The following is a 72,089-nucleotide window of genomic DNA, read 5'->3' on the forward strand; positions in this document are numbered from 1 at the left end:
GGTGACTAGTAGTGTGGGTGCTGTATTTGCTGTTTGGTCTACTATCCACAGTCAAGCATTTAAATGTTAGTTGCAGTCTGTTCGCCAACTCTTCAATGAGTATTTATTTGAAATTAAGTGTGTCTACATGGCCAAAGAGGATGTATGACAAAGAGTATGTGTCTACCTTTTCCACGCAACTCAGCAACTTGCTAGTGCATTTCAGATTTGGGCACGAGTTCTAAATGCTGTTGTCTCAGGTATATGATGATTCTGAAATGGGATATGAGACGCCCAACATTGTACCTAAGATGGCATACAGTTTGTATTTGTCAAAGGCTGTGATACTCATTTCAACGGTCTCTTACTGCTGGCTAGACTACAGAATCATGCCTATAGCTGTTTTATAATCTTTTTCTCAAATGGTGCACATGAAACTGTCACTGAATGTATTTGCTGCTTTGACACTCTTTTAAAAACAATGTTGGGTTTTTAAAACAATATTTTACTATTATTTCCTATTTGCTGCTAACTTTTGCCATTTTGCACATCTACCTTGCTTAGTTCTGAGGCTTCCCCGGTCCGCCACGGCTTTGCCGATTGTTGCGGAGGGAAGACCTCATTCAACTTCACTTCGGGGCGCCTTCTTCCGCCCAGGTCAGCGTTCTAGTGGCCAGGCGTGCCTATTTAGATTCGTGCTGGTCGGGGCGCGTGGCGGTCTCTTACTGCTGTAGTTTTTATGCTGTCCCTAGAAAGTTATTTATTATTCCCATTCTCAAAAAACAGGTTTTAGGAGGGCGAGACCAGCTCTTATCTTTTTACAACTCCACTCTAAAGACACTGTTTTGCATACGCTTAACTTTTTACGGTTCGCTGTTAGACTCAGGTCAAGCTGCGATTAACTTCTGTACTGTAATTCATGAATTTTTATCTTGTGTTTTGATTAATTTGTACATATTATATTTGTCAATCTGGAACTTGCAAAATGTTTTATCATTTTATGTATGACTTTTATGGTTTTCTTTTATAAAACCGAATAAAGTTTGCTGATAATAATCACTAGGGGATTCATTTACAGGGTAGCATGGTATCCCTCACAATAACTCCAGGAGTCACAGTCCACACAATGTACAAGCGTTGTTCCCCCTACTTCCAACTTTACATGTATCCCCAATCACCTGCCCAAACCTCTCCCTGCCGATGCCAATGTGGTCCTCCGTCAACCCACAGACCACATTTTTGGCCTCTTTGAAAGTGCCCATACAATAAAAATGCTGCAGTTGTAAATACATATCAACTACCATTTGTTGTGTTTGAAACATTTTATTGAATAATAAAACCTAATAAACATAATCTGATTATTAAAGCAAAACAGAACATCAGTTGCCATACTCATAAGAGAAATAAATTGTACATAAAAATCAACATACTGTAACACTGCAAAGTTATGTAGAGCACAATTCCTAATTTCGGGCAATCTTTAAAGTTAAACGATAGAAACGTTCATAAAGAACAGGAAAGGAAAGAAAGAAGGTGGGATACAGTAATTTCATTAATGTAATGCTTCCTACGTATAGAAAAACAAAATTAATAATTTTCCTTAAGCAATAATGTCTGCACACTAAAATACTAAGAGAAATATATTGAACAATGAACATTTCATGTGAAATTTGAATTCAATTTGAATATTTTAACCTCCTCAGCATTATTTGCCTCATGATTACAACCTGAATGCTTTCTGGAAAGGAACCGCCTCATGGGGTTCAAAATCACATCTTTTCCAACAATAGGATTACAATGATAAACTTGAATTTCAATTCAATTAATTGATTTAGGCCGTTTTGTAGATCAGCAATTTGAAATATATACAAAATGCATGCACTTTTGTAAAATTGTCACCTAAACTTGAATTCAATCCACCTTTTGATTAAACACTTCCCATTCCAGCAAGCATCACAGGACCACTTGTTATCTTCCCAATTAGTGATAATGTTTCAGATGGCAACAACAATAAATATGTTTAGAATTTGACCTCCGAAAGGAAAAACATGCCATTTCTGAATCGTGGTGCACAATAAAATGTAGGAACGGAAGGGCATTTTTAGGTATAGCATTCATTAAGGTTTGACCAGGCTTGAAACTAGAGTTCCTGAACTTTTGGACATTTAAATGTCATATTTTAAGAGAGTTCAAACAGACCCAGCATGAGCTCCGTGAAAAATAGAAGATGAGTGAATTGTACTTAGAGAAAATGTGCTGATTAGTAATCTATTGATGTAAAATACAGTGGTCAGGCAATGCTTGTGGATCTAATCTATTCAGATTTTAACTCCATAGTTTTTTCAATAAATTGACCTGGCATAATACTTGAAGGTCCATCTCTCAGATCAGTTCTATTACAGTTTTATTTGCAATAACATTAAAAGAGATCAATGAAAAATAGATTTTAAAAGCCATGGGTAGAATTGATCCTTGGTATAAATCTAGATTATTGTCTGCAATAGAAACCAGTACAAACAGATCAAATCTAAAAGGATTGAATATGTTTATTATTGTGGTTTAGAGTAACCCCAGAAGACACACATTGGTTGTAAAACTCAGAAAATGTATCTAAAGATTATGATTACATCCAATTTATGTCCAGAGACCGCTTTAGATGTTTTCCTGTTTAAGTGACAACATTTGCAAATATACTAAACATTAAAGCTGGATGTCAGAAATTCTGTCTTTAAGTATTGTGTAAGAGTTATGTGTGATGATTTTTATTTGATCTGAAGCAACACTATCACAAAATAGGTATGTGCACAGGTTATCATCCAACTAACATTATTAGCAAACTTAATTTGGAGGGAATTGAGAAAAATTGCCTCATGTACCAAGGGTTTTATTGTTCAAAAATCCACTGGTTCGGTAATCCACAGAGTTTGCAAATGCTAAACCCCTTTTTGAAATGTACTAAGCCCATTTAACAATTCAGAATTTGGAAGGGGAATGTTAATAGTGTCCCTTCTGAATATGTAATACATCCTTAAGGTATGTATTAAGCTTTGAAACCATATGTGCGCTGAAAAACAGTAACAGGATGTAGTAACCCAAGAGGACATTTGTGAATCTGAAAGTAAAATGGGGTGCATTAAAAATGCCTTTATTTAAAAGCAATCGCAGACACAGTAGTGTGCTGACTCCACAAGCAACCACTTTTACCAAATGGATTATTAATACATGAACCTCAGTATTTCCTATATTGCTGAAATTTTGTCTCTAATATTTTTGTCATCTGGTGTAAATATTTGTTTCTGTTATTTTATTTCCCATTTCAATATTGTCATGAAATGTACCTATTCTTTTTGTCAAACATATTGAAATATCTTTATCACAATTTTTGGGGCATTCAAAAAAGTTTTTCACTCTCTAACTTAAAGCTTCCTAAGAACAATACTGACGCCAGTTCCTGGTTTCTCCTAGATCATTTATCTTTCTCACTAAACCAAGCACAATATTGATTTGAGAGAGGTAGTTATTGTAGTCATACGCACTGGGGTTCGTTTTAAAAAGACAAATATTGACCTTCCTTTATCTTTAGAAATAATACTTGCAAACATTTATATTAAATAATTTCAGATAATTCACTGATAAAGATATCAGATAAAGATCCCCTAATTTCTTATACCTTGTGGTATCAAAAATCTGCTAGAATTAACAGACTTCTCTTCTAGATAAATCCAGGTTTGAGAAGGTATTAACTGCGATTATCAACTTTCCGTTATTTTAATACATTTTCTCAGTGCACAGAGTATTTTTCCTACATTGATCACAACATTTCAAGCAATGGTCTGTGCTTAAACGTACAATGAAGGGGTAAAAATGTATTCTACCACAATCAAGAAACCCTTAGGTCTATGAGGATTACTGTTGCAAATTAAGACCTAGCTAAGATGAAATATCCCTTTAAAAGGAGGATTTCCCTCACCCACCATAGTTGCCATGCTTCCTCATTCGGAATCTCCTCGCACAGTTATGCCTAGTCACGGTACGGGGTACAACCCCCTCACTGAGAGGGAGGAGTTCAGGCATGTTTTGTTATAGAGAAAGGTATACTAAATACCACAATAATGAGCTCAGGGTAGTGAGGGCAGCAGAATGAAAGTTAAAACTTGGTAAAGGGTATATGGTTTCCATTAATTGTACTCCCTTGGGCCACGATTAAAAACAGGGCACTGTGGTAGAAAAATATATGCACTGTTAGTGTTAATAGGAGGTCAACATGTTTCAGCCTATTAACCCTTCAAAGAAGTGTTTGCGGCTTTCTTCAGGACCTAATCAAAAGTGCTGCTGCTCATTGTACTCAATCAATAACAAGCATTGGCATAGCCAATAGGTCTCGCCTTTGGGACCTTATAAGTGTTTAGCAATGCAGATCCAGTAACAATGTGAAATAATTTCTATAAAAAAAAAAAGAAGACTATAAACTAACTAAGCTAGATGTGCCTTTATAACTGATGGATAGGTCAGGACGAAAGGGAGGTGGCCTGGGTATCCTTTTCAGAGACACTTTTACTTGTAGCACTAAGCCTCTTTCTTTACCCTCTGATAAGTTTGAGGCTTTATATTTCTCTATTAATTTACTTCCCTCGGCCTCTTTCTCTGGCATTCTCTGTTATAGACCTCCTGGCCCCAGAACGACCTTTGCCCATGACATCCTTAAATTGATAGAGCCCTACGTTGATAAGCCCCACTTCAGTATTCTCTGCGATTTTAATTTTCACTTAGAGGCCATAGAATCGAAGGATACTGCAGTATTTGTAGATGATCTAGCGGCATGTGGTTTGGGTCAACTGGTCATTAGCCCCACACATTTGGCCGGCCATACGCTGGATGGTATCTTTTCAAATGATTCAAGACTTTTGGCAGGAACTCCCATCCCCTCTAGGATTACCTTTAAACTCCTGTGCTTAGCCCATGGTGCTTTTTACGGCGCAGTCTCAGAAGGTATCAGGGCCCTTCTGGGTGTGTATTCCCCCAGTAGAACCCTCCGGTCTTCTTCCAAGAATTTGCTTGTGGTCCCCAAGTTCACAAAGGCAAAGTGGAGAGGCAGAGCTTTTTCTGTTCTAGCTCCTAAACTCTCTCACTTTGGAGCTCACTAGCCAATCCTCTTTAGCGGTCTTCAAAAAAAACCTGAAGACCTGGCTTTTCTCCCAGGCATATTAGGGACTGCGCCTTTTGTGGCTTCCTGGTTCATCTATCTGGTAATGTGGACCTTTTGTTTGTTTGTCTGGCGCCTTGATGCCCCTTGGGGCTAAGTTTTGCGTGGTATAAAAATGCTATTCATTCATTCATTCATTCAACACTAACGTGTTTCTTCCAGATTCTGTCTTTCAGATACTAGCTTTTTTGGCATAAGGATTTTCTCCAGTGTGGAGTTTCTCATGGTGAGATAGCGTTTTTCTTTGCAGCTTTTCTGGCATTCAGAACACTCATAAGGTTTTTCATCAATATGGAGAATCGCTTATGGTTAGTGAGGCTGTGCCTATCAGATAGGAATTTCTGGCATTCACAGCATTGCTAATGCTTTTTCCCTGTGTGCGTCTGCTCATGTAGAGTGAGATTGTGTTTAAAACTGATGCTTTTCTGGCACTAAAATATTTTGATGGTGTGTTTTCTTATGGCACTTGAAATTATCTCTACCTCTGAATCTTTTCTGACAATTAGAGCACTGATAATTTTCTTCTCCAGTATGGATTCTCATATGTTTAGTGAGATTACATTTAAGGCTGAAACATTTTTGGCATTTGGAGCACTGATAAGGTATTTCCCCAGTGTGGGTTCTTATATGCTGAGTGAGACTGGTTTTTTCACTGAAACAATTGTGGCATTCAGAGCACCGATAAGGTTTTTCCCCAGTGTGGGTTCTTATATGAATAATGAGACTGTTTTTTTGGCAGAAATATTTTTGGCATTCAGAGCACTGATATGGTTTTTCCCCAGTGTGGGTTCTTATATGCTGAGTGAGACTGTTTTTTTCACTGAAACATTTGTGGCATTCAGAGCACCGATAAGGTTTTTCCCCAGTGTGGGTTCTTATATGAATAATGAGACTGTATTTTTGGCCGAAACATTTTTGGAATTCGGAGCACTGATAAGGTTTTTCCCTAGTGTGGGTTCTTATATGCTGAGTGAGATTGCTTTTTATCCTGAAACATTTGTCGCATTCAGTGCACTGATAAGGTTTTTCCCCAGTGTGGAATCGCATATGTGCAGTTAGAAGTGATTTAACGTTGAAATCTTTTGGGCATTCAAGGTTGCATTTGCCAAATTCCTAACACAACAGAGTCTGAATCTACTGACTTCCTGGAGAGCCTGTGTTGGGCTTTTAGCTGCTGAATTTCTGACTACTCTATGTCAGAGGCCCATGAGGGACTACAACTACTCCAGTGTCGAACACCCTGTATGAGCTTACACCTGTGGTCCAGCCGGCCATAGTGTGGCCTCGATTGCTGACGGTCGGGCCTCCAGAGGGGGCTGCACTTACAGACAGGCCAGGTGTGACTGCTACCTTGGGACTAATGATCTTCAGGCAACTGCAATGAAAAGACAGAGTGGGTGCCCTACTGAATGCAGCACTATATCCAGGACAAAAGCACTCCACAAAAGCCTGCTGGTGGGTCACTGCTCTCTCGAGTCTTCGGGCGTACCATTCAAATGTCGGGAAACAGGAAAGAGACCCAGACAAGACTGACTCATCCTGTGAAAGGGTAAGACGCTTACAACAGAGCATACAAGCATTGGGGTGACTGGAATGACAGAACTGACCCTATACTATATTCATGATACTCCTAAATGCCCCTAAAGGGGAAGAGGGTATCAGAACCGGACGCACCAGTCTGCAGCACATGATAGTCTAGCATGCCTGCACCATCCTTTCACCCAGACTGTCCATAAATTTGATTTTAGAGCTGTTACGCACATAGCAGGGGGAATCTCAGACCATTCGCTGGTGGAGGTGCAACTCGATGGTCCGGTTGTGGACTTCATCCTACCCCCAGGGGTTGATCCGTGATATTTAAAAGACAAGACGTTCAAAGCTTGTATGAGAGATAGAGCAGAATTCTATTTTAAGGAGAATGGGTGGCCTGTTGAATCAGCTTGCATGCTATAGGGTGAATTCAAGGCAGTGATTCGAGGCCAGACACAAGCCTTGATTGGGAGAATGTCGACGGAACGTAAATTGAAGTGCGAGGCTCAGGACAAGGAATGTGCTTTCCTGGAGGTTCGCTTGGCAAGTGGGGAATCAGTTTCTCTCCCATTGCACCATCAACTGAAGCAGCATACATTAAAAGCACTAATGGAAATAGCGTGCACTAACGCGCTGGCTACCCAGCATTGTCTATATGATGTCGGTAATAAAGCCAATGAGTTGCTTACATGGTAAGAGAGACCAGACAAAGGATGGAACTGGATCCTTGAGGACACTGACAACAAGGGGACGGAAATACTGGGAGAGACTTCCTGAAAGACCTGACCCTGCCAATGCTAACAAATAAGGACCTAGACGCACTAGACCAAGACCTGACAGTAGACTAAATAAATTAGACATTAGGAACCTTGCAAAAAGGGCAAGCGACGGGACCTGATGAGCTCCCTTTCGAATTATATAAAAGCATGGTGGATAAAATCAGGGAGTACCTCCAGAGTATATGAAAATAAGGGTGTCTCCCGGAGGACCACAGAACGTCTGAGGTGGCGGTCATCCCAAAAAGGACGAACCAGCAACTGAGTGTGGGTCTTATTGACTTATCTCCCTGCTTAATTTTGGGACTAAGGTCCTTGAATAGGCCCCGGCGATCTGCCTGCGAACAGTAGCTTTATGCCACACCAGGGAACGCGCTTAAATCTCTGACACCTTAATGGATTACTACACGCAACAGGGGATTCCTTTGCTGAACCAGTGGCACTGCTGTCAAGCTCTTGAATGCTGCCCCTCTAGAGTGCATGCACGTCAATAACACAGTCTCCCGAGTCTTTGCCATCCGACAGGGATGTTCCTGGTCTCCTATGCTCTTCACACATGCGTGGGTTCGCCAGGACCTCTCATATGGGGTATTCCAGTTGATCAAGAGTGGGATGAGAGAATCTCCGTCTACGGTGATGTTTTGCTGTAGGACACGTAATCAGCCTTCTCGAGTGAACAAATCCTACAAATCTTTCACATATTTGGAGATTATTAAAGATATAAGATCAATTGGAAGACGTCCTTAATATTCCTGCTGGTGGCAGGGACCCTGCGGCTGCACTCTAGGTGCACAGTTTGGGTGGCACTACATGGCTTTAAATATTTGGTTGTGGTCATTACAAGAGAGCACAGGCAGGAACATACTCCCGAAATTAGACCGGCTTCGCTGGGATGCCCCACACTTGTGGGCGCTCCCGCTCTCCTTACTGGGCCGAGTGGCCCTATTTAAAGTGATGACCCTCCAGGGTTTCCTGTACATCGTGCAAAAAACGTCCTTTAAGATCCCACCAGACATTTTCTTTTAAAAGGTAGACTGAGAACTTTGGCTCCTGTTGTGGGATGGTGGCACTTCGCACTGAGTAAGATGCAGAGGGGAGTTTAAGGTGGACTGGCGGTCCGGAGCATTCGCAAGTATTATTGGGCCACGCAGCTGGTGGCAGTCAACAACTGGGTTTTTGCGGACTGTGAGGATCCTGCTTACCGGGTAGATAGATTGGCCATGGGCAAGAGAGGTTACCCCACGCCGTGCTGTATCGAAGAAAGTATGAGTGCACCCTACCTACTCATATCCATAAAGTGGTAAGGGTGCGAAGAGAGGCTACCAAGTGTTTAGGCTGAGAAGGTAAGCTGACTGAAATTACTCCACTGTAGGATGGTGATCTCTTAAGTGCAGTGGGAGGATTGCAGGGCTTTACAAAATGGGGATTGATTAGCTTAGAACGGCCGGGCGATGTGTGGAGGAGACAGGCACTTGTGTCCTTCACAATCCTACAACAAAGGTATATTAGGTGACTAAAGATGGTTCTGACATTTGCAGGTGGGTCACGCTCTGCAAGGTCACATATGGAAAGGGGGGAAGTTGCCTGATGCATCCCCAATGGAGGACCAGCTGCTAACTAATCCCCAACCGAAAAAGCAATCTCGACCATCTATAGGAAGTTGATCTACAATTCTCTGGATCCCTTGGGGATGTTTCCAGGCGGCCATTCAGCAACTTTTGTTCCAAATCTGGAGTTGATTTTTAAAAACCAATAACTAATCACCCTCACACTCTTGGAACTTTCTCCCTGATTAATTTTCTCCCAGGAAGTGGGATTCATTTAAAAACAAATTCTCATCACGACTGCCAGGTATTCCCTGGTGGTCCTGAATAAGAGAAACATATCAGACAGCCTGATCTAGAGAGGAAGGGCCGTCCAATGTATTTACATCAATGCCACTCAAGTAAGGCTGGACACATGACAATCCAGCTGACTTGCATTAGGTCAGGCAGACCATCGGTTTGTTGGACAGGATACTCCATCACGCTTGTGCAGGATTACCCTGCTCACCAAACTCTAAATCAAGACCTTTATCTTGTCTGTGCTATGCATGTATCTATAGTTCTGCTTCATTATGTCCATCAGTCTTTGTATTAGTTACTTGTTATTGAGGCGTGTGTGTTTAGTACAGCGTAATCTTACGGTGTGTGTGGGGGTTTATTTGAACCCTGCGGTTTAATCTGCACTTGTTGTTTATGCGGTGTTATCACACCCTTGTAATTATAAAAAGTATGTTACAGGCAGCCAGGTGTCTCTTGCCCGTGACTTCTGCGGAAGTAATGGTGCACAGTTAACAGCAGCAACATTGCAAAGTGTCAAGAGCCTGATTTAGAGTTTGCTGGCAGGGTTAGTTAGACACAAACGTGATGGATATCCTGGCCGCCGTATTACAAGCACCACTGAATATAATATATGAGAGCCTCATTTCTTTCTTTCGTACTTTCTATTTCCCTTGTTTTTATTATCTTTACTAGCTGTACCCGGCCACGCGTTGCTGTGGCTCAGTCTGGTTAAATGGAAAAGAAAGAAAAGAGTAAACGCACGTTTCTAATATGCTTGTGGGTATACAATATTTTTTGTTGTTCCATTGTCTGTGCAGATGTAGAGATTGTCTGGTTTGCCGACTCCAGAATACGCAACATATAATTGTCCCTGTGAGAAGCAATCCGTGTTTAGATCTAAACCGCACAATTCTAAAGATTGGCCCTGAGCTTTTTTTTTTAAATGTTTTTAAAGAAACTGTTTCGAAAAACACAGTTTGTAGTACATGTATCATAGCAAGTACTCATGTTTTTTTTGCTGCTTGTTATCCAGTTTTTACCGATATCAATTTGATACATGTTTAAATCACATCACATCAGTTAATATAACAGAAACAAACAGTACAGATGGTAGCTTTTGGGCGCATCCTTAATATATAACATGTAACAGAACCGCAGGTCGCGGTTGCATCGTTTTCTCTTAAATTATGTTGCAAACTGAACCAACTCCTCCCCCCTTCCTCCACCCACTTCACGGTCTGCCATCCTGACACCAACTGTCCATCCTAATATATGTAGACTATTGTCTCTATGCGTCCCTTGTAGTTGTTGCGCATCAACCAAATCGATAGGGTCTGTTCGGGCTTTCGATTAAAAACACGCACGTATTCGACACGCACGTATTTGAATCCAACGTTGTGTATATAAAAACACGCCCGTTTTCGAATCCAACGTTGTGTCAAAATTTCAAAGCAATCGGTGGAGTACTTTCGGAGATTTGAGATTTTGAACAACAAACAGTTACATTTTTATTTATATAGATAGATTTTACTTTTTTTTATCCTCTTTCTTTTTCTGTTTCTCTCTATTCCTGGCTTATCTTTAATTCATTTCTTAATTTAAGAATGCTTAGCCTCCTAAAGCATTTTATTAAATCATTTTAATTTCTTCTTTCCTGTCATGGGGATGACTGCACAGATATCCTTACAAGTAGGATCTTTTGAATTCTGCATGAACCTATTTACTAATGGTCCTAGTTGAAGGTGTCATTTAGAAGTTAATTATATGTTTCTTATGTGTGGTAGGGTGGGTATGTGTGAGAATGTGTGTGAGTGAGAGAGTGTGTGTGTCTGTGTGTCTATGTTATGTTATGTTATTTGTACTTGTAAAGCGCACTGCTACCCTAGGGTGTCCTGGCGCTGAGTACTGGTGACCTGGGGAGCATCAGCTGTTTAGTGGGAGAAGATTCATGTTTTCAAACCCTTGCGAAAAGAAAAAAGGTTTAGCACATTTCTGAGAGGGTACGGAAGTTCATTCCATGCTTTGGAGGCACAGTGGAGAAAACTTCTGCCTCCCCAATTAGTTTTCTTAAAGTTGGAGGTTTGGACTAATTTGGATCCGGAGGAACGTAGGAACATACCATGTAAATCTGGTTTTAAGAAACTCCGGACCAATCCTATTAATGGCCCGAAAGACGACACAAAGTGCCTTGAAGCGTGATATAAGTGGAACTGGGAGCAAATGCAGTTCTTAAGTTCTCCTTTGACCAAAGCAACCCTACGGGTTCCCGTCAGCATTCTCGCTGCCGCGTTCTGGACCAGTTGCAACTTGTTCATATGTTGTTTCTGAACATTAAGATAGAGGCTGTTGCAATAGTCCAGACGGGACATAATGAGTGCAGTGACAACCGTCCTTAGGTTGTCTGCCGATAGGAAGAACTTCATTTTTTTGCTAAAGTTGCCTGATTCACTTGGTCCCCTATGGTGAATTTGTTATCCACCATGACTCCCAAATTCTTAGCTTTCCTAGAGAGTGTAGGGCACGATCCCAGATCCTCCGGCCACCAGTCCGGGGTCCAGACCCAGGGATTATTGCCAAATTTTAACACCTCAATTTTAGCCGAGTTGAGTTTTAAACGGTTGGACGACATCCAGGTGGAAATAGAGCTCATGCAATTATAGAACCTCTCGCCCGCCTCCCTTTCCGCTCCCTCTGTCAGCGATAGCACAATTTGTGTGTCATCAGCATAGGAGGTGACCAGGAAACCAAACGACTGGATGACACTGGCCAGGTGTACCACGTAGATGTTAAAAAGCGTAGGGCTCAACGCCGAGCCCTGTGGCACCCTGCCGAGCCCTGTTGCCATCTAAATCTACCGTCTGACAGGAAGGAATGTAGCAGTTTCCATGCTGAGCCCTTCACACCAATATCAGAGAGCCTGTTCAGCAGGACCTTACGGTGGACCGTATCAAAGGCCGCGGATAGGCCCAGGAGGATTAAGATGGCATTACCTCCCCTATCCACGGCTTCTCTGATTTCCTCGGTTGATTTTATTAAAGTCAGTTCCGTACTGTGAAAAGCTCTAAACCCATATTGCGATGCGTCCAAGGAGTTATTGGCAGAGATAAAGTTGCTGATTTGGCTATTTATTTCTTTTTCCAGTAATTTGGCAGGTAGTGGAAGCCTAGAGATAGGGCAATAATTATTCGGGTACTTAGGGCAAAGAGATTACTTCTTTAGAAGAGGAAGCACAGAGCCTTTTTCCAATTTTTGGGAAAAATTCCGGACCGTAAAACTGCATTAAGCAGGGGTGTGAGCCGTTCCAAAAGTTTCCGGAATTTGCTTACCAATTCCAGCAGGACACGGATCACTAGGGGCACCCGATTTTAGCATAGACAACAATTTGACCAAATCTTCTTTCTCAATTGGGGTTAAATGCTCCAGTAGTTCTGCCGGGGCACCTAAACTTCATGATCTGTTAGATTGAAATCAGTCTGAGTATCATTGATTAGACCATCGAGTGAGGTAAAAATTGTTTCTACTTTACTTTTAAAAAAGCCAGCTATTTTATTACAAAATTCTGCATCCCCCTGTTTCTTTGGAGTGTCGGGGTTAGCTAATTTAGAAAAATCATTCCACTTTTAAAAAAGCCTTCCTTGGAGTCATCGGACCCGAGTAACATCCGTCCAATTTCCCAGCTTCCTTTTCTGGCTAAGGTTACTGAGGCATATGTGAACTCAGTCCTGGCACAATCTGTCGAGCATTTCAAGTGATGGCGCCACCGTTCCATTCTCACATACATGCTATTAAACACGGGGTTCCTCAGGGCTCTATATTGAGCCCTGCACTTTTTAACATCTTTGTACAGCCCCTAGCCCTGCTGGCAAAAAGCAGAGGGTTGTCATTGGTTTCATACGCCGATGACACCCAGCTAGTCATCACTTTTTTCGAGGAACTGCCAAGACAATCTCATCACATTGAAAGAGGACTTGGTAGCTATCTCTGACTGGATGGCAGCTAGTTGTTTACAGCTGAATGCTGCCAAGTCAGAAATTCTAGTGCTGGGTAGAGACAGCTCCTAATATTTAGGCGTCAACAAGTCCTGTATTGTCCGCCTGCAGAGAATCCAGAACCCAGCAGCTGGCGCCCTGCTAGCTTTGCCCAGATCTTGCTCAGTCTCGCACCTTCTGCCTAAAATTGCACTGGCTACCGATAGCGAAAAGAATCCAGTTTAAGTCTTTGTGTGTGGCTCACAAAATATTGACCTACCAAGGACCGCAGATTTTGGCGAATCTGCTGGCCCATTATGTACCGGACTGCCTTTTGCTTTCGGCTAATGCGGGCTTGGTTTGCACTTCCCGTTTTCTCAGAGCTAGAGCGGGCGGTTGATCATTTAAAGTTCATGGTATTTTGTAACAAGAAGTACTCTTTTTTAGCTTCCAAAAGAGCTTGCTTGTAACTGGAAATACAAGTTTTTAAATTCTCTTCTGCTTTGTCATAAAATTTTCGCCAATTCACCTCTGCAGGAGAGGCCCATTTGGGAGTCCACTTTTTGTGAGAAACAAGCTGATCACAGGCATCCAAAAGCCAATTATTATAAATGGTCGTGGCCTCCTCCACATCCAGCGGGAGCTGGTACATCGAGTTTTCCAAGACATTTCCCAGTCCTTCAACATCCAGCTTGTCTGAGTGTCTCAGGTATTCCGGTCACTAAATCCACAATTATAGTTGTCCGTAGGCACCAGGATCTGGTCTAAATCAGGATTTGTACGTCAGGCTGGCCGGGAGCTGCGGGAGACTACGTCCTGATGGCCATGTTGCTTGGCCATGCCCCCATACATGTCAATATTGACTGGAACAGGTTGGCAGTCAAGTTCACCTCTGGTTTTGAATATTAGCAGGATTTAAGGTACAGGGGTCACTACTGACTGGAGTTACTTAGCAGGATAATAGGTCTCAGGGAGCCAATACTGACTGAAGCTGGTTAGCATGATCACTAGTCCTCACAGACTCCTTACATTCCTCTCGAGAGAAGATCCTGCCTCCTACTCATTAGTGTCGTTTCAGTAACTGTTTCTATCATGTGTTCAGGTTTCATTGTCTTGTATTAGGAGAAAAGTGTATAAAAATACATTGTGTAGCATTAGCATTATATACTCCAACTTGCTTTAGGGTGGATGCTCTCGTCCATTGCAAAGACAATTGTCACTTGTTAGTTTGCTTGGCCTTTTGCTATTTTTGCATTAAATGTATGATAGATTTGTTGGCCTCCCAGTGTGTTGTGATTTATTTTACATATCACAAGAGATGACGAGGAAAATGACAGTCCAGTATACATATTCTTCATATAAATCAACTCACAGTATACTGTTCTGGAGGTTCAGTCCCACAGACATTATCTCTAACTGAACGCGGGAACCCTAGGAAGCAGGTGCTTTTCAAACCAGTTGCCCTCTGATGCGGCGTCTGTCCTCGTTATTGGATAAGTCAGTATGTCCTGAATTTTAGGAGGGTTACCGTATCTAGTGCACCCTGTTAGGCAGTGCTCACCTGTGGTAGTAAGATGTTAATAGGCACCTTATCACCTATGCACGGTGCAGGGCTTTGAGTTACAGAGCTCCTCACGCTGTGAAGAAGATTAGGTCACATTTACCCATTTTCCCATACTTGGTCCTGATGAAATGCCAACAGATTGCTCCATGACTACACAAGGCATGAAAAACGTTGACCTGAAGTATAGACCCCAGCTTACCAGCAGGCTTATAGGTGATCGACACTTTCACACAGTGATAGGGGTCATTAGTTCCTCAATTTCTCTGCTACTGTTTTTAATCTCAACATGGACCAGGTAGATCACATTAACTATATTGTGGCAACTGGTCGATAGTTGATCTTATATTCAGACTTCACTAATCTCACATCTTATGACACAACATCTTCCGTCCTACTATGCTCATCCGTCATACTTAGTAAAAGATCTCTGACAAAGTGCGCTCTTGTGCTGCCCGCCAGGCATTGTAGCGCGGCCTGGTGAGGAGTATAGCCCAATGATGAAGCATGTCACCTTCAGGTGAGTGAAGGCAACTTGTCTTAAAAGCACATGCTTCCTAGGGTGTCTGCGTTCAGTTACAGATAATGTCTCTGGGACTGAACCTCCGGAACAGTATACTGTGATTTGATTGTGTTTTATTTTAACAAATGTACATAGCAGATATTGGTCCTTCCTTCTTTCACAAACATGATTGGATACCTGCCTCGGAGCGCACTTCTTACAGACGAGTATGGGGTTATCATGTTGCTGCTACAAGCTCCTTACCTGTGCGAGTTATCGGGAACGATGCAGGGCCAGACCGAAAGCAGCCACACGTGGAGATCAATGACAAATACTGAAGAATGAACAGAGCTTCCAAGCTGGTGACCATTACTTAATTGACCTTGAAAATAAGAGACATGTTTTTAGTATTCTGGTGACTCATGACCATAAAAAACAAAGGTTATAAATTCAATATTGTGTCAAATACTTAAAAAGTGGAACTGGATGTGCTGAATCGGATGTTGTCCCAGGTCATGCGTGACACCTTCCACCACTATTGCTTATGGGACTTGTAGTTTGGTTTTCCTCATTAAAAGGATGGGCTCTAAAGTCCCAGTGTTCTAAGCGATGTTGGTCAAAATCAGAGGCCTGAGTGAGGGTGAAGCATGACACTGCTCTGCTTAGCAGTGAGATGAACGATAGTTCCTCAGCCCTTCCATTCTTTGACAGACAGAGCCTGGTCAGCCGCTTATATTTTTTTGCAATGGGAAAGAAACTTTTATTGCAGCTTCTGTCCTCTGAAGAGATAAAACCCCTGGGCGTGTTTAATTGACTTCTGACAAACATGAACAATCAAGAACATGAGTTTCTGGAAAACTATCAAGCACCCAATCAGAATCAGCCGCCCTTCACACCCAGGAATTCTTGAGGCTTTGGAGAGGGTGAATTGCACGTGGCATAAGAGGAACACTACATCGACTCAAAGCTCACTTCTCAGGGATGTACTGAACAGCCAGCCTCATGGCACACTTAGACAGCTCTTCACCTCCTCCTCCTCAAACTATTGACCAGCTATCAGGGCAAATGAGCCTTCAGCAAAGCATTGCTGGCTTGGTTCCACACCGGACCAGGCAAGGCGGTCAACTCCATGCTCCTTCGAATCAGCAAGCACTCTTGTCGAGCCAGTCCTAACCCCACATGGATGTTCCCCATCACAACTATTTTAATGGTACTAAGTTATGTTTCTGCCAAATGATTGAGTCAAAAATTGAAAGGTTTAACTAGGAAATGTTGAAAGAGAAATCATGACGTTTTTCAATATTTCTGAGTCTGCCACAGTACACAGGAGCATTATTTCTCCAGGATTGAATCTTTCATAGGTTCACATGCTTGTATCTTCCCCGTCGTCATGGTGGGAGTCTCACGGTAACAGAATGAACAAAGCAGTATCATAGAGAAGAGAAAACTGCATAGATAAGCCCATAGGGCCTGAAACTATTTGGTAACCAGACCTCCTAGTTGTTTGGTCCAAAACTCAGCCAATCAGCACCCCTGCCCTGACATCACACTCCCCAACAGAACCTTCCTGCCTCAGATTTCCAACCGCCTTCGTGTGAGAAAGGGGTCTCCCTGAGCTCTGCTCAGTTTGTTTGTTCCAGTGTGAACTTTTGACCTTTCTAACTGAATTCTTTCTGGATATAAGGTATTGTGATCTATCTTTTTACCTTATAATGGCTTAAAGCTCAAAGAAGAAGCTTTTCAGGCCTTGCCGATCCTGTGGGAAAGCTAGGCTTTTTTCTGAAGACCCACATAAGGACTGCTTATACTGCCTTCATCCCAAGCATGTTGCTAAGGACTGTAAATACTGCAGAACTTTCTCTGCCAAAACCTTACGGGGACAGAGAAGCTTGCCTTCTGTTGTGGCTTCAAAAGAAGAAGGCCACCTCAGATTCTGATTCTGGAGAGGAATCCTCAAGTCAGCCTCCCAAAAAGAGGTAAACTTCTCATTTTGAGGAGGTGGTGGATCCTAAAAAGGGTAAAAAGAATGGAAAGGAGGCGTCATCTCTTCCTCCTACTCCCTTGAAGAAGCCGTCTAGTCTAAAAGGAGCATCTTCTGCTCCGTCGACCAGTTCTATGGTGTATCCTGTTAAGATTGAGGTGAAACCGTCGACGACTCTGTCGACCACTACAGTGTCGATGACGACCATTCCGACGGCGACGACTGGGATCAAATCTATACCGTCGACGACGACGACTACGCCGTCGAGACCAGCTACCCCGTCGACGAGGCAATCTTACTCGACGACCACATCGTCGACAACAGGATCGATGACGAAGCCGTCGACGACTTCGACGACGACCTCCTCGTCGACAGTAATTCCGTCGACGATTACCCAGTCGACGACAGCTCCGTCGCCGATGAATATAGTGTCAACTGCGAAGGCTTTTAAATCTCCGCAGTCGAAGACAGTGATCTCTTTAAGATCTTTTCAATCGTCGACGGGATCGCCGACGATTAGGAAGTCATCAGAATTTATGGCATGGACAAAGATATCCCCTCTGCCTCCATCCACATTACTGGAGCAGGATTCTGAGGATGAGGAAGCTTCTGGAGTGGCATATAGTCCTTCTCAGCTTCACATTAAGAGCCAAGACACGGATGAAGAGCGAGTTTTTTCTTTTAAAGATACTGCTCAATCCAAATCTTCGAGATATGAATCTTTTCAGGAACCTTGTGACTATGATGAAGAGGAGCAGCAGGAGGAAGCAAGAGAGGAATCAGTCTCGCTACCAGGATAACTTGCTGCTTTTAAAATTATAGCGCACCTACTTTGTTTGCTGGCACCTTCAGCTCGAGCGTTCTGTGCAGCGGAGCTAGCGCTGTCACAGAGGCTGTATTTACTCTATCTCTGCCGCCATTGACGGCGTGCAGCGAGGCCACGCCCACTTCGAGGCCCCCCCCCCCCCCCCCTGTGTATATAAGCGCTGAATGCGAGCGCTGTGTGCATGAGTCACTTTCCCTCCTGAGGCAAAGAAGCCGGGAGACAGATTTACTATTTTTTAACCTTTGTGTCACTGATAACTTGCTGCTTTTAAAATTATAGCGCACCTACTTTGTTTGCTGGCACCTTCAGCTCGAGCGTTCTGTGCAGCGGAGGTAGCGCTGTCACAGAGGCTGTATTTACTCTATCTATACCGCCATTGACGGCGTGCAGCGAGGCCACGCCCACTTCGAGGCCACGCCCCCCTGCCTCTCTTAGCCCCCATAAAACATGTGCTTTCACCGGACGCGCAGCAGACGGGCGCAGCGGGCGCGCCTAAGGCAAGCCCGTCCTCGCCAAGTCATCGCCTCTCGCCAGTCCCCCTGGCCGGACATCATCAGTACCCCGTCACTATGACAGGGACAACTACTTGCATATAACCTGGTAAGTCCCTGTGTCCACCTAACAGGTACGCTTGGTCAAACATGCCTCAAATGTAATAGCTGTAACTTTACTACTGCTACCCCCCACCGCATCCGACAACTCCAGAACTCACCTATAATTATTCCTATTACGGTCCTGCATCTCAATGTTAGGTCACTCTCCAAACACTATTCCGAAGTTAACACCCTCTTACTGGATGAAAACCCGGATATTCTGTTCCTCTGTGAAACCTGGTTACGTGATGACATCTCTGTCATACCTAATCTTACGCTTCCAGATGAATACCATATGCTTAATCTGAATAGAGATGGGAGAGGTGGAGGCATTGCTGTCATCTACAAGAACATTTATACTTGCACATTCACCAAAGAAGAACTTACTAACTGTGAATGTGCTTACTTCAAAATCAATATTAACCCTAACTTCACTATGTCAGGTCTCTATATTTATCGTCCTCCAGGACCTGCCTCAAAATTCATTGAAGCTCTTCTTGAGACAGCTAACTCGTTAGTGACTAAAACAGCGAACTTTACCATATTAGGTGACCTCAATCTTCATTTTGATCTACCTAATGACCCTACGATCAAAAGTCTTCTTGCTGACCTCTCCGCCTTGCAACTCAACCCCCTGATCCACACTTCTACGCATTTAGCTGGACACACCTTAGACCCAGTATTCACTAACATCGAAGAGGCTAAAACTGAGGTGCCCCTTCCAATGGGATGGACTGATCATCACCTCATTAAATTGACTATTCTAATCAATAAAACTACGTACAAAAACGCACCAGTCCAACGGCTAAAAAGACCATGGCACAAACTTTCCACTAGTGATCTTCAGGCTACTCTTGGGGAAATCCATCTTGAGAATAACTCAGACATTGACTCAGTCTACAGTAGATTCCATAGCTGGATCACGGGAGGACTTGATACTCTCATTCCAGCGAAGTGGACGAAAGGACGTAGTACACCGACTAACCCTTGGTATAATGACATCCTTAAAGCCATGCGCAAAGACTGTAAAAGAGCTGAGCGTCTATGGAGAAAAGTATACAACAACGAAGACAAAAGTAATTATCCAGCTAAACAAAAATTGTACCACAAAGCCATCCGTGGAGCACGATCCGCCTTCTATGCTGAAAAAATCAACTCGAGTGCCACTCCCGCCAAAGAAATCTTTAAGCTTGTTAAAGAACTCCAGAGCTGTAAATCCCCCTCCCCCAATATCTCCACTGCCCAACAATGTGAGGAGCTTGCCACGTTTTTCGTCGCTAAAGTACAAAAGATCTACAGCTCCTTCCCACAACACTCCCCTAATCGTGTCAATTGCACTAACCTCCACCCTTACGGCACAATTATGACCAACATTCCAGCAATATCCGTTGACAACCTCATCAAAATGTGTCGTAAAATTAAAATTGGTTCCCCTTCAGACCCCATGCGTCCGGCACAATTTCTGGAGTCTCTTGACTTCTTCCTACCTTCCCTGGCCTCTGTTCTCAATCTCTCCTTCTCTTCAGCCACAGTACCATCTGCATGGAAGCAAGCTTGGGTTTCACCTATCATCAAGAAACCCTCCCTAGATCCTACCAAACTGGAAAACTTCCGACCGATCTCGCTGCTTCCATGGCTGGCTAAACTTGCTGAAGCAGATGTTAATAGTGTACTGTCCCAACATATGGTCCAGAATAACATCCTGGACCCATCCCAAAATGGGTTCAGACCGGGCCATAGTACGGAGTCTGCTCTTTTGGCCACTACCGAGTATCTCCGGACGGTCCTAGATGCCGGTCAAAGCGCTGCGCTGATTCTTCTTGATCTCAGCGCGGCCTTTGACACGGTGTCTCATGACATCCTTCTTGATCGTCTGGAGACATTCGGAGTATCTGGCCTGGCTCTAGGGTGGTTCCATTCTTTCCTTAAAGACAGATCCTTCCGGGTCTCAGCACCCCCTTTTCTATCGAAATCTCATCCAATTGCACAGGGAGTTCCGCAGGGCTCTGCGTTGAGCCCATCTCTTTTTAATCTTTATGTGCAACCTCTTGCAACAGTGGCTAAAGAGTGGGGTCTGACACTGGTGTCGTACGCCGACGACACACAGTTGGCCATTATTCTTACGGAAGGCCCGTCCATCTCGGCTGCTAGATTCAAAAATGGTCTCTCGGCAGTTGCCCAATGGTTGACGGACAACTGTTTACAGCTTAATGCTGGAAAAACAGAAGTGCTACTCCTTGGTAAGAACACCAGCCATTGGAATGAGCACTGGTGGCCGTCTTCCTTGGGCACCATACCACCTCCCAAATCCCTAGTTAAAAATCTAGGAGTGTGGATGGATGCCTCACTTAACTATCAGACCCACACCAAAAAAGTCGCCGGCACGTGCATCGGCTTGCTGAGAAATCTCAGCCATATACTGGGCTTTTTTTATGCTAAAATCCGCCAGCTTATTATACAAGCAACCATCCTCTCGCGTCTTGACTACGCCAATGTTCTCCTTTTAGGTGCTAACAAAGGAGAGATAGCACGGCTGCAACGTGTACAAAACTCCGCGGCGAGAGCCCTGGTCGGCCTTCCACGTAGATGCTCAGCCAGAGCTACCATTCGCAAACTACATTGGCTACCTGTTGACGCTAGAATTAAATTCAAAACCCTAATCATGACTTTTAAAATCCTTAAATTGGACAGTCCCACACTGCTCCGACCCCTCCTCACCCCTTATGTCCAATCGCGCATTCTGCGATCATCTAATCAACATCTTTTATGTGTTCCTCGCACTAAACTCTGCCGCATGGGCGGCCGCTCCTTTAGGGTTTTGGGAGCCAAGTTATGGAACGAATTACCCCTTAACATTCGCTCTTTAGAGAGCTTGTCTGCCTTCCGGAAAGCTACTAAAACTCACCTATTCCCTGCTCCGTAACTTCCCTCTCCTCTACGCCTCTGGTCAGGTCTGTGACTTCATTAGCGCCGGGACGCCTCATTGCTGGGGCAGCTGTTTTGCGCTTTACCAAATAAAGAATAGAATAGAATAGAATAGGATCACTGGTAACGGATCTGAGACTCATGATTATTGATTACTATCGTCGTTTCCCTGAGGCTAATGCTCCGTTCTCGACGCCTACAGTACCTCGAATGCAAGATCCAATGGCTCAGTCTACGCCTCAGACGCAAAAGCTGCGATCGCCACCTGTGGTTACAATCAGAGATGATCTGACCGACAGTGATGGGGATGATCAACCTGAAGAAGGTGAACTTCTATAGGATACCACAGAGGGACGGGAATGGAATCAATATGTGTTACCAACAACTCCTTCTCCTTCGCCTACTCCAGCGTCTTCGCCTCCTCAGGACATTGGAGGTTTTCACGATATCGTGGAAAAAGCAGCTAAGCAATTTGATCTGGAGATGCCGGTTCAGGAAACTGAATGTTTTCTATATGATTTTAAGGATGACTCCAGAAAGTCAACAAGATCAATTCCAATTATTGAACATATTTGGGATGAGGGTCTGAAAATCTTGAAGACGCCAGCTTCAATTTCTGTTTCGGTTCCTAGAATCGAAAAGAAATACCGTGCACCAGAGTCCTCTCCGGCCTGTCTGATAGGGCATCCACGCCCAGAATCGGTGGTGACGCAGGCGGCGCAAAGAAATTAGAAAAATCTGGTCTCCACTTCTATGGTTACACCGGATAAGGAAGGAAGGAGAATGGATGGAGCTGGAAAAAGATTCGCAGTTATGGTGGCGTCTACCATTAAAGATGCCAATGCTATGGCACTACTCAACCGCTTTAACAGGCAAATGTGGTCAGATATAGCGCCACTTTTGGCTTTGCTTCCAGAAGATAACAAGCATTTGCAATGCAATAGGTCTCGCATTAGGAAAGTTTGAGCTATTGGTATTGTAAATGAGAATTTTTTTATTTATGTGTTGGTTTTGAAAATAGTGAAATTAATATCTTTGTCATTTACAATGCCAATAGTTTTAACTTTCGCAAATGTGACACCTATAGCATTTGTAATGCAATATGTGTTGTATTTACGTGACTTAGATAAATTGATATTACAAATAACAATGACTTAATTTTTGTAATAATTAATACTTAAATAAAAGTGATTGTAATTTATAATGGGATTAGCTTAAACTTTTGTAAATAACTTTTGTGAAGATTATGTTCAGTGTATTTTATTGTGACTAAAATCCAAGAACAGAAGTGAAATATTAACATCTTTTTGTGACATTTGTAATAAAGATTGAAACATTGAGAGAACATATTTGAACCAGATGTTGAATGGTTGCACAGATTGATGCTGTGGTGGCGCTGAGTGATGTTGTGGTGGCGACGAGTGATGCTGTGGCATTCAGTGATGCTGTGGTAGCGCATAGTGATGTTGTGGGGCCCCTGAGTGATGCTGTGGTGGTGCTGAGTGATGCTGTGGTGATGCGATAGATAGACAGAGTGAGTGCGATAGATAGAGTGAGTGCGATAGATAGAGTGAGTGCGATAGATAGAGTGCGATAAATGGAGTGAGGGCGATAGATAGAGGAGGGCGCTATAGATAGAGGGAGGGCGATATAGATAGAGTAAGGGCGATAGATAGAGTGAGGGCGATAGTTAGAGTGAGGGCGATAGCTAGCTAGCTAGATAGTGAGGGTGATAGATAGATAGTGACGCACTGGCGGCGCAAAAGTGACGCAAGGGCTCATAAATAAGCCCCTAAGTTCACAATGAAGAATCTCGGGATGAATGTTGGGATGCAACCTCCATTTTTATTAACTTGTTTCTGTTACAACATCAGGCTTTTTGAATGGTAGCTCACTATAGGCCCCTAGCTACTCACTGGGGGTAGGAACCAATATGTGCATTTGACAAAAGTGCAGGAGTGATGTGTGACTGGCCCACGTGTAAATGTGTTAAATAATATTCCTAAAGAAAATCTGCATTTTTTACCCTGCCATACTGATACTAGCTAATTATAGTATGTTGAGCATGCCTCTAATCCCCTTTCCATGTTTTGGACCAGTCAGTCAGGTGCTAATCCACTCTGCACGGATCACGACCACACACCTCAACTAAATGCTTTAAAAGCATGAATTAAGTACTACAGAAATCCATTATATGCATGTATTTCCCTGCTTCTGCTGCCTAATTAACAGTCAGTTGATTAGCCATTGTAAAGCTCAAGGCGAGTCTGCAGTTGAATAAAACAGAACAAAAATAGCTTCTTTCCAAAGGCTTGTGCATTCGTATTTGGAGGATAAGGCGTCTAGTTTCTATACTTATAGCATTATTTGTTATCCCTAAAAGTGTTCTGTTCCATGTGCTGTCCATATAAAGGAAGCGCTGTCTGCACACCCACAGCTCCAGGTACATAGCACAGCTCTTACACAGCTGAAATACAATCAATCACTCCTATTATACCCATACAGGGCATGTAGCTCTGTTTCATAATGTGTGTGAACGCCTATTCTGGAAATCCGACAGTGACACGTCCATAGCACTAATGAACCACTCCCTTCACTTGTAGCTGCAAAGAATGCTGTATCTCTGAGGATTTCAAAAAAATGTTGCGTCATTCAATGAATTGTAGGCAAACACCTAATAAATGACTACTCACATGACTTGAGTTGTTGAGTCTTCCATGCTCTTGTCTCCTCCTCACATAGAGTGTTCGGTGCTCCTGTTCTTCTAACACAAGTGCGTGCACTGGCGTGGGTGTAACTAAGTGCGTCAGAGCGCTGCTTGCAGAGCAGACTGCTCGCTGCTATTCATCCCGCGCCAGGCAACAGTATTTAAGGGTGTGTGGTAAAACAATATTATCTACGTTTGAGCACTCTGGGCTTCATATTCCACCGGTGAATGACAGTATAATAGCGTTGTGTGATGGAACGTCGGTTTTGCAATGCTGTTGCTAAGTGCCTAATTACCTACAGGTAATGACATCGCTTGAAGTGTTTGCCTTATAAATAAGTTCCTTTCGTCGACAAAGAGGGTGTACTTAGCCTGAAGAGGTGAAAACACTTCCAAAAATAAGCCCTCTGTACACATATTGTGTTGTGAAACAGCAAGGCATTTGCCATTTATCCAACGAGCGGGTACTTATAGCAATAGTTACACAGCGGATGCCTCAACTGGTTTTTGTCACGTGGTCAAGACCGTTTGTACAACTCGGAGGATTTAAACAAGGAAATTACTGGGTCAACATTGGTGTCTTCTGTCCCACTTAGGACGTTCCGGAAACATAAAGGACCGATCGTGCCATAAATTAAATTCATATCTCCCGCAAGTGCAAAATGTTCATTATTCATAAAGCACAGAATTGTGATGCGCCCAAAGTCACTCGCATCCGACATCGTGTACTTTACACAGCTTAAGAGTAACTTATGCACTTGTGAGTACACTATGCACGGGCAAGCGAGAGAGAGTAGGGAAAAGCAGGTGGGCATTCAGAGGCGAAACCCGAGAGTGGCGAGGCTGGCAGTGCAGACTAGAGGAACACCCACAGGGCTGGTTCGAAGAGTTGGTGTCCCCGGCTGAAAGAGAATGCACGAAGCCCCTCTTTGATTTGCATACACTGACACATTGAGGGGCTGTTTGCATCTCATCAGATGACCCTGCTCCAGGAGCTGCTTGGTGCAGACCTCTCCTGTGCTGCAGTCATAAAAAAATCTCAGTGTCAAAAGCAGTAACTCTGCTATCTGCTAAAAATAAACATCTTTCATCTGCATGATACAAGTTTACTTCCCTGTAGACACATTAGCCCTCTATACTACTTTATGACTTAAAGCGTGACTAGACAAAACACAGACCTTGAAGTTTGCATGCAGTTCCTTGAGGCTGGTTTATAGCTCACTGTGTTATAATTGAAGGATTGCAATTTATGACCTGCAAGTCATAAAAAAAATCTCGGTGTCAAAAGCAGTAACTCTGCTATCTGCTAAAAATAAAAATCTTTCATATGCATGATACACGTTTGCTTCGCTGTAGACACATTAGCGCTCTATACTACTTTATGATGAGGTAAAGTGTGACTAGACAAAACACTGATCTCAGCAGCAATGGCCGCCAGAGTTACCTTACCATTATTATTATTATTATTATTATTATTACATGAGATTCCATGAGATTTAGATGGCACACAAAGCTCTCAGCCGCAGGTGGCTTGATCTCAAAAGATATTTTAAAAAGCAGCCTTTGCAACCCATTAAGCCACAGCATATTTACTGTCACATTTCTACTTGTTTCCTATTTCTTTGTGGAAGACTTTTAAAAGCAAGTGTATTAGAGGACTGTCAAACTGCTGTTCATGACTCATCCCCTCATTACTTAACCCTCTGTTTGTTGCCACATCTGGACCCCCAGTTTATGGGTTCCCGAAGTAAAGTTTTTCCAATTACAGCACTGAACACTAATCTTATTTCTGTCAGTTTTTGTGAACGCGACTCGAATGTACTGGAGCGCTCTAGGTGAGAACCAGTTACACGGCACAACCTAGTACGCCAGGCAAATGTTGACTCGTTTCACTGAATACATCTGTCTGAACTGCGTGTATGTTCAACAGACCCCCACAAGCCACTGTTCCTTCCCAGTGCGAGTGAAACCGCTCCTCGCAAAGCATTACAGTAAATTAATGCACAACGCGTTTTCAATGTAGAACACAGACCAGACAGTGAAAAACCTTAAAATTCACGTGTCACTAGACACTGTAATAACACGGAGCTGCGGTAAAGCGCTATTATTCAGGCGGATTCTAAGATTTAAAAAATATATATTATTTTACCTCACTGCTGATGAATGGGCACGAGCTTTTAGATAACACATGCTTAACGGAAGGTAGTCCTTGCAGTGAATTGTTTCAGAAAGCAAACAAGAATGGGCTGCCACCAATTCTTTAGAGATATTTATTTACATGAAAAGGAAAACCAACGCTGCAAGACATTCTGCCACGAGGCTCGGGTTATGCAGCACTAGAAGAAAGTTACACCGAGTGTGTCTGGTGCTGTATTACATCTCCAGCATTCACAAACTCGGTGATTAATAGCGCGGCTCCTCCGAGACCGGCACTTACAGACCAATAAATAATAAGGAAACCCTCTCCCTCCTCCCACCCGGACCTCCGTGCACCCCCTCCCCGCGTTCCCACCACTAATAACATAGCTGTATATTACCTGCCCCACCTCACTTAGCACGGCAGCCCCCTGTCCTCAGTCGTCACGCCAAGAATGCGGCAGCCGCAGCCTGGAAATTCCCATTGTCCGCTCGCTGAAGCCATCCGCACAAAAAACGAGGCGCGCGACGCGATCCGATTCTTTGGACAGGAGCAGCAGTGAAAGATGATCTGAATCTGGTCAGAGGGACCCTGTGGCCCTGCCTACCGTAAGGTTCAGCCTCTAAGTGACGTCAGGCGGGCACACGCACTTCCGCGCAGGCGCAGAGTGTTCTTGGCCGCTTCTCTGCTTGCTGATGGCATACAAGAGGCGTTGGACGGGACGAGAATAGCCCCGGTGAGTGGGGTCGGGGGCTGTGTGTGGGAGTGGGGTGGGAGGAGGGGTGCGTGTGTGTGTGCGTGTGCGTGTGTGTGCTGTGTCTGTGTGCTGACTTGCTGGGAATCTGAGGCAGGGGATGTGCACGGCGCCGGGCTGGGCGTGCGCGCCCACAAGGTGAAGTCGACGCTCGTGCCCGGCCCCTGTCTCAGATTCCCAGGAGACGGGTGACAATAGTTGTCGAGCTAGACATGCTTCGCATGTGTTCTAGCTCGACCTAAAAAAATTGTTTTATATGTCACTACGTGCAAAAACCATAAATCGATAACAATATGACGTTGCAGAATTATGACCATACTTTAAACTGGCATCATGAGAAGGATACCGCTTCCGCTCGTTTGAACGATATACTTAACATGTTTGTTCTTATCTTTTAAAATTCTTTTTTAATCATTTTATAGGGATATAATATTTGTATTATGACATTGTTATGGTTTTAAATAACTTAAACAATAAAGATTACTTACTTTAAAGACCTGGCCAAGCCTCATTCGGCTGCTGCCGGGGCCCTGGCCGATGATAAAGTGCCTCCAGGCCGGAACGTGGACGGCGTGCTCAATGCTTAGTGGTGCCGGGAGATGTAGTTCCTCACCCCTGTCAGTCACAGGTTTGTGGCAGGCAAGCAAACAAAGATTAACGGGCTCCCGTTTCAGTGCAAGACAAATTGCCCGAAGCTCTAGAAGGTTGACTTGGAGCCCGGACTCCACTGGAGTCCAGTGGCCTCTGATCTCCGCCTCTCCCATGCAGCCACCCCACCCCAGAAGTGATGCATCTGACACCATTGTGAACTCTGGTTGGGGAAGGGAGGGGGGCCTGCCGTTGACCCAATTGTGGTTCGTTAGCCACCACTGCAATTGGCGTGCAGAGCCCTCCGTGATCTGGATACAATCGGAAAGATTCCCCATATGTTTTGCCCACTGGAACTTCAGATCCCACTACAGAGGCCGCATATGCCACCTGGCATAATCTACCAGCAGGATGCAGGAGGTCATAAGGATCATTCTGACTGAAACCTAGGATAGAGGCTTAAAGATCGGAATCATAGCCCGAATATCCCGGACTCGCTGTTTGGAAGGATAAGCCCGAAACTGCGTTGTATCAAGAACCGCTCCGATGAAAAGGAGCTTCTGAGAGGGAATCAGGTGTGACTTTGGCACGTTGATAGTGAACCACAGCGAATGCAGGAGGTCCGCTGTAGTCTGGAGGAGGGAGACGACAGCCTGGGGCGAGCCCGCCTTCAACAGCCAGTCGTTGAGATACGGGAAGACGTGAACCCCTGATCGGCGCAGATGAGCTACAACCACCGCCATCACTTTCATGAGCATCTGAGGGGCGCTGGTAGGGCCCCAAAGGGGAGCACGCTAAACTGAAAATGCTCATGGCCAATTAGTGAACCGTAGGTAATGCCTGTGGGCTGGCAGGTCGGGAATGTAGAAATAGGTGTCATGCAAGTCCAGCGCTACCATCCAGTCTCCAGGGTCGAGGGCAGACAGAACCTGAGCCAATGTCAACCTCTTGACATTGGCTCAGGAGGAAGTGGTTGACGTCCCTCAAGTCTAAGATAGGACGCAGGCATTTGTCCTTCTTGGGTACCAGAAAGTAGTGGGAGTAGCAACCACAACCTACTTCTGGCACAGGGACGCGTTTGATGGCTCTCTTGGCCAGAGAGCCGCAACTTCCTGGCAGAGAAGGGCCAAGTGATACTCCGACATGTGATGGAATTGAGGTGGCATTGATGGAGGAGTAGTCTCGAAGGGGAGGAGGTAGCCCCTTTGGACTATCTGCAAAACTCACCTATTTGACAGGAGGTTCTGCCAGTGGGGGAGGTGATGGCGAATCCTGCCGCCCATTGGCCCAGGAGGGTCGGGCTATGAAGGTTTAGAAGCTGCTGCAGAGGGGGTACTGGTGGACTGGCCCCCACGTTGGCCCCTGACCACGACGCTGCATCCCACGTCCCTGGCCACGCAGAGGCTGAACAGTATACGCAGGCCTGTGGCTCTGGGCGGAACATGGTGGGACATCCCTTCCATAGCCACAAAAAGAGCTAAAAAGCAGACTGCGCTGGGCGAGAGTTAGTACCAAGGCTTAAGGATCATTCTTAGCCCTAGAATCCTTAAAAAGCTTGAGCGCGTTGTCCGCTTTGTCACCACACAAACAACAGCCATCAAAGGGTCTGTCCAAAAGAGTTGATTGGACATTGCCCGAAAAGCCAGTAGACCTTAGCCAGGCAAAGCGTCTCAGTGCTAATGACGTTGAAATCGTCCTGCCTAGTGAGTCGGCGGTGTCCAGCCCACATCGTATGTGAACTTTGTTGCACCTCTCCCCTCAGCAGCTGCAAGGGAGAGCACGGCCCGTGACTCTTCCGGGCACTGAGGCAGTACCTGCGAGACAGTGTCCCACACATAGTGGGTATAACGGCCCAAGAGACATGCAGTGTTCACAGACCTCTGTCCTAAGCTGGCGAAAGAAAACATCTTCTTCCCATGATGGTCCAGCTTCTTGGATTCCCTATCAGGTGGAGCAGTAGGGAATGCACCATTGGAAGTAGAGGCTTGGACCACCAAGCTCTCAGGAGTAGGGTTTTGGGAGACGAAAATGGGGTTGCCCGGGGCAGGGCGGTGGGGTGGGGCAATCGTCCTATCCACAGTAGCCCCTGTGCTGGGCTTGGACCAAGGGCCCAGAAGGATGTCTGTGAGGGCCATATTGAACAGCAGCAGGAGCTCCGAAGAGGCCGCTGATGGTTGATGGACCTTGGTCAGGAGGTTAGTACTGATTGCCACCATAGGAAGCTCAAGGTTTAAGGCCTCAGCCACCCTACGCGACACCACTGCGTATGATGCAGCCTTCTCTGTAGCCAGAGTAGGGGGAGAAAGCATACCAAGGTCTGGAGAAGTGTCCAGAGCACTGGCCACACCAAACTCCTCTCTCCAGTCTGGTTCTTCCAACTGGTATGCTAGAGGGTCCACAGACCCCTCCTAGTCCTCAACTTCCTCTGGTTGCCATTCAGGGTGATAGTAAACACCAGGGTAGAACAAGGGTACAAAAGTACCGGGTGGTGCCGGTATCAGCGTCCGTTCTGCTCCGTGTCCATGTCGAGCGGGAGGCCGGGGTAGACAACGGTTGGGGACACAACCTGCAGTGGAAGGGGTGGAGGTGTCGTCAATGGATTAGACGCCGGAGGTGGTGTCGTAATGTCGACCAGCCCCAATCCAGATCCAGGAGTTGATCCATGGGAGCACTGCGGAGCCGAAGCCGCCAGCATCGAAGGCCAAGAACCCCCAGCCGAGTCTGCAGGGTCCGAAGGCGCACTGGCCCAGTAGGGGCACAAGCAGCCCCCATGCTTACTCCTTTTGTCGGTTTAGACTCCATCAGAAAAAGCAGAGAAGTTTTTGGATGTTTATTTTAGATACGGTTAAACATGGTCTAAACCAGGAAATTCAATGGGAACAGGCCATGTGATACAATACCAGTTAAATTACCATGGTAAATCAATCACTGACCGAAGGCCGAGTGCCCATGGCATGGAAAAAGGCATCAGTAAGACCTATTAGGAAGAATACTACAATCCCTTGGACGGATTTGTCTAATCTCAGACCGATATCCCTACCTCCATTCATGGGAAAGCTCACTGAAAGACATGTAAACAAGCACCTTTCGAGCTATATATCGAACAGGCCGGCAGTCTAGACCATTCGCAATTTGGCTTTAGGCCGAAGCATAGTACTGAGTCGGCACTGTCAATAACGGATGATCTGCACATGTACCAGGACAGGGGTCATTCGGTAGTCCTGGTACTGTTAGATCTGTCGGCAGCGTTCGACACTATATCTCATAATATTCTGCTCGAACGGCTTGCTAAGATCGGTCTTGTGAGTACAGCACTGGCCTGGCAAAGAAGTTTCCTATCTAACCGGACTCAATCGGTTAAAATGGGCACATTTCGCTCGGTGGAAACTGAGATTACCAAGGGGGTGCCACAGGGCTCTTGTTTGAGCCCAACTCTTTTTAACATCTACGTGGCCTCCCTGGCTAAAATCTTTAGAGAGTTCGGTTTCATCCCAGTATCATACGCGGATGATACCCAGCTCCTGTTTCCTTTTAAAACTCTTACCGACGAAGTGAAAACATCTTTTTCCAATGGCATGAAGGCAGTAGCAAATTGGATGACTTCTAACTGCCTCCAATGCAACGTAGGCAAAACGGAGGTTGTATTCTTTGGGGAAGCGCAAAGATCCTGTGGACCCCGGACTGGTGGCCGCAAGACCTTGGCCCGGTCCCAGACCCTAAATTGGTTGTGAAAAATCTAGGAGTGCGCTTGGATCGTGAACTCTCTTTTAAGCAACATTGTAACATCATTGTGGGTTCCTGCTTCCATGTCATCGGCTTGTTGCGAAAGGTCTTTCCCCTGCTACCGGACTTCACCAGGAAAACCTTGGTGCAAGCTCTGATACTTAGTCGTTTCGACTATTGTAACGGCCTCCTGTTATCGGCCAATGATGGAGTACTAGCCAAACTCCAGATGATTCAAAATACGGCGGCCAGGCTGGTATTAAATGCCCCCCCTAGAACACCGTCTAACCCTCTCTTGGAGAAATTGCATTGGCTCTCAGTCCGTAACAAGGTAAAATTTAAGACCTGCTGTTTAATACACAAGAGCCTAAATGGACTGGGGCCATCGCACTGGAGAGATAAATTCATTCCATACAACCCGGTTAGGTCCCTTAGGTCCAGTAACCAGCTTCTCCTGAGAGTGCCAGCTGTGAGAAAGGCCAGACAGGGTGGCAAGACCCTATCTGTAGTCGGTCCGATTTTATGGAACAAGTTTCCCCTTGAGCTGAGGCAATGTTCTGAACATCTGAGCTTCAGAAAGAACTCAAAACATTCTTGTTTCAGAACTAATCTGCTATCCACTGACTGCTTGACCATGCTTCTGGTATTTTGGGCGCAGAGATACTCCGGAAGGAGTCGATTCAAGCGCGTTATAAACCCGCAAATAAATAAATAAATAAATAAATAAAACCATCCATGGCGTTTGTTCCAAATTCTATTTTTTGCAATTCCTATATACTATATACACCTCAGCAAAATACATCTATTAGTGGCACATGTTTCATCTTCCACCTTATTTTCTTCAGTCTTACTATTATCTTTCATATTTTATTCCTTTATTTATTTATTTTTCTTAGCTTTATATATGTAGCAGTTACATACCTGCGCGTCGCAATTAATCATCATATACTGTCCTTATCATCGCTTGCCACGGAGTTCCCTGTTAGTACACGGCCTAGTCAATTCGGATTAGGTCCGCAACACTACACCACCCAGTCAATTTGGATTAGGTCGGCCACACTGTATAAATACATGTGTAGCACGCTATGACTACATTGCTATTCACTTTCCTGATTGCAATACTGTTTCAACAAACAGATGCACGAATACTGCTTCATATAAGGAGTGACATTGCTCTTTATATTATGAAAATTGATTCATTTTAGCTGTGTCACAGACAGTATAAGGTGGTAATATTGCGTAAAGTTAGGCATTGTGCTTCACATATATGTTGTAGGAAGGTGGCTACCTGACTATGGTTACCCCAGATTTTTTGCCTGTGTTTAGCTGGTTTTTTGACTTAGTTGACCTGGTTCCCTGCTAATCAGGGCCCCGTTCCCTGCTAATCAGGGCCCCAGGCCATCTGCTCTCTCTGTAAAATGGATTCCATGTACCCTAGGTACATACCACAATTGGAAATGGACTCCTTGTTAGCCCCTGTATAATGCACTATAGGTGCCCAGGGCATAGGGGCCACCAAGGCCTACCAGGGGCTGCAGCATATCTTTTGCCACCCCTGGCTTGTTCTTAAATTGACACAACTGGCTGATCACTCAGCTGGGGTAAGGTGGTGTAATCACCCCTTGCTTAGATATAGTATACCTATATCTAAACCTATATCTGGACACATATTAACCTGTGAGCCACTCCTATGGAAGGCCTCATCAATCCTGGAGGCAGAGTGCGTGGTTTCATGTGAGATGGAGCTCTAGCATGAGCTGAGCCTGTCTGCAGCTGTCGGGAACAACTCCCTAAGCTGTTTCAGGATAATGCCATACCATATACTCTTAAGTGCCTTATAATCCTCGCGGTTATATAGCAACTCTGGTTTGGCTTTATCAAAACATGTCGTGTAAGGTGTCATACGATTTGGAATACTATCCCCTCGCCAGTTCTGGCGACGGGGATAGCATTCCACCCCTCTAGAGGGGTAAGACATGTTACTTTGCTTAAATGCGGTTGATTTCTCCAAAGACCTTATGTTAGAACCGGGAGTCTCTGGTTGGCAAAGGTAAGTACCTTGGCCCAAGTAGGGACCCCTAGCTCCGGTCAGGGCGACGGAATAACCCTCTGAGATAACCCCTGCTCACCCTCTAGGTAGCATGGCGCGAGCAGTCTAGGCTAAACTCGGAGACAATGTGGATAACATTTGCACTTAACACAACAGCAATTCCCAATCCACCACAAACTGAGACCACACAGGTAAGTATATATAAAATATAACTTTATCTAGTTTCAGCATGTAAATGAAGCAGTTGCATGATAATCACTTCTTTAGAACAGATAGCATTTCTAACTTAAAGGTTGCACGTTAAACACTTCATTTAGAACAAGGTTGCACTTAATTCTTAGTAGGTCTTGTAAATAGGCAGTTCTCAGCATAAAAATAAAAATAGTCTCTAGTCTCTTAAATCAGGCCTAAAAATATGCCCCTGATTTCTATGCAATTCGCTCTCAAAACGAGCCAAGGATCATGCCAATGTTTTATAACATAAACAGGACCCGGCCCCTAGCGTCCGGGAACCTTCGCGCCTCTAGCGCGTCTCACCGCAATGCTGTTGGGAGGGGGGATTCCTCTCCAGGCGCACCTCGCGGCGAGCGCTCACTAGCGCTCCAGCCCGGCCGGTCTCAGGACGCTCCACCGCCCGCTCTCGGTTCTCCAGGGAGCAGCGGGGAGCAGAGACGGCAGGCCGGGGGCTGGAGCACTCTTTCAGGTCCCTCGGCGAGGTCAGGTCAGTCTTCCCCGGGCCCGGCGGTGATCGCGGTGAATTCTCGGCTCCTCCAGTCGAGCGGGCCAATCCAGACGCGGCAGAACGGGCGAGCCTCCACAGCACCCGGGAGTCAGCCTATGGCAGTGCGGCTCCCGGGTCAAGCCTGCGATGACGCTCCTCGCCCTAGCCAATCACCACACGGCAACAGTGATGACGCTGCGCCGCACGGGCCAATCCCGTCGCGGCGTTTGGTGAGGGGGCCCGGCTCTCTCGTCCAATCGGAGAGCAGCGGGCTCGTTTTCGGTCGCGTTGGTACCAGCAAGGTACGGGGCCCTTCGTCGGGGGTTTACTGGCCCCGGGTCGCGGTGGTGAAGCTGCACACAGGTTGTTTTAGTGCGCTCTGCTCGGGGAAGGCTCACAAACCTTCAGTCTGCACATAACACGTGTCGATGAACACGACGACCTCACAGCACGGCACAGCAGCCGGTTGGGCAGACAATGCACAGCGCAGCACCCTCCAGCCAAACAGAGGGTCGACAGTCAGGCAAACAGCAGGGCTTCACGATCTCTTCAGCCCACAGCAGCTTCAGGGGACACAGCAGAGTCTTGTTTCCTTGGGCAACCTTTATGTTCCTGGGTTGCAGACAGGGGGCCAGCTCTTCTCAGGCCCTTGGAGATTCAAGATTGTAGACACAGCACACAGCAGAGTCTTGGCAGTTTCAAGTAGGCAGGGTCACAGCACACAGCAAAGTCCCTTTCTTCTCCTTAGCTTCCAGTGGGACAGTAGAACAGGTCAGCCCTTAGAGCACACAGCAAGGCAGTCTCCCTTTAGTTCTCTAGCCGTCCTCCTTCCAGCAAAGGTTCCTTCTTGCTTGCAGAATTTCAGAATCTAATCCTCTGCAGGCAGGGGTCCTTTCCTTATACCCCCCAATGTCTTTGAAGTTCTTTGTGCATGGAGGCCCTGGGTCCAGTCTAAACCAGTTCTGGGGGTTGCGGAGCACTGAGGTGTCTCTGGCTTTCTTCGTCCTGTCAGCTTCAGGGCCAGTGGGGTCAGTTGACCACCAGGAGAGAGCTAATGTGGGGGAGGTAGGCAGGCACAGCCCAGCACTTATCTGGCATTCCTTCCTCCCTCCTCCCAAGCAGGCAGATGTGCCCTTTCATCCCCGGGATGGCTCCGACCCTCTCCTCTGGGGCTCTGCAGCCCCTTCCTGTCACATCCAGACCAGGCAGACATTCCACAAACCCAGGCACACAGAAAGGTTTAGACAAGAGAACAGCCACTTTCTAAAAGTGCTATTCTCCAACACAGGATTTAAAAACACCCTTCACTAAAAGATGTGTCATTAAATTCTGAGTCCAGGGATATCTTTCACTTATGTCCCATCTTGTTCCTATGGGGAGATAGGCTGGTATCACATGGGCCCAGCCCCCCTCCATGTTACTCTATGGAGCAAGATAGCCTTACAGCAGTGAGCACACAAAATGGCTGTAGCCCACTACCAGAGCATAGTACCTGCACTAGCACATGCTCTACCTTATCCATACACTGCACCCTGCCCAGGGGGGTACCTTGAGCCTTCCATAGGGGTGACTGATGTGCACAGACAGGGAAGGATTAGGCCTAGCCAGTGGGGACACTGGCCAGGCTGACATGGCAGTCACTGACTGCACACAGGCCCTGCGCTGGCAGGCCTGAGTCACCTTTTTAAAGCTACTCATGTGGGTGGCGCAATCTGCGCTGCAGGCCCACTAGTAGCATTTGTCATCACCAGCCCTGGCACACACAGTGCCCTCTACTAGGGACTTCGTGGTGATACCAATATGCCAATTAGGTATACTCAATCAATATCACAATTTACAGAAGGAGCACTTACACTCGGACACTGATCAGCAGTGGCAGAGTGTCCAAAACATCTAAATCAGCAAAAACAAAATCCAGCACAGCATCAAAACACATGAGTCAGAGGCAAAAAGATGGGGGAAGAACCACGCCAAAAGGTGTCAGGTCTAACACCTTAGATCCACAAAATGGATGCCTCTGCCACAGACAAATGTCTGGACCCCTGTAGCTGACCGAAACTCAGCCAAAGGGGTCCTGGACAAAGGGTTTCCTGTCACAGGAGGGTGTCACCGCCCTCCAGACAGGAGATAGTGGATTGTAGCAGGGAGGTTTGAAAGAAACCAGACACTGCTTGGGGCGCACAAGGCTGCCCCTTGCATAATCCGGCCAAACCGGTTCTGGGGCACTCCAGCCCTCGTGCCAGGGCGGCCTGGATCAAAGGAAGGGGGTGTATCCACCCACTTCCTGGGTCCCACCCATAGGGGAGGACCTAGCAGGTAATCACGCCCCCCAGATTCGAATAAGAGTGGGAGCAGTGCCAATGCACATCAGATTTCCTGGAAGAAACATTAGAAACGAAACTCTGGACCCTTGGACCTCCATCTCAACGTGGAAGCCCGAAGAATCTCCCTTGTGGTCAAGGAGTGACCACCCTGCAGCAGCAGGCACCATCCAGCCCTTGACGTCTACTTAGTTGCAGTTCCCGCTGGAACTCGAGCGACTGAGATCAACGAGATTAAGCTTGCCTGCCTTCCAACAGCCCGATCCACAGTCCCTGCAGAGCTGAGACCCGTGGAGGCGACCGGAAGCGTGGGGCACGCCATCTTGAATTGACCACGAGACGCTGACCGTGCAGCCCACGAGTGACCCTCGAAGCTGTGCACCGGGGTTTGAGAAGCCCCCACCCTGAGCTACTCCTGAGCCGAAGTTCAGCCCTCCACACTCGACGAGTGCTGCGTGGGGCCCTTCTGCTCCATTTGGCTCAACGCGTTGGCCCGGTCACTTGCCAGCCGGCTAGTGGTCCCTGTGCCGACGAAACTACAAAGAAGACTCGTGAATCTGGTTGCTCCAGATCCACACCAGCTCCCCTGAAAAGGAGCCCCGACTCTGACCTTCCTGGTCCGAGTGAGAAGCAATCTTCCGATCCCGCGTGGATTGCTCTTGCCAAGTGTTGTTTGCTCCAAACTTGAAGCCGACTGCACCGACGGTGAGAGCCTGCGTGGGACAGATCGTGACCTGCTCCTGGACGTCGCAGATGCCCCAGAGCCCACGTGACAGCGGAGAGAAGCTCCTCGACGACCACCTGATTGCGCCCGACATTGCCTGGTTCCGTCCTGGTTCCACCCTGGTCACTGCTGAGTGACCCAGACTCTGTCCCCTCTGCTTTCAGGTACCCTTCGACTTGAGTCCACCCTTGGACTCCACCGGACACTTCATCTTCAACCCGCCTGCAGCCCTTTCAGCTTCAAGCACCAAGAGCCTGCGTGTCAAAACCCGACGCCACTTCGACCCTGTGCACCCACTTCCTGTGGGTGAGGTAACTTTGCTCCGCCGGTGTTCCCACACTGGTGCACATCTCTAGGGTCTGTGTGTTAAGTTTTGTTCCTCTAGGTCCAGCGGAAGTGTCCTTAAACTTTAACTTAATGACTTTTACGCACCATTGGTTAACATTGGTGCGTGCGCTTTCCGCACATCTCCCGAATCCCGAGGGCCATTCCCGACTTCAGCATTGCTTGTCCTGACTGCTCCCAGCGATTCCCTAGGCCCTAGGCCTAACCACTGCTCGAGTGGCATCTCTTATACCACTTGTTTAGTATATGGTTTGAGTGGTATTACAGGATTGTATGTGGTAAAACAGCTCGCTTAACACGACCTCTTAAGTTAAGCCTTTAGGCTGCTTAGTCCATGCTACCCCTAGGATAGCTTGTCTAATAAGGTTGACTTACAACCAGACACCATAAGGGATTGTTTGGTCTGATAACAGGTGGTTCCAGAATTGGAAACATCACCTATCAGGCGAACTTCTCACATATGTTTTTTACATCGTTCCAATAAAGTTTTGTCAAGGTACACAGACGATTGGCCATCTTTTACCATGTGATACACCCGCTGCAGGTCAAAACACCTTAACCGGATCACGCCAGGTTTAGTTTCCGATAGCAACCAAAAAAATGCCAATACTGATACCATTCAAACTCAAGCAATTATCCCACACACCAGATGACCTAAACACTCTGGTTGAAAATAGTAGAATTCTCTTTTTCTTTTTCAAGTACACTTTTTTACTTATTAGTTATTATTTTCTCTTGATTTGTATTGTTTACATTTATAAACAATGATTCATTAACAAAAAGATAACTAATAAGTAAAAAAGAGTATATGAAAAAGAAAAAGAAAATTCAACTTTTTTCATCCAGCGTGTTTAGGTCATCTGGCGTGTGGGATAATTGCTTGAGTTTGAATGGTATCAGTATTGGCATTTTTTTTGGTTGCTATTGGTATATTGGTCCGAACCTTACTGAATAAGAGCCAAACCCTTTCTTGTTTTTCAGGTTTAGTTTCCGGGCATATTCGCAGAAAGAAGGAACCTCATATCCGGAGGCTCCAAATGACTAAAAGGTAAGTTCGAGCCATTGACACGCCCTAGCTTTAATCAAGTCCGCATAGTTTTTCACAGTACCCTAATTAAGTTTGCATAGCTCCTGCTGGCGCTTCGTTATCTCGTGACATTATAAAACACATTTAACTTAACATATGTGGATATTTTGTAACTCTTATTATTCTTCTGCCTATATTTTTACCCGGTCATAGTAAAAGTACAATTGTGCATTCTTTCTCCTCTGCAAATTACACACCTGTGTAACGAAACCCGCTAGTTTAAGCCTCCATTTTGTAGGCATTTCAAAGGCTTGATTTCGAAGTATATTATATAAGCTGTACTGTAATTTCATTTTCGCCTTATAGTTACTTCATTTATATTGCAGTAATCCTTGAAATCACAAAACAGAATTGTACTGACCCCTTTCATCTGCACCGCATTGCATCAAAGTAAGTGCTGTGCCGTTCTACATTAATCCCTAATACTAGTATTGACTAGCTATTTATTATCGATCTTCAGTAGGTCTCATTGCTATTACATTTTCGCTAAATACAAACATGCTTTAAGTTTCAACTAACCAGGACAATCCTGTGTATCTTTATTCTTTAGCTTTGAAAATATAGCAGTGACATCCAGTAACTATCAGACATCACTGTGCTATCTTGTTTTTCTGGCGTCGCCTGATTCCTCTCTCTATTGCCCATCAGGCATACAGGTATAAATAGAAAATAGTTTTCGGATTTGTAATTAAGGACCCATTCTCTATCACATTTGTCCATTTACATATGTTTAATAATTTTTAGTACACCATTATTGAAACACCACGAGGACTTACATATTTCATCCGCTTACAATGTACTGACGGCGTCTTTTTGCCCTTGGCAACTGAGGTAAATATTAGTTAGATACCTAGAATCGCTGTCAATCAAAAACGTTATTAAATGTGAGCAACTGTCAATATGCGTCTTCTACCTTCATCGTTTAGATTATACATGAAGTATCGCACTGTCTTCATTTACCGTTCAACACGACGGTTCTCCAAACCCCATCAATAGTAGGTATACTATTTCTGACACCATGAGTTAAGCATGTGACTTTGATACAAATAGGGGTCACCATCGTATACATACACAAATGTTCTGGGTGCCTTTTCCTTTCTTCCTTCCCCCCCCTTTTTTAATCATGCACATAGGGTTCCCTTCACTATCTTTATATATTGCCTTTTTCACATCTAATTTTATTCCATTAACCTTACTATTCACTTCTAAAGTAATTATCTTGAGTCATATCTTTCCATTTTCACTTTTACTCTCATTCTTCTCCCTTATTTCATCCAATGCAAATGTCTTCCTTGTATACTTATCGCTCATTGTATTCGTGAACGAAACTTCCTCATTCATAAAGACAATGTTTACTTCACAGATTCATCAATTGTTTGTACTGTGGCCCTCATCCTGGCGAAGGCACTCCTGTTGTGCCGACACAGACGTAGAATTCCACCAGTCATTTGAATTTGTGCCACTCAGTCTCCAATTGATCTTGTTTTTTATATATTGTGTCAATCTATCAGTGTTGAGCAATATGTCATCATACCAACAATGTTTTTAGTTTGTCTTCAGTATGTCTGTGAGTTTGTATGATGGACATGAAAGTGAACGAATGATTATTAATTTTTTTTTAATTGGTTAACACTTATTAAAGCTCATTTTGTATTTTTGATAAATAATTTGCTCTCTTTGGTTCTTTCTGACCTTTGTCTATTGATTAGCATTTAATTATTGTTTATTGAATGGTTGCCTTAAATCTGTACATTGATTGATTTTTCCCTACCTTAAGGAATCTTATCTTAACTGTAGGCGGCCTCTTCTTTTGCGCTTGTCAGCAATCCTTAGCATCTGAAGGCTTGGGAGTCAGCGATCCTTCACATAGTAGAACATATGTGAAAAAAGAAAACCCAAATCATTTCAGTGATTCTTTTTGTGCCATTTCCACTTCCCCATTAGATGCTACTTACCTTGCTTGGAATGCTGAAAGTATATATTAGCGGACACTTCCAATATCAGGCGTACCAATCTGCAGGAGAACAATACCAGATATTTTAGCCACCACTCACACATGGATGACAGTGAATTAATTGATGGACCTAAAAACATCAAGAAGTAATCAATATAGTTTTCTACCATTAAAAGAGCTATGAGCGAATTAAAGTTACATCATCATGTCTGCAGCAACAAACTAAAGTTACATCACACAATGCAAGACAGACAGGTGGAAAGGTCATAAGATTGCGGAAACATGTGTGTACCTAATTTATCTGAACGACCTCATTCATAGAGGTGCTCCAAGGAGAAGATGTGGCCACCATACACTCCAATAGGGGGCCAACACTTCCGACTCTAAAATATAAGATCCCCTGAACAACAAAATTAAGAGTTATTACATGTACAATAGTCCTATTTAATCAGCAGTGCTTTATTTCCTATCTCTACATGCATCCAGCAGTATTGATAACCTTTGCAGCCAACATATGTTTCGTCAATAGGGTATATCCACCATCGACTTCATCAGGCTACAAATAAACAGAAAACCATACATAAACTACATAGTCTCATGCTTATGTAGTAATCAACCACGGTATCCCTGCTGCAAGATCTTTTGTGTAACACCGCATTCCAAAATGTTCTTTCTTGAGATTAAAATTATAGTTAAGAACCGTGAAACCACAAACAAGACATTGCATCCAAAGGAAAGATTGAGTTGTGCGCCCTCGATACCAAAGAGAAGAGACCTAGTGACACCTCAAAAGAACACCCGTATTAGGAGGACAGTTGTCCAGAAACAGACTGCAAAAAAGAATACCAGGTGAATATTTAATACAAATAGGAAATCCAAATAACCACTCATATTACCCAAAACAGTGATAAAACTTGCCGCATTAAGGGCTAAGGCTATCTGCCTCCCTCTTAAAGAGCGCAAGGGAAATGTTAGTGGATTAGGGAGACCCAGCAAAATATAGGCAGGGAAGCACAGGATATCTGTCTCGAAGGCTTCATTTATGTCCTGGAGTATCAGGTCCCAGTATCTTACTAATTTGAGGCAATGCCAAAGTAGATGTACTAATGAGCCTGTCTGCCCGCAGCCACGCCAGCAGTAAGCCGGGGTCGTTCTTTGTTCGAGTGCTTCTGTCGGGCCGCAGTTAAGTACCAGTATGAGGCAACTTTATAAGCTGCTTCCGTACCCGGGATGTTGTGTGCAGTGTGATGTGTTCTAAAAAAATATGTCCTGCCACTCCTTGTCTGTGAGGGATCTGCCTATTTCGACTTATACCTATACCTATAACGACTTGCAGAGGAGGGGCGCTGGAAGTTGGAATAGTATATTCCAACTCCAGTCTGTGCAGACACTAGGGAAGGTGTTGGATTTTAAATCCAACACCTCCCCGCCCCCCGCAAAGTGTTGTTCCGACTTGCGGAGTAATGGTGTGCGGAATCACAACGCAGTCGTTGTAATGACTGCGTTGTGATTACCTGCGGGGTAAAAAATTAGTTGTAAACGCTGTTTACCCCCAGGGACACGCTTGATTATAGGCGTACTAGTCAGTGGCTGGGATTTCGTAATCTTTCTGAAGCTGATCAAAGGGAAAGGCCCTCTCTTGATTACACCCCTTCTCACGCCACTGCTGGAATGTTTTTGATTTGCACCCAGGCGGGAAGTCAGAGTTGTCCACCAATGGAGTGGGGAGGGGAATGAAGTAAAGCCATGGCGGATTGCAGTTGCGTCCCATACTTTTAGGGTAGTTGTCATCACCGGGGAGAGGTAAAGCCTCCATGCGTTATGCCTACGCGGGAGCAAAATCTCTCCCCAAGTCTTCGCTCCTGCAATTATTTGGTTACTAAACGATCAATGTTTCTCTGAAAGTGGGTGGTTCCACTCAAGAATGAAGGGTAGTTGTGATGCTTGAAAATACCTGGACAACACAGGGGCCCCCCACCTAACTTGGGTTTTGTGATCTGCACAAAGCTGAGTCGCGGTTGCTTCCCACCCCAGATGAAGTGGTTGATGGCCCACTGTAGGTTCCGCAATGTAACCGCAGTTGGGGAAAGGGAGCTAGTTTGAAAGATGTACAATATGCGCGGCATTATCGTCATTTTAACTGCTGCAACATGACCCGCCCAAGAGAGACCCGATCATGACCATGTGGAGAGGGTTTCAGTAGTCTGTTCTAGAAGTGGCCCGTAGTTAGCCGTTAGTGTCTTATTAGGGATTCATACTAAGAAAATCCCCTGGTATGGTATGTGATTGCTGGTCCAAGTGAATGGGAAATGCCTGGACAGGGCCTCTACTGTGCCAGGGGTAGTAGACAGATTCAGTATTTGTAACTTGGGAAGGTTTACCTTGAAGCCAGCCACTTCACTGAACCACGAGAATTTGCCACTAGGGCCACGAGCGAGGTCTCGGGATTTGTCAAGGACAGGAACACGTCGTAAGCGTAGAGGCTTATAGTATCTATGTCAGCCCCCAGGCGGACGCCGGAGATCAACGGGTTGTCTCTAACCTCTGAATTTGGTATATCCCGCTTGGATAGATTTGTGATTCTTTTTTCTTCAAGCTGATATTTGGATATTCTCCACCAGTACTTATGGTGGGTCCGATCTTCAATCGGTGTTCTTTTCTTATCTTCATTATCTCTTCTCCTGTTTTCTCACTTCCCTCACTTTCTTGTCACTCTATTCTTAGTACATATAAAAAGAATTCCTGTTAAACTTATCTTTTTTTCACTTGGTGATGGCTGGTGCTTGTTTTACTTACACTGCAGTCAATTCCACCTTTGTTATACTCTTGGATTCTTGAGTCACACTGTTTAGATGTGTATTTAGGTCTACAACAAACTCTGTTAAATTTTGGATGTATAGACACGTCAAGGAGTGTATACAGCATGTTTTGTTTTACATAACATATGGTTTATCTAGGTTTCTCAAATGTATATACAAATGTTGTTTTTTATGTGTTTTTAAATATGTCAATCTCTATATATGTTAGTGAATTGTATGGTATTTATATATTTGTTTTTGTCAATGTATGCAATTTTGTATGTCATATTTATACTAGTATTGTTTGATATTGCCAGCCTTGAGAAAGTCTTAGTGCAAGACAAAAAGCGTGTTGGCAAACTGCGTGCTGGGAGATCTTATACGATTTTTTTAATACTAATAAAGAATTGATGAAATCACAAGAAGATTGACATTCAATTGACTCTGAACTGCCTGGATCTTCTTTCTTGGAATTGATGTTGGTTTTAATCTGTCTCATTGTCCAATTGAGGGTATACAGATCCCTTAAAAAGCGATTACTTAGCTAGGACTGCAAAGAAACTTATAAGGTGTGCTTTGGATAGCCTCAATGCTATATGTTCTTATTTTGCATCGACGTTGAGCAATGAGACTGGACGATAGGAGGCACATTCAAGGGGATCTTCAGATGGTTTTATGATTACTGAGATGGAGGCCTCCGAGAGGGAATCAGGGAGTGCTCCCGTATCAAGAAATGAGTTAAAAAGCTGTTTCAGAACAGGGGCTAGTATCTGACAGAATTTGTTATAGAACGAGGGGGGGCGGGGAGGGGGGGGGGGTTAAGCCATCCAGGCTCGGGGACTTGGAGGTTTTGAGACTGGCTATTGCTGTCACTACCTTGTCAACTTGGATAGAGCGATCAATGTAAGTTGCAGTATCAGTAGGCAGCGCAGTCAGCTGCGCACCATGGAGGTAACTACCTATGTCTCTATGTGTAGAGTCTTCCTCCGCACTAAGTTTGCTGTAGAAGGCTCAGAAAGCTTCTGCAATTTTGCGTATACTAGAGTCCCGGACGGGTCTTTGATTGCCGGTATTGTTACGGTAACCTCTCTTTGGCGTAGCTTATGGACTAGCATGCAGCCAGAAGGATTTCTGTTAAGGAAGAATTTGTGCCGGAGATGCACTAAGGCATATTCCGCTCTATCTAGGTCCAATCGGTGGAGAATTAAGCGTTTCTTCTTCAATTCCCTCCAGGAGCGGGGGGCACCGGTGAGTTTGTGTATGAATTCTAGTTCTGCTACTGATGCCGCTATTTACTTCCTCTGTTCCTTCCGTAGCTTGTTTTAGCTTGCTGATGTGGCTATTAATTCCCCTCGTATAACTAGTTTTAACGCTTCCCACAAGGACGCCGGGCGAACCTAGTCTCGGTCATTGGTGGTGAGATAGTCTTTGATTGCTTTGCTAATAGCTTTAGTTATCTGGTCGGAGTGAAGCATGGCGTCAAGAAGAAGCCATCGTGACGGGCATGGTTGAGAGGCACCTAGGTTCAGCGATAGCGTTATCAGGGCATGATCAGAGAGGGAATGGGATTAAATTGTTGCTTCAGCTACGCATTCCCAATAGTGCATCTGTGATGAGAAAATGATCAATAGGGGCATAGGATCTATGGGCCGCAGAAAAGTATGTGTAGTCTTTGGCGGGGGGGTGTGTCTGACTCCATATATCATTAAGGACGCAATTCATACGCCATTGATGTCCAGTCTGTGTGAGGGTCCCAGCTTGTGTAGCGAGATGCCCTGAGCGATCTAAGTCTGTATTCATTACCAGGTTAGGCCCCCCCACCCTATCACCACCTCCCGGTCTTGCGAGGCTAAGACTTGTGTAAGGTAGGTAATCAAGAAGCGTTCCTGGTGTTCGTTCATTGCATAAATAGATGCCACTGTGAACCGTTTATGACCCCACTGGAGCCTAATCCATAATGCTCTGCCCTTGTGTTCAGCTATCACATCAGTGACCTTTCCCTGGAAGCTCTGGGCAAGCAGTATGGCAACCCCATTTTTTTAGTTGTGTCAGTGGTCCAGTATGGTCTGGGAAACCTGGGTGAGCGCATGCGGTGGGTGTCCCTGACAAGTAAGTGGGTTTCCTGCAATAAGCATATGTCTCCCCGGAGTGTTCTAGATAAGATAAAATCGCTTTGCATTTTACTGGACTATTGAGGCCTCGAACATTGAGGCTCACCAAACGTATATTATGCATTGCACAAGTTTAGGAAGCCCCTATGCAGCTTGTTCACTTCGTCCTCGTCGCGCCTGCGAGGTAGCGATGGTGCGCCATACCATGAAGTTCGTAGAACTCTTGTAGCCCTTCTGGAGACTTGGCTGGTGCGGAGGAGAAGAAGTGAAAGAAGATAGAATGTACCCATAACCAACAAAAGGATATACTGAAGAAATCAACAGGAGCCAAGTCTGTCAAGACCCAAGAGTCAGTATGAGGCGACGACAGCCAAGGGAGGACTGTTCTGGAGGACCACCCTCCAAGAGATTCTGTGTGGGACCCCTGAGCGACCCGCAGATTGTACAGTACTGGGAGCATCCTACCAACAGCCCCTCTACTGCCTCCTTCAGTGCCTCGCAAGTCCCTCCGTACCCCCGGGAGCAGGTTCGTCTTCAGCTCATGATGCAGTTGAAAGGGTGGATTCCGCTGATAGGACCTGTAGCACCGCCTGTCTCTTTTTACTAATGGTGGCCAAGTCGGGCTGGGCCCGCAGTGGTTGCTTGTTACCTTCTGCCATGCAGTTCGTATACACTTAGGAGAGGCGGGCTACTCCTCAGAATCATCCTGCGTGGTGATGTGCAGGAGGGCACAGGCTTCCCTGAGTGATCTGATCTGATAGAGAGATCCTTCATACTTGAAGATGATGCGGAAGGGGTGGCTCCATATTAGCCTTCCGTAGGTGTTCTGTTACAGAGCGGAACGTCCTACGTTTCTGCAAGTTGATCCTGGAGAGATCCTGGTAAAAGGTTAGGGAATAGCCTTTGAAGTGGACCGGTGGGAGTCTCTGGCTTTTCTAAGAAAGTCCTCTTTGATCTGAAAATCGCGAACGCAAACCAGTATATCGGCTGGGGGACCTTTCCCCAGGCATTCAGATCCCACTCTGTGAACCGAACCCGGTCTAGCTGTAGTGCAGAGGTTTCAGGAAGTCGGGAGACATGTCGTAGGAGGTCTGTGACAAACTTGCGTAGGTTGGAGCCCCCTGCTTTGGATGGCACACCTCTAATTCTTATATTGTTCCTCCTGGATCTGTTCTGCAGGTCCTCGTTGCGAGCCTGAAGGGCCAGCTACTGCTCTTTTAGCCGTAGCTCCCCTTTTTGAAGCCACAAGAACTGCTCCTCCCGGCCTAGCTCCCTGTCTTCAAGCTTGGCGACTTTCTCGCCCACCTCGGCCTCCTCGCATGTCACCTATCGGATTTCCGATGCTAATTCGGTTTTCATCATCTGCAGGTCTGCACGTAGTGAAGAGAAGAGTGTTTCAAGGAATGCCTTAGTGACCGTACCCTCTCAGTCATCTGCGTCTAGCCGAGCCTCATGCCCTTGGCTTCTAGCCTTATCTTCCATCCTGGAACTGCCTGACTTTCCCAACATGACGCCTTGTATTACGAGAAGCGGTTGAACCCCCCTGTGTCGATTTGAAGACTGTGCATGACTGGTTCTCTATCGTCTCCGTAGAAAATGAAGGAGTCATCCTGAACCCTACTCATATGCGGAGATTACCCTCTTAACTATTGGCATCCTTCTCTCTTCTTCATCTCCCAGACTTGGCATTATTGGACTGAACCCAGCTTGGGAGTCGCCCACAAGAATGACCTTCAACCTCTATGAGCATTTCTTGAAGTTCCTTATTTGAGGACCTCTGCATTGCTGGATCCCCCGTGAGAGTTGATGTGTCTACTTTTTAGATTGATTGTTTGTCCCACTGTGAACTGTACATCATCGCCCTGAAGAAGGTGTAGCCCCGTCCGGGGGCCTTACACCTAAGCGTGCGTCGGCGTTTTGTGTCATCTGGGGTCTACTTGGCTGATCTGTTGTCCATCCCCCTGATGACTGTTTTCCATCTATTATTATTAGATCAGCTCATGGCTATTATGTACCTTGGTATTGGATGCCTGGTTGTGGTATGAGAGTGTTTGAAATGCTGGTATGTATGAAGGTATGAGAGTTTTTTGTTTGATGTCGATATGTGGGACTATATTTGTCAAATCATCAGTTTTTTAGAAAAATCCCCATGTGGTTTGTCATTAATGTATTGAATAAAATGTTTTTCTATGTAATAAAACTTGTATCTATTTTTCATTATGTGCTGAATTAATCTGTTTTGATTTGGGTGGTTCTAAATGTATCAAAGGACCTCCTTGTGAGTTCTATATTAAATCTATATGGCAGGTATCTTTTCTCTTGTTGTATTTAGTCTTTCCGAACATGTTCCCTGCCATGGCTTTGAGGCTGAGGGGAATAGCTATCTTTGTGCCAATTATTCGATGTGACCCTGCAAAGCGAAAGATGGGCCAAAACTTGGGCAGGCTGCTCATCACATGCCACAGGAGCACGCCACAGGAGTAGGCACGCTTTTGATCCCTACTGTTCACAGGGACACCTGCACGCTCCAGAGTTCTCCCACTCTGTGGTCCAGGGTCGTGGCGCAGTCCGCAAGCTCTGTTCGCCTCACCAGTCCAGGTTGTCCACACAGCCCCTGGGGGGAGAGGGGATCAATCAGCTCCCCTGTCTCCGCGGTCCACGGAGCTCTACCCCATGGAGGATCATCACTTGTTTGGTGGACATCCGTATACTATAGGCCGCAGGTCCCGGTCCAGAGACCGCTGGTCCTCTTAGCCTTTCGTTCTTTCGCACAAAGGGTTCTATGCTGCTTCCGCAAGGATCCGCTTGTACCCCCTTCTCTCAGGAGCTTGTATTTAGTCCCAGGGGCACCTACTGGGGAACAAAGGGCTCGAATTATATGCTTATTTAGGCGGCGGCACGGAGTGATCTAAAAGCGCGTCCTAGCTGTCCACCATCTTGGCCACGCCCCCAATTAACTTTTATAGAGGCAAAACAGTGGTTGCAGTGTTGGGCAGTGTTACTTGTCTAAGAGTAGAGTTTACATTGTCTGTGTAGTGTTACCCATGAGTGTAATGTGTATAGTGTCTGGGCAGTGCTGACTCTTGTCCTGGAGTGGTGTTTACAGTGTCTGGGCAGTGCTATCTGTTGTCTGGCGGGAGTGTTCACAGTGTCTGAGCAGTGCTATCTGTTGTCAGGCGGGAGTGTTTACAGTGTCTGGGCAGTGCTATCTGTTGTCTGGCCGGAGTGTTTACAGTGTCTGGGCAGTGCTATCTGTTGTCTGGCAGGAGTGTTTACAGTGTCTGAGCAGTGCTATCTGTTGTCTGGCGGGAGTGTTTACAGTGTCTGGGCAGTGCTATCTGTTGTCTGGCGGGAGTGTCTACAGTGTCTGGGCAGTACTGTCTGTTGTCTGGCGGGAGTGTTTACAGTGTCTGAGCAGTGATATCTGTTGTCTGGCGGGAGTGTTTACAGTGTCTGGGAAGTGCTATCTGTTGTCTGGCGGGAGTGTTTACAGTGTCTGTTCAGTGTTACCTCTGAGGGTAGTGTTTCCAATGTCTGAGCAGTACTACCTGTTGTCTGCTTTTAGTGTTTACAGTGTCAGGCAGTGTTACTTGTCTGAGGGTAAGTTTACAATGACTGGGCAGTGCTATCCCTTGTTTGTTTTTAGTGTTTACAGTGTTGAGCAGTTTTACTGCTGTCTTATGGTGCTGTTTACAGTGTCTGGGCAGAGTTTCTATTGTCTTAGGGTAGTGTGTACAGTGTATGAAGTGTTGCATGTTGTCGGGGGGAGTGATTACAGTGTCCAATCTATTGTGTTTTTAGTGTTTACAGTGTAACCTGTTGTCTGAGGGTAGAGTTGTAGTGTCTAGGCAGTGTTTCATGTTGTCTGAGGGTAGTGTTTACAGTGTCTTGGCAGGGTTTCTGTTGTCTTAGGGTAGTGTGTACAGTGTATGAAGTGTTGCATGTTGTCGGGGGGAGTGATTACAGTGTCCAATCTATTGTGTTTTTAGTGTTTACAGTGTTACCTGTTGTCTTATGGTAGTGTTTATGTTGCCTGGGCAGTGGTATCTCTTGTATGAGGGTAGAGTTCACAGTGTCCGGGCACTGTTACCTTTTGTCTGAGGGTAGAGTATGTAGTGTCTGGGCAGTGCTTCATGTTGTCTGAGGGTAGTGGTGGTGACCCTTGACCCTGCTCGCAGGGCCGGTCGCTCCACACACCGCACGGCTCCCTGTGTGTGACCAGGACTCCTGCCCTTCACCGCTGCTGCCGCGAGTTCGCCGCTGCACCCGTATTTCTGAGTATTGTTGTTGACTGTACCCAGTGTTTTACTTGCATTGTGCCCTGCTTATTGCCTGTTGCCAGTATATTTTGTGTTTCTCCGTGACTGTTTTTCCCGCTTCTGTGCCCCCCTGCTCCCCGCTTCCCATCGCTGCTCCCCTGCGGCCCGTCCCTTTTCCTTCTGTGCCACGCTCCCTCTGTCGCCCATTGGCCACCCCGCTCCCACCTCCCAGCTGCTCCTCCCTCCCACTTGGCCATTTATGGAGGACGCCGCACGGAAGCGCAGCGGACGCGCCAATTGCGCGCCAAAGGCAAGCCCGTCTGCGCCTGGACCGCGCCCAGCGCCAGAACCCCAGGACCCCGCCGACACCAGGACACCCGACTAAGATACGACACCGCCGCCATCATCGCACTCAACACCGGACAACCAACCGCCTGCTACCAAGCCAACCCAAAGCGCACCCACGGACCCTTCACCTGTCAAGCCTGAAAATTCACCTGCCTTCGACCCCGCACCCTGCCCGCCAAACCAAACACCAACAACAACCACCTTAAGTGCATCCTCCTCAACACCCGCTCCGTTCACAAGCACGCCATCGAACTCTGGGACCTCCTCGACACATCAGCACCAGACGTCGGTTTCCTCACGGAAACCTGGATGAACGCCTCCTCAGCCCCCGACATCGCCATAGCCATCCCAGACGGCTACAAAATCACCCGGAAGGACCGAACCAACAAAACAGGAGGAGGAGTCGCCGTCATCTACAGGAACACCATCAACGAAACGACCGAAGACATCGTCCCACCGCCGAACACCTACACTTCCAAATCCACACCAACCCCCAGACCACCCTCAGAGGAACGCTCATCTACAGACCCCCAGGCCCACGCACACAATTCAGCGAAACCATCGCAGGCTTCATCAGCCGCACACCCTAGCCTCACCAGAATACATCCTCCTAAGAGACCTGAATTTTCACCTGGAAAAAAACAACGACAACGCCACCTCCACCCTGCTCGACAACCTCACCAACCTCGGACTCAAGCAACTGGTGGACACCCCCCCCCACCTCGCCGGCCACACGCTCGGCGCCATCCTCTCCGCCAGTAACCACGTCATCTTCAACCACTCCACAAGACTCCACTGAACCGACCACAGCTGCGTACACTTCATCTTCAAGAAGACTACATCTCACCACCTCGCGCATCGGATCCTCCGCAGATGCTGGAGCAAAACCACCACAGACCAGCTAGCCACATCGCTGAGCCAGAACCCACCAGCCGACACCAATCTACCCGACACCAACAACGCAGCCCACAACCTCGCTCAGTGGATCACCAACTGCGCCAACAACCTCGCTCCACTGAAGAACCCCCAAGGGAAGACCGGCAACAGAAAACCCCCATGGTTCACAGATGCCCTCAAAGCCGCAAAGAAATCTTGCCAAAACACTCGAAAAGACCTGCCGCCACGAACGGACAACAGAAAACATGACAACCCTCAAAAACACCACCCGCGAATACCACCAGCAGATCCGGGCCACCAAGAGGACATCGATCAAAGAGCAACTGGACAACAACACCCACAACAGCAAGGAGCTCTTCAGCATCGCCAAAGAGCTCTCCAACCCCAACGCCAGCAACAACGACATCACCTCGTCACAAGATCTCTGCAACGCCCTCGCCACCTTCTTCCACCGCAAGATCGCAGATATACACGACAGCTTCGGACCCCAATCTCCATCTCTGGACACCAAACCAGCTACCCCCACCACCACCCTCAGCGTATGGACCCCCTTCAGCAGTGAAGACACCATCCACGTCATGAACTCCATCCACTCCGGCTCTCCCTCCAACCCATGCCCCCATCACATCTTCAACAAAGCCGACACCATCATTGCACCCCACCTTCGGAACGTCGTAAACAGCTCCTTCGCATCAGCCACCTTCCCTGAGAGCTGGAAACACGCAGAAATCAACGCCCTTCTGAAGAAACCCACAGCGGACCCCAAAGACCTCAAAAACATCCGCCCCATCTCTCTTCTCCCCTTCCCGGCTAAAGTCATTGAGAAGACCGTCAACAAACAGCTGACCACATTCCTCGAGGCAAACAACTCGCTCGACCCTTCCCAGTCCGGATTCCGAGCCAACCATAGCACCGAGACCGCCCTCATCGCAGCGACAGACGACATCAGAACTGATGGACAGCCGGGAAACAGCCGCTCTCATCCTCCTAGACCTCTCAGCAGCCTTTGACACCGTCTGCCACCGCACCCTAATAGACCGCCTCAACAACACTGGAATCCAAGGAAAGGCCCTGGAATGGATCACCTCATTCCACTCCGAGGTCACTGAGATCATCTGCGGCGTACCCCAAGGATCCTCACTCAGCCCAACACTCTTTAATATCTACATGAGCCCCCTCGCCACCATCGCACGCAAACACAACATCAACATCATCTCCTGCACCGATGACACCCAACTGATACTCTCCCTCACCAAAGACCCAGCCTTCGCCAAAACCAACCTTCAGGAAGGTATGAAAGAGGTAGCGGACTGGATGAAGCTCAGCCGTCTGAAGCTCAACTCAGACAAGACGGAGGTCCTCATCCTCGGACAATCCCCATCAGCCTGGGACGACTCCTGGTGGCCCACGGCGCTGGGCACCGCACCGACACCCATGAACAACGCTCGCAACCTGGGATTCATCCTGGACTCCTCCCTCACGATGACCATGCAAGTCAACGCTGTTTCATCCTCATGCTTCAACACGCTACAGATGCTCCGGAAGATCTCCCGATCTCCCGATGGATCCCCACCGAAACCAGAAGAACAGTCACCCAGGCCCTCGTTACCAGCCGACTGAACTTCGGGAACGCCCTTTACGCAGGAACCACGGCCACACTTCAGAATCGTCTCCAGCGCATACAGAACGCCTCCGCACGACTCATCCTCGACATCCCTCGCCACAGCCACATATCCGCCCACCTGAGAGACCTCCACTGGCTCCCCGTCAACAAAAGGATCACGTTCAGGCTGCTCACCCACGCACACAAGGCGCTCCACAACACGGGCCCCGAATACCTCAGCAGCCGCCTCTCGTTCTACACCCCTACCCGCCAGCTCCGCTCCACCAGTCTCTCCCACGGATTCGTAGAACCACCACCGGAGGAAGATCGTTCTCCTACCTGGCAGCAAAGACTTGGAACTCCCTCCCCAAACACCTACGACTGACCCATGACCATCTCACCTTCAGGAAACACCTAAAGACCTGGCTCTTCGAGCAGTAGCGGCACCCCTCCAACCCCCACTCAGTGCCTTGAGACCCTTATGGGTGAGTAGTGTGCTTTATAAATGTATTGATTGATTGATTGATAGTGTTTACAGTGTCTGGATGGTGCTATCTGACGTCTGTGGGTAGTGTTTACAGTGTCTGGGCAGTGTTGCCTGTTGTCTGAGGGTACTGTTTACAGTGTCTGGGTGGTGCTATCTGAGGTCTGAGGGGAGTGTGCACAGTATCTGGGCAGTGTTGCCTGTTGTCTGATGGTAGTGTTGACCCAATTTGCAGTTGCAAGATCCCACAGCTATCTGAATACTTTAAAGGAGGGGGCGGTGCTATTCTCCAGCCAGAACGCAAAGTCTTCTGTAATCAGGAGTGGGTGGAGGTACTCGTCTGTCATCGGGGTGGAGGAATGGTTCATGAAGTTGGAAGGCATGGCTTGGCAGTTCGGGCTGGACTGTTCCCATGAGGCACAGGGTCAGACTGATTTGCATATAGCCATGTCTGAACTGGGGTGGCAGAGTGGGCTAAAGAACGGTGATGGATTAAACCCAGATCTTTTGACTGGGTGTGAGTGTTTGATTGGTTCAGATGCTCCGTCCATTACCACCCCCTTTTGTACCACTAATGGTTCATGAAGTTGCCAGTGGCAGTAGCAGGAGAGGATTCTGAGGCTGACATTGGGGCACAGCGTGATTCTGATCTTCACAAGCTCCCTGATTTTGGTTTTTTTTTAGCGTGAAGTGGGTCATGGAAAGGGTTTCTCCGAGTATTGCTGCTACTACAACCCCATGGTGTTGTTGGTGTGTTTCAAGGAGTATGTCTGAAGCATGAGATGCTGCAGCACACGGCACAGGAGTCTAAAAGGCAAGTCTCTGGGATGAGGTGGGTGTGAAGTTTGGGATTTGCGAAAAGGCTGTGTATATCTGGTGCAGGCATCACAGCAGATCTTACAATAAAAAGATTTCAAGAATTGCTTTTTTTTAATGCTTTCTGTCAGCAGAATACACTTGCTGGACGTTGGTAGGATGCTGCTGGCCTTGAGGATCTCACTCGGTTTAGGATCCCTGGTCACAGTTTGTCATTCATGCTTTTCCAGCTGGGTCTGGTGGTTCATTGGATGAATGCGCCAACTGTAGGGGCCTGTATTTAACCTTATGGTCACAGATTCAAATCCTGGCAGGTCCACTCACTCTTTCATCCTTCTGAAGTCGATAAAATGTGTACCAGTGACTTTGATAACAATATAATCTGTTATTCAGCACAATGAGGCCCTTCTGGGTGACCGTGTGTTAGAAATGGGGGTCTCTAGTTGGCAATGATTTGCACCTTTGTCCAAAAAGGAACCCTTCAGGATAAGGGGGTACACTACTGAAATAACCCCAGCTCACTTCCTTGGTAGCTTGGCACGAGCAGTCAGGCTTATATCAGAGGCTGTGTGTAAAGCATTAGCACATAACCAACAGTAACAAAGTGAAAACACCACAAAAGGACACCACACCACTTTAGAAAAATGTCCAATACTTTATATATTCAAAACAAAAACAATACAAATCCAACATACAGTTCTTCAAAATATGAACTTTTCCAGAATAACCTTAAAATACAGTTCCTTGAAGTCTGTAGCTCCGTTTGGTGCTACAGCGGTGATGAGAACAGAATCCAACAGTTCCGTCAGACTGCATCGGTCATGGGGTCGGCAGACTCGTTAACAGTACCTTTTAGTTGCAGCCGATCACGTTGGTGCAGGCCGGTCATTGCAACCGTTGTGGTCGCGTTGTGAAGAGTAGCTGTGCAGCGTGCGGTGCCCTCAAGATTCGTACGGGTAGCAGCTTGGTGACGATGGTCGTCGGTAAGACCAGAGTTGCAGTGCGAGATGCGGCTGTGCCCTCTGCGGTGCCTTCCGGACATGTAGTCGGCGACAAAGTCTGCTGCTTTCCCCCTCTGTGGCAACTGAAACTGCGATTCCAGAGGTGGTACCCAGAGGTAAGTGAAGTCTTTGCTGTCCTGGAGACTTCGTGAACAGGAGGTAAGTTTGGTTTGAAGCTCTTGGAGATACTCAGCACAAGTTTAAGAAAGCTCAGTCCAGTCCTATTACTGCCCAAAGCAGAAGCAGCAACTGCAGGCCAACCCAACAAAGCAACAACCCAGCAAAGGGGCAGTACTCAACCTGCAGTTCTTCCAGCTCTTCTTCTTTGCAGGTTCCTTGATTCCAGCGAATTCTAAAGTTCTGGGGTGTGGGCCCTAATATTTATACTCAGTTCCTCTTTGTTCCCTTGGGTGGAGAGTGTCTGTGCCCAGCCCATACCAGTTCTGTTCTCCCTGGCCCGGCTTCCTGGCAGGAGGTGGAGACAGCATTGTCCAAAGCAGACCAGGCCCATTCAGGTGCCGGGAAATTCCTCCCACTACACTAAATACAGCCCAGGTCTATTCAGCCCAGCCCTGACTCATCCATTGAAGGCAGGACACACCTCGACCCCCCCCCAGTGGCTGTCTGAAGAGAATGCACACCCCCAGCCCCAGTCACTCCAAAGCCAGATAGTCAATCCAAAAACTCAGCAGAGGCACACAGGATCATAAAACTCATCTTTACTAATCTTTACTCATCTGAGTGCAGGCATACTAAACTCCCTTTCTCTATTTTGTCCCAATGGGAAGATATACTCGTAAAATCTTACAGAGTATTCCCCATTCTATCCTATGGGACAGATAACCTTTCAAAAGTGAACAAGCATTTGCAATGCAATAGGTCTCGCATTAGTAAAAGTTTGAGCTATTAGCATTGCTGATAATAATGCAACGCCAATGACTGAAACATTTAGTAATGCGAGACCTGTTGCATTGCAAATGCTTTTTTATTTCTGGTACGACACAGACCGTATCAGTCTCTACGTCTTAAAGATACTTTTAAATGGTTTGTGTATCCCAAAGAAATCCGGCTCCTATACCATTATGAGTTAAGCCAACCAAGTCATTTATAGTGCTTAGAAACAATAGAAAGGCGACATATAGTTGTATATATAAACACCTAACTTCCTATAGACGCTGCTAACATAAACGAGGTGGACCCGGAAGGTCTCCTTGGAAATGTTCAATAAGCAGCAAATTTGGAAATATCAGGTACATTTCATTTCCCTCCAGAGTGCTCCACTGCGCAGTGGACCTTGTAATTCTGACAGGGCTGGTACCACTTGTTACCGGCCCAGTCAGCATTACCTGGCCACTGATTATGAGGAACTTAGACTAACTGAGCCGCTTACCCTGCTGACAGTGACAGCACATCTCCAGGAACGTATTCAGACTGTTATACTCCGGTCTGCGATACGAACCTCAGCCCAGAAAGTGAACAATGCTGTAATACCACACTAATGACAAATTATACGCTATCTAATTGCCAAATAACTATAATAAGAACATACACCACTATGAAAAAAAATATTTATGCAATATGCGCTAGGTAGAAAAAGAGGCAAAGAAGGTAATTTAGGTAACAGGATTTGGCTACAGAGTATAGACAGGAAGAGTGCGAGGTGTGCTGAGTTCTGTTCCCTCCTCACAGTTGGACATCACTGTCCAGTTTTGGGCATGAGTAACACTGTGCCTGATTGCAAGATTATTGCTGTTCTTTATCGAGGCATTAGTCTTGAGCCTCAAACTTGATCTCCCCAGGGCCTTAATTATAGCGCTGGAACAATCATTTGTCTGCTGCAGGTCGCCTCGGTGCTTGAAGATGATGGGTGTTGGAAAGGCGATCCCAGGGGAGACAGAAGGTGTCTGACTGCCCAACCCGAGACCCACCTCTTTGTATGGAATAGGCCGAGCGCCGTAGGGAGGCCTCCTTGGCGAGGCTCCTCTCCTACAATCGTATCAGCGGAGCAATCACACTACCATAGACGGACACCACACGAAGGGATATTCTCAAGAATCTTTATATAAGAAATGAAGGCACGTTCTCGTTGTAGCATAACACAGGGATCGAGGGATCCGTAAAGTCTTGGTTTTGGGAAAAAGGGGGTAGCGGGACAGTCTTGGTACCAATTGGTGCGTGGATAGTTCAGGGGGTCAGGCCGCGACAGCGTCAGTAGGGCCTCGGGATAGTTCAGCGTTGATCAGGCCGCGACAGCATCAGCAGGGCCTCGAAGGTGGTTCAGCTCGGTCAGGCCGCGACAGCGTCAGCAGGGCCTCGAAGGCGGTTCAGCTTGGTCAGGCCGCGACAGCGTCAGCAGGGCCTCGAAGGTTCCAGGGCAAGAGTTCGGATCATGATCAGCCGCGACGAGGTCAGCAGGGCTTCGACTCCAAGATACAACTAGAGTCCTAATCGAGGGCTGGCGCAGATATAGGACTGGAGGCCTTTGATGTCCGGACCCTCGCGCCTGGGGGTCAGAGGGGCCGGGATGAAGGTGTCCAGACACCCAGCAGGGGGGTGGAGCCAGCGCCCAGGGAGGCTGGAGGGCGATCGATACCAGGCGTCCGGGGACGGCTGGAGGGCCATCGAAACTCCCCTCCTTCGGGATCTGCCAAGTGGCCACTTTACCACCTGGGAGGATCTTGGTGCCTCGATGTCGGGGCTTTGCTGGGGCCGGGGCCAGGGCGGCTGCGGCCACGTGCTCGGGACGTGATGGGCCCAAGATGGAGTCGGGCCGGAAATGGTGGCCTGGCATGGTCGCCGGACCGGCAGGGTTGGCGAGCAGGGTCCGCCGGGGTCCCAGGGAGGGGGAGAGCCGTAGGTTGCCAGGGGGGCTGCTCTCGTCGAGGTTTCGTGAAGGTTCGTGTCAGGGGGGTCGACAGCAGGTCGATGGAGGGCCGATGTCGCCCGGGGCCCGCCATGCGGGAGGGGTAGGACCACGCCACGAGGCTGGGTCCAACAATGGGCTTTCATTTTTATTTCGAGTGCAATTGAGCCCGTCCTATCCGGTCTGATTGCAAAAAACTGTGAAATGCACAGTACCGACTAACGCAGGTTTATGTAAACGCCGAGGAATTGCCTGGATGGCTGTTTATGGTGCAGTACTCAAAGGATGGTGCGTCAGGGTTTAATGGTGCCGGTGGTTGCAAGTGTTGGGCACCGGTTCTCAGTTTCGGGGCGCGTAATATCTATTTTACCATTAGACTGTTTCCCAGAGAAAGATAGAAAAGGCAGCAAATGAGAGACAAAGGGACAAGAAAGGGAAGAAAAAGAACATGCAAGGTGAAACAAACATGAAGGAAGTGTAGGCGGTGGAAGAAAGAGGCATGACGTCGAATCGGGACTAGGCAGGCCCAGTATTCGGCGTACTGGGCATTTGGCAGCACCGAGGGCGGCCTCTTAAAAAAAGAAAAAAAACTTTTTGCCTCAGCACTTGAAAAAAAATGATGTACAAATTAAACAACGACGCTGTCTAATGAACATTAGTGCTGACTTCTCCAAAATCAGTCTCAAGCTGAGATTTCAGTCTGCATGTCAAACATAACAGACCCATTCAGACGGGGTACGTGTAGAAGATTTAGCTTTGTTATACCACTTTACCAGGAGCAGGTGTGACCTTGTGACGCAGTTCCCTTTTGAGTCAATATTCCATGTCTGGTGCAAACTGGACTCAACGGGAAGGGGTAACCTTTTGTTTACGAGCGCTACGTGTGATACTGGTCAACACAAACCTCAGGAGATGAACAGTATTGTAGGGGCTGAATTTGTTTGTTCTTAAATGCTCCCAACATAAAGCTAGTAATTATTTCATCGAAGATTGATTGAACAAGGAAGCATCCTCAAGATTACAAAGAGTGAGTCTGTTTCCAAACATCGTCACTTCCGAAGAGACAAGTGGTGAAGCATAAGAGCAAACTTAGCATCTACCAAGTTTCATGTGCTTGCGTCACGTTCTGTATTGAAAACAGCGGGCCCGTTTTGTTTAATTATTTTACAGTGTCTTCTTGCTCCCCCGCAACGCTTGATGGGTCTTTGTTGTGAGAAGTACATCTGCTTAAGGCCGTGCGAGTTAAGCACTCCCTATTGCAATCTGTCGCGACTTGCAAGACACAAGATTATGTCTGAGATGGCAATCTCGACTTCTCATCCTTCCGATGACAATAATTTGAGTCCCATTTAATTCGGCAATCTTACCTTGATGCTGTGCATTGTCTTAGCCATGGCAATGTTTCAAATGTATTTTAAAAACAAGCAACAGCATTGCAAGCTTTCCTTAGCTTACGTAAACCGAGCTGGTATAGCGTGTGTATCACACCTGTATACTTCCTCATACTCATAATATAGAACAAGTTCTGCCGCTGAGTAGTTTGGGCAGTGTTAGGGGGTGTTATCGGAGTCCGGGGACGCATTGCTGACGAGCTTACTAAAGCCATTGCAGACAAAGGATGTGACCGCGTGCTGCAGGAGACACGAGCTGTGAAAGTGTGGGAGAGCGCGAGAAGAGACGCGCGCGTTTACAGCATGTGTCTCCTAAAGCGCGTGTGTTCACAGCACGTGTCTCATAAAGCGCGCGGTCACAGCCATAGTCTGCAATGGGTTTATTAAGCTTGTGCACCTCAACTGTCCCACTTTGCTACTTACACAGCGACAATAAGTATCGCTGGCGACAGCGCTTCGCGCTGCGACGACCGATTCGCGCTGCGACGCCAGCGAGACCTCAAAACGAATGACCCTGTAGTTCACCATCAGGACATGTCACACACACCAGGACATGTACTACTTTTCAAATACACTGTATCCTGCCCAGAGGGGTACCTTGGGCCTACCTTAGGGGTGCCTTACATGCAATAAAAGGGAAGGTTAGGTCTTGGCAAGTGGGTGCCCTAGCCAAGTCAATCTGGCAGTCACAACTGAGCGCATACACAGCAGTGGCACGTCAGCGGCACCTTTAAAAGGCTGCTGGTGTGGGTGGCACAATCAGTGCTGCAGGCCCACCCTCATCATTTGATTTACAGGCCCTGGGCACACACAGTGTACTGTACTACGGACTTACTAGTAAATCAAATATGACAATCATGGAAACACCAATCCATAACACAATTTACAATAGGAGCACTTGCACTTTAACACTGGACAGCAGTGAGAAAGTGCAAAGAGATACCAAACCAGCAAAAACAGAGAAAAAAACAGGCGGTCAATGCAAAAAAACAGGGGAAACACACCAAAAGATGCCAGGTCTAACACTGTGCACTTTACACATACACATATTATGCTTTTCACTACTTCAACAGATAGGCATATAGAATGACAGAGAAGCCATCAGTTTTGGAATTCCATCTACAACAACCAATCACATTGAGGCCCAACATATCGATAAGGATTGATGATGTTATGAACAGCACCGGGGTACCCTCTTTGATAGTCTTCACAGAAATCATTGTACATTTAAGCAGGAGGGCTGGTCTGGGTCAGTAATGGGGGCAGCAGGGCTGGTCGGGGGTCAGTAATGGGGGCAGCAGGCCTGGTAGGGGTCAGTAATGGGGCAGCAGGGCTGGTCGGGGGTCAGTGACGGGGGCAGCATGGCTGGTCGGGGTCAGTAATGGGGCAGCAGGGCTGGTGGGGGTCAGGAATGGGGGCAGCAGGGCTGGTGGGGGGTCAGTAATGGGGAGGCAGGGCTGGTGGGGGGTCAGTAATGGGGTAAGTCGGGCTGGTGGGGGGTCAGTAATGGGTCAGCAGGGCTGGTGGGGTCACTAGTGACGTCAGCAGGGCTGGTGGGGGGTCAGTAATGGGGCAGCAGGGCTGGTCAGTAATGGGGGCAGCAGGGTTGGTGGGGGTCAGTAATGGGGTCAGCAGGGTGGGTCGGGGTCAGTAATGGAATCAGCAGGGCTGGTGGGGGGTCAGTAATGGGGACAGCAGGGCTGGTGGGGTCAGTAATGGGGTCAGCAGGGCTGGTGGGGGGTCAGTAATGGGGACAGCAGGGCTGGTGGGGTCAGTAATGGGGTCAGCAGGGCTGGTCGGGGGTCAGTAATGGGGTCAGCCGGGCTGGTCGGGGTCAGTAATGGGGGCAGCAGGGCTGGTGGGGGTCAGTAGTGGGGTCAGCAGGGCTGGGGGGTCAGTAGTGGGGTCAGCAGGGCTGGGGGGTCAGTAGTGACGTCAGCAGGGAGAGGGTCAGTAGTGACGTCAGCAGGGCTGGTGGGGGTCAGTAATGGGGTCAGCAGGACTGGTCGGGGGTCAGTAATGGGGTCAGCAGGGCTGGTGGGGGGTCAGTAATGGGTCAGCAGGGCTGATGGGGTCAGTAGTGACGTCAGCAGGGCTGGTGGGGGTCAGTAATGGGGTCAGCAGGGCTGGTGGGGGGTCAGTAATGGGGTCAGCAGGGCTGGTGGAGGGTCAGTAATGGGTCAGCAGGGCTGGTGGGGGGTCAGTAATGGGGTCAGCAGGGCTGGTGGGGGGTCAGTAATGGGGTCAGCAGGGCTGGTGGGGGGTCAGTAATGGGGTCAGCAGGGCTGGTGGGGGGTCAGTAATGGGGCAGCAGGGCTGGTGGGGGTCAGTAATGGGTCAACAGGGCTGGTCAGGGGTCATTAATGATGTCAGTAGGGCTGGTGGGGGTCAGTAATGGGGTCAGCAGGGCTGGTCAGGGGTCAGTAATAGGGTCAGTAGGGCTGGTGGGGGGTCAGTAATGGGGCAGCAGGGCTGGTGGGGGGTCAGTAATGGGGCAGCAGGGCTGGTGGGGGGTCAGTAATGGGGTCAGCAGGGCTGGTGGGGGGTCAGTAATGGGTCAGCAGGGCTGGTGGGGTCAGTAGTGACATCAGCAGGGCTGGTGGGGGGTCAGTAATGGGGTCAGCAGGGCTAGTGGGGGGTCAGTAATGGGGCAGCAGGGCTGGTGGGGGTCAGTAATGGGGTCAGCAGGGCTGGTGGGCGGTCAGTAATGGGTCAGCAGGGCTGGTGGGGTCAGTAGTGGCATCAGCAGGGCTGGTGGGGGTCAGTAGTGGGGTCAGCAGGGCTGGGGGTCAGTAATGGGGCAGCAGGGTTGTTGGGGGGTCAGCAGGGCTGGTGGGGGGTCTGTAATGGGGTCAGCAGGGCTGGTCAGGGGTCAGTAATGGGGTCAGTAGGGCTGGTGGGGGTCAGTAATGGGGCAGCAGGGCTGGTGGGGGTCAGTAATGGGGTCAGCAGGGCTGGTGGGTGGTCAGTAATGGGTCAGCAGGGCTGGTGGGGTCAGTAGTGACATCAGCAGGGCTGGTGGGGGTCAGTAGTGGGGTCAGCAGGGCTGGGGGTCAGTAATGGGGCAGCAGGGTTGCTGGGGGGTCAGTAATGGGGTCAGCAGGGCTGGTGGGGGGTCTGTAATGGGGCAGCAGGGCTGGTCGGTGGTCAGTAATGGGGGCAGCAAGGCTGGTGGGGGGTCAGTAATGGGGTCAGCAGTGCTGGTGGGGGTCAGTAATGGGGTCAGCAGGGCTGCAGGGCTGGTGAGGGTCAGTAGTGACGTCAGCAGGGCTGGAGGGGGTCAGTAGTGGGGTCAGCAGGGCTGTTGGGGGTCAGTAATGGGGTCAGCAGGGCTGGTGGGGTCAGTAGTGATGTCAGCAGGGCTGGTGGGGGGTCAGTAGTGACGTCAGCAGGGCTGGTGGGGGTGAGTAGTGGGGTCAGCAGGGCTGGTGGGGGTGAGTAGTGGGGTCAGCAGGGCTGGTGGGGGTCAGTAGTGACGTCAGCAGGGCTGGTGGGAGTCAGTAGTGACGTCAGCAGGGCTGGTGGGGGTCAGTAGTGACATCAGCATGGCTGGTGGGGGTCAGTACTGGGGTCAGCAGGGCTGGTGGGGGTCAGTAATGGGGGCAGCAGGGCTGGTAGGGGTCAGTAGTGAGTTCAGCAGGGCTAGTGGGGGTCAGTAATGGGGGCAGCAGGGCTGGTGGGGGTCAGTAATGATGTCAGCAGGGCTGGTGGGGGTCAGTAGTGGGGGTCAGCAGGGCTGGTGGGGGTCAGTAATGGGGGCGGCAGGGCTGGTGGGGGTCAGTAGTGACGTCAGCAGGGCTAGTGGGGGTCAGTAGTGACGTCAGCATGGCTGGTGGGGGTCAGTAATGGGGTCAGCAGGACTGGTGGGGGTCAGTATTGGGGTCAGCAGGACTGGTCGGGGGTCAGAAGGGCTGGTCAGGGGTCAGTAATGGGGTCAGCAGGGCTGGTCGGGGGTCAGTAATGGGGTCAGCAGGGCTGGTCGGGGGTCAGTAATGGGGGCAGCAGGGCTGGTGGGGGTCAGTAATGGGGTCAGCAGGGCTGGTGGGGGTCAGTAGTGACGTCAGCAGGGCTGGTGGGGGTCAGTAATGGGGTCAGCAGGGTGACTGGGGGGTCAGTAGTGACGTCAGCAGGGAGGGGTCAGTAGTGACGTCAGCAGGGCTGGTGGGGGTCAGTAGTGACGTCAGCATGGCTGGTGGGGGTTAGTAGTGATGTCAGCAGGGCTGGTGGTGGTCAGTAGTGGGGTCAGCAGGGCTGGGGGGTCAGTAGTAACATCAGCATGGCTGGTGGGGGTCAGTAGTGACGTCAGCAGGGCTGGTGGGGGTCAGTAGTGGCGTCAGCAGGGCTGGAAGGGGTCAGTAGTGACGTCAGCAGGGCTGGTGGGGGGTCAGTAATGACGTCAGCCGGGTGGGGTCAGTAGTTACGTCAGCAGGGCTGGTGGGGGTCAGTAATGGGGTCAGCAGTGCTGGTGAGGGTCAGTAATAGGGTCAGCAGGACTGGTGAGGGTCAGTAATGGGGTTGGCAGGACTGGTGGGGGTCAGTAATGGGGTCAGCAGGACTGGTCGTTGGTCAGTAGTGGGGCCAGCAGGGCTGGTCGGGGGTCAGTAATGGGGGCAGCAGGGCTGGTCGGGGGTCAGTAATGGGGTCAGCAGCACTGGTCGGGGTCAGTAATGGGGTCAGCAGGGCTGGTCGGGGGTCAGTAATGGGGGCAGCAGGGCTGGTCGGGGGTCAGTGATGGGGTCAGCAGGGCTGGTCTGGGGTCAGTAATGGGGGCAGCAGCGCTAGTGGGGGTCAGTAATGGGGTCAGCAGGGCTGGTGGGGGTCAGTAGTGACGTCAGCAGGGGTGGTGGGGGTCAGTAATGGGGTCAGCAGGGGGACTGGGGGGTCAGTAGTGACGTCAGCAGGGAGGGGGTCAGTAGTGACGTCAGCAGGGCTGGTGGGGGTCAGTAGTGACGTCAGCAGGGCTGGTGGGGGTCAGTAGTGACGTCAGCAGGGCTGGTGGGGGTCAGTAATGGGGTCAGCAGGGGGACTGGGGGTCAGTAGTGACGTCAGCAGGGAGGGGGTCAGTAGTGACGTCAGCAGGGCTGGTGGGGGTCAGTAATGACGTCAGCAGGGCTGATGGGGGTCAGTAGTGACATCAGCATGGCTGGTGGGGGTTAGTAGTGACGTCAGCAGGGCTGGTGGGGGTCAGTAGTGGTGTCAGCAGGGCTGGTGGGGGTCAGTAGTGACATCAGCAGGGCTGGTGGGGGTCAGTAGTGACGTCAGCAGGGCTGGTGGGGGTCAGTAGTGGGGTCAGCAGGGGGACTGGGGGGTCAGTAGTGACGTCAGCAGGGCTGGTGGGGGTCAGTAATGACGTCAGCAGGGCTGGTGGGGGTCAGTAGTGACATCAGCATGGATGGTGGGGGTTAGTAGTGACGTCAGCAGGGCTGGTGGGGGTCAGTAGTGGGGTCAGCAGGGCTGGTGGGGGTCAGTAGTGATGCCAGCAGGGCTGGTGGGGTCAGTAGTGACTTCAGCAGGGCTGGAAGGGGTCAGTAGTGACGTTAGCAGGGCTGGTGGGGGGTCAGTAGTGACTTCAGCCGGGTGGGGGTCAGTAGTTACGTCAGCAGGGCTGGTGGGGGTCAGTAATGGGGTCAGCAGGGCTGGTGGGGGTCAGTAATGGGGTCAGCAGTGCTGGTGAGGGTCAGTAATGGGGTCAGCAGGACTGGTGGGGGTCAATAATGGGGTTGGCAGGACTGGTGGGGGTCAGTAATGGGGTCATCAGGACTGGTCAGGGGTCAGTAATGGGGTCAGCAGGGCTGGTCGGGGGTCAGTAATGGGGGCAGGAGGGCTGGTCAGGGGTCAGTAATGGGGTCAGCAGCACTGGTCGGGGGTCAGTAATGGGGTCAGCAGGGCTGGTCGGGGGTCAGTAATGGGGGCAGCATGGCTGGTGGGGGTTAGTAGTGACGTCAGCAGGGCTGGTGGGGGTCAGTAATGGGGTCAGCAGGGGGACTGGGGGGTCAGTAGTGACGTCAGCAGGGAGGGGGTCAGTAGTGACGTCAGCAGGGCTGGTGGGGGTCAGTAATGACGTCAGCAGGGCTGGTGGGGGTCAGTAGCGACGTCAGCATGGCTGGTGGGGGTTAGTAGTGACGTCAGCAGGGCTGGTGGGGGTCAGTAGAGGGGTAAGCAGGGCTGGTGGGGGTCAGTAGTGACGCCAGCAGGGCTGGTGGGGTCAGTAGTGACGTCAGTAGGGCTGGTGGGGGTCAGTAGTGACGTCAGCAGGGCTGGTGGGGGTCAGTAGTGACGTCAGCAGGGCTGGTGGGGGTCAGTAGTGGGGTCAGCAGGGCTGGTGGGGGTCAGTAGTGGGGTCAGCAGGGCTGGTGGGGGTCAGTAGTGATGTCAGCAGGGCTGGTGGGGGGTCAGTAGTGACGTCAGCCAGGTGGGGGTCAGTAGTTACGTCAGCAGGGCTGGTGGGGGTCAGTAATGGGGTCAGCAGGGCTGGTGGGGGTCAGTAATGGGGTCAGCAGTGCTGGTGAGGGTCAGTAATGGGGTCAGCAGGACTGGTGGGGGTCAATAATGGGGTTGGCAGGACTGGTGGGGGTCAGTAATGGGGTCAGCAGGACTGGTCGGGGGTCAGTAATGGGGTCAGCAGGGCTGGTCGGGGGTCAGTAATGGGGGCAGCAGGGCTGGTCGGGGGTCAGTAATGGGGTCAGCAGCACTGGTCGGGGGTCAGTAATGGGGTCAGCAGGGCTGGTCGGGGGTCAGTAATGGGGGCAGCAGGGCTGGTCGGGGGTCAGTGATGGGGTCAGCAGGGCTGGTCAGGGGTCAGTAATGGGGCAGCAGGGCTGGTCGGTGTCAGTAATGGGGGCAGCAGGGCTGGTCTGGGGTCAGTAATGGGGGCAGCAGGGCTGGTGGGGGTCAGTAATGGGGGCAGCAGGGCTGGTGGGGGTCAGTAATGGGGTCAGCAGGGCTGGTGGGGGTCAGTAGTGACGTCAGCAGGGCTGGTGGGGGTCAGTAATGGGGTCAGCAGGGGGACTATGGGGTCAGTAGTGACGTCAGCAGGGAGGGGGTCAGTAGTGACGTCAGCAGGGCTGGTGGGGGTCAGTAGTGACGTCAGCAGGGCTGGTGGGGGTCAGTAGTGATGTCAGCATGGCTGGTGGGGGTTAGTAGTGACGTCAGCAGGGCTGGTGGGGGTCAGTAGTGACGTCAGCAGGGCTGGTGGGGGTCAGTAATGGGGTCAGCAGGGGGACTGGGGGTCAGTAGTGACTTCAGCAGGGAGGGGGTCAGTAGTGACGTCAGCAGGGCTGGTGGGGATCAGTAATGACGTCAGCAGGGCTGGTGGGTGTCAGTAGTGACGTCAGCATGGCTGGTGGGGGTTAGTAGTGACGTCAGCAGGGCTGGTGGGGGTCCGTAGTGGGGTCAGCAGGGCTGGTGGGGGTCAGTAGTGACGCCAACAGGGCTGGTGGGGTCAGTAGTGACGTCAGCAGGGCTGGAAGGGGTCAGTAGTGACGTCAGCAGGGCTGGTGGGGGGTCAGTAGTGACGTCAGCCGGGTGGGGGTCAGTAGTTACGTAAGCAGGGCTGGTGGGGGTCAGTAATGGGGTCAGCAGGGCTGGTGGGGGTCAGTAATGGGGTCAGCAGTGCTGGTGAGGGTCAGTAATGGGGTCAGCAAGACTGGTGGGGGTCAATAATGGGGTTGGCAGGACTGGTGGGGGTCAGTAATGGGGTCAGCAGGGCTGGTCGGGGGTCAGTAATGGGGCAGCAGGGCTGGTCGGGGGTCAGTAATGGGGTCAGCAGCGCTGGTCGGGGGTCAGTAATGGGGTCAGCAGGGCTGGTCGGGGGTCAGTAATGGGGCAGCAGGGCTGGTCGGGGGTCAGTGATGCGGTCAGCAGGGCTGGTCTGGGGTCAGTAATGGGGGCAGCAGGGCTGGTGGGGGTCAGTAATGGGGTCAGCAGGGCTGGTTGGGGTCAGTAGTGACGTCAGCAGGGCTGGTCGGGGGTCAGTAATGAGGGCAGCAGGGCTGGTCGGGGGTCAGTAATGGGGCAGCAGGGCTGGTCGGGGGTCAGTGATGCGGTCAGCAGGGCTGGTCTGGGGTCAGTAATGGGGGCAGCAGGGCTGGTGGGGGTCAGTAATGGGGTCAGCAGGGCTGGTTGGGGTCAGTAGTGACGTCAGCAGGGCTGGTCGGGGGTCAGTAATGGGGGCAGCAGGGCTGGTCGGGGGTCAGTGATGGGGTCAGCAGGGCTGGTCGGGGTCAGTAGAGGGTTCAGCAGGGCTGGTGGGGGTCAGTAGTGACGTCAGCAGGGTTGGGGGTCAGTATTGATATCAGCAGGGCTCGTGAGGGTCAGTAGTGATGTCAGCAGGGCTGGTGGGGGTCAGTAGTGACGTCAGCGGGGCTGGTGGGGGTCAGTAATGGGGTCAGCAGGGGGACTGGGGGTCAGTAGTGACGTCAGCAGGGCTGGTGGGGGTCAGTAGTGACGTCAGGAGGGCTGGTGGGGGTCAGTAGTGACGTCAGCAGGGCTGGTGGGGGTTAGTAGTGACGTCAGCAGGGCTGGTGGGGGTCAGTAGTGACGTCAGCAGGGCTGGTGGGGGTCAGTCAGTAATGGGGTTAGCAGGGGGACTGGGGGGTCAGTAGTGACGTCAGCAGGGAGGGGGTCAGTAGTGACGTCAGCAGGGTTGGTGGGGGTCAGTAGTGACGTCAGCAGGGCTGGTGGGGGTCAGTAGTGACGTCAGCAGGGCTGGTGGGGGTCAGTAGTGACGTCAGCAGGGCTGGTGGGGGTCAGTAGTGACGTCAGCAGGGCTGGTGGGGGGTCAGTAATGGGGTCAGCAGGGCTGGTGGGGGTCAGTAGTGGGGTCAGCAGGGATGGTGAGGGTCAGTAGTGGGGTCAGCAGGGATGATGGGGGTCAGTAGTGGGGTAAGCAGGGCTGGTGGGGGTCAGTAGTGACGTCAGTCGGGCTGGTGGGGGTCAGTAGTGACGTCAGCAGGGCTGGTGGGGGTCAGTAGTGACGTCAGCAGGGCTGGTGGGGGTCAGTAGTGGGGTCAGCAGGGATGGTGAGGGTCAGTAGTGGGGTCAGCAGGGCTGATGGGGGTCAGTAGTGGGGTCAGCAGGGCTGATGGGGGTCAGTAGTGGGGTAAGCAGGGCTGGTGGGGGTCAGTAGTGACGTTAGCGGGGCTGGTGGGGGTCAGTAGTGACGTCAGCAGGGCTGGTGGGGGTCAGTAGTGGGGTCAGCAGGGCTGGTGGGGGTCAGTAGTGACGTCAGTCGGGCTGGTGGGGGTCAGTAGTGACGTCAGCAGGGCTGGTGGGGGTCAGTAGTGACGTCAGCAGGGCTGGTGGGGGGTCAGTAATGGGGTCAGCAGGGCTGGTGGGGGTCAGTAGTGGGGTCAGCAGGGATGGTGAGGGTCAGTAGTGGGGTCAGCAGGGCTGATGGGGGTAAGTAATGGGGTAAGCAGGGCTGGTGGGGGTCAGTAGTGACGTTAGTGGGGCTGGTGGGGGTCAGTAGAGACGTCAGCAGGGCTGGTGGGGGTCAGTAGTGACGTCAGCAGGGCTGGTGGGGGTCAGTAGTGACGTCAGCAGGGCTGGTGGGGGGTCAGTAATGGGGTCAGCAGGGCTGGTGGGGGTCAGTAGTAGGGTCAGCAGGGATGGTGAGGGTCAGTAGTGGCGTCAGCAGGGCTGATGGGGGTCAGTAGTGGGGTAAGCAGGGCTGGTGGGGGGTCAGTAGTGACGTCAGCCGGGCTGGTGGGGGTCAGTAGTGACATCAGCAGGGCTGGTGGGGGGTCAGTAATGGGGTCAGCAGGGCTGGTGGGGGTCAGTAGTGGGGTCAGCAGGGATGGTGAGGGTCAGTAGTGGGGTCAGCAGGGCTGATGGGGGTCAGTAGTGGGGTAAGCAGGGCTGGTGGGGGTCAGTAGTGACGTTAGCAGGGCTGGTGGGGGTCAGTAGTGACGTCAGCAGGGCTGGTGGGGGTCAGTAGTGGGGTCAGCAGGGCTGGTGGGGGTCAGTAGTGACGTCAGTCGGGCTGGTGGGGGTCAGTAGTGACGTCAGCAGGGCTGGTGGGGGTCAGTAGTGACGTCAGCAGGGCTGGTGGGGGGTCAGTAATGGGGTCAGCAGGGCTGGTGGGGGTCAGTAGTGGGGTCAGCAGGGATGGTGAGGGTCAGTAGTGGGGTCAGCAGGGCTGATGGGGGTCAGTAATGGGGTAAGCAGGGCTGGTGGGGGTCAGTAGTGACGTTAGTGGGGCTGGTGGGGGTCAGTAGTGACGTTAGCAGGGCTGGTGGGGGTCAGTAGTGACGTCAGTAGGGCTGGTGGGGGTCAGTAGTGACGTCAGCAGGCCTGGTGGGGGGTCAGTAATGGGGGCAGCAGGGCTGGTGGGGGTCAGTAGTGACGTCAGCAGGGCTGGTGGGGGTCAGTAGTGACGTCAGCAGGGCTGGTGGGGGTCAGTAGTGACGTCAGCAGGGCTGGTGGGGGGTCAGTAATGGGGTCAGCAGGGCTGGTGGGGGTCAGTAGTGGGGTCAGCAGGGATGGTGAGGGTCAGTAGTGGGGTCAGCAGGGCTGATGGGGGTCAGTAATGGGGTAAGCAGGGCTGGTGGGGGTCAGTAGTGACGTTAGTGGGGCTGGTGGGGGTCAGTAGTGACGTTAGCAGGGCTGGTGGGGGTCAGTAGTGACGTCAGTAGGGCTGGTGGGGGTCAGTAGTGACGTCAGCAGGGCTGGTGGGGGGTCAGTAATGGGGGCAGCAGGGCTGGTGGGGGTCAGTAGTGACATCAGCAGGGCTGGTGGGGGTCAGTAGTGACGTCAGCAGGGCTGGGGGGGTCAGTAATGGGGTCAGCAGGGGAACTGGGGGGTCAGTAGTGACGTCAGCAGGGAGGGGGTCAGTAGTGACGTCAGCAGGGCTGGTGGGGGTCAGTAGTGACGTCAGCAGGGCTGGTGGGGGTCAGTAGTGACGTCAGCAGGGCTGGTGGGGGGTCAGTAATGGGGTCAGCAGGGCTGGTGGGGGTCAGTAGTGGGGTCAGCAGGGATGGTGAGGGTCAGTAGTGGGGTCAGCAGGGCTGATGGGGGTCAGTAGTGGGGTAAGCAGGGCTGGTGAGGGTCAGTAGTGACGTTAGCAGGGCTGGTGGGGGTCAGTAGTGACGTCAGCAGGGAGGGGGTCAGTAGTGACGTCAGCAGGGCTGGTGGGGATCAGTAATGACGTCAGCAGGGCTGGTGGGTGTCAGTAGTGACGTCAGCATGGCTGGTGGGGGTTAGTAGTGACGTCAGCAGGGCTGGTGGGGGTCCGTAGTGGGGTCAGCAGGGCTGGTGGGGGTCAGTAGTGACGCCAACAGGGCTGGTGGGGTCAGTAGTGACGTCAGCAGGGCTGGAAGGGGTCAGTAGTGACGGCAGCAGGGCTGGTGGGGGGTCAGTAGTGACGTCAGCCGGGTGGGGGTCAGTAGTTACGTCAGCAGGGCTGGTGGGGGTCAGTAATGGGGTCAGCAGGGCTGGTGGGGGTCAGTAATGGGGTCAGCAGTGCTGGTGAGGGTCAGTAATGGGGTCAGCAAGACTGGTGGGGGTCAATAATGGGGTTGGCAGGACTGGTGGGGGTCAGTAATGGGGTCAGCAGGGCTGGTCGGGGGTCAGTAATGGGGCAGCAGGGCTGGTCGGGGGTCAGTAATGGGGTCAGCAGCGCTGGTCGGGGGTCAGTAATGGGGTCAGCAGGGCTGGTCGGGGGTCAGTAATGGGGCAGCAGGGCTGGTCGGGGGTCAGTGATGGGGTCAGCAGGGCTGGTCTGGGGTCAGTAATGGGGGCAGCAGGGCTGGTGGGGGTCAGTAATGGGGTCAGCAGGGCTGGTTGGGGTCAGTAGTGACGTCAGCAGGGCTGGTCGGGGGTCAGTAATGGGGGCAGCAGGGCTGGTCGGGGGTCAGTGATGGGGTCAGCAGGGCTGATCGGGGTCAGTAGAGGGTTCAGCAGGGCTGGTGGGGGTCAGTAGTGACGTCAGCAGGGTTGGGGGTCAGTATTGATATCAGCAGGGCTCGTGGGGGTCAGTAGTGATGTCAGCAGGGCTGGTGGGGGTCAGTAGTGACGTCAGCAGGGCTGGTGGGGGTCAGTAATGGGGTCAGCAGGGGGACTGGGGGTCAGTAGTGACGTCAGCAGGGCTGGTGGGGGTCAGTAGTGACGTCAGGAGGGCTGGTGGGGGTCAGTAGTGACGTCAGCAGGGCTGGTGGGGGTTAGTAGTGACGTCAGCAGGGCTGGTGGGGGTCAGTAGTGACGTCAGCAGGGCTGGTGGGGGTCAGTCAGTAATGGGGTTAGCAGGAGGACTGGGGGGTCAGTAGTGACGTCAGCAGCGAGGGGGTCAGTAGTGACGTCAGCAGGGTTGGTGGGGGTCAGTAGTGACGTCAGCAGGGCTGGTGGGGGTCAGTAGTGGGGTCAGCAGGGCTGGTGGGGGTCAGTAGTGACGTCAGTCGGGCTGGTGGGGGTCAGTAGTGACGTCAGCAGGGCTGGTGGGGGTCAGTAGTGACGTCAGCAGGGAGGGGGTCAGTAGTGACGTCAGCAGGGCTGGTGGGGATCAGTAATGACGTCAGCAGGGCTGGTGGGGATCAGTAGTGACGTCAGCATGGCTGGTGGGGGTTAGTAGTGACGTCAGCAGGGCTGGTGGGGGTCCGTAGTGGGGTCAGCAGGGCTGGTGGGGGTCAGTAGTGACACCAACAGGGCTGGTGGGGTCAGTAGTGACGTCAGCAGGGCTGGAAGGGGTCAGTAGTGACGTCAGCAGGGCTGGTGGGGGGTCAGTAGTGACGTCAGCCGGGTGGGGG

Source organism: Lissotriton helveticus (assembly GCF_964261635.1).
Source record: "Lissotriton helveticus chromosome 1_1 unlocalized genomic scaffold, aLisHel1.1 SUPER_1_unloc_60, whole genome shotgun sequence".
Classification (NCBI taxonomy): Eukaryota; Metazoa; Chordata; class Amphibia; order Caudata; family Salamandridae; genus Lissotriton; species Lissotriton helveticus.